At 40.3% G+C, this 55,301-nt stretch overlaps 1 protein-coding gene across 1 annotated transcript; it reads right to left on the bottom strand.

The window, feature by feature from the left end:
• Window positions 1-13,913: 13,913 nt before the first annotated feature.
• On the bottom strand, window positions 13,914-41,572 carry YAF2 (YY1 associated factor 2). Its single transcript, XM_084280190.1, has 4 exons — window positions 41,382-41,572; window positions 41,080-41,205; window positions 17,116-17,268; window positions 13,914-14,617 (listed from the first exon to the last, which is right to left on the bottom strand). The coding sequence occupies exons 1-4, from the start codon at window positions 41,405-41,407 to the stop codon at window positions 14,380-14,382; spliced, it is 543 nt and encodes a 180-aa protein (XP_084136316.1). The 5' UTR covers window positions 41,408-41,572; the 3' UTR covers window positions 13,914-14,379.
• Between the last annotated feature and the right edge of the window lie 13,729 nt (window positions 41,573-55,301).

Raw genomic sequence — 55,301 nt, 5'->3', positions numbered from 1 at the left:
GCAACACAGAGATGTTTTCGTCACTGCTGAGCAGGGTTTATACAGAGCCAAGGACTTTTGTGCTCCTCACCCCACCCCACCAGAGATGGGGCTGGGGATGCACAAGGAGTTGGGAGGGGACACAGCTGGGACAGCTGATCCCAACTGACCAAAGAGATAGCCCATGCCATATGACATCATGCTCAGCATATACAGCTGGGAGAAGAGGGAGGAAGGGGGCAATGTTCAGAGTGATGGTGTTTGACCCCCAAATCACTGTTACATGTGCCGGAGCCCTCTTTTCCTGGGGATGGCTGAACCCCTGCCTGCACGTGGGAAGTGGGGAATGAATTCCTTGTTTTGCTTTGCTTGTGTGTGCAGCTTTTACTTTACCTATTGAGCTGTCTTTATCTCAACCCACGAGTTTTCTCACTTTTACCTTTCCGATTCTCCCCCCCATCCCACCAGAAGGGTGTGAGTGAGTGGCTACATGAGGCTGAGTTGCCAGCTAGGGTTAAACTTCAACAGACCATTTTGGCACCCAACATGGGGCTCAAAGGGTTTGAGATATTGACAGGTTTGATTTGAATGTGCTTGATCAAATGAATAGCTGTTACTGCTGTTTAGCTATTAATTGGCAGGCTCCTGCGCTCTCGAAAGAGAGATGACATCAGGAGAAACAAAATATTTTTTGGATTATTGGTGATACCATTTCCCAAATAAGAATTTACAGGATTCACTTCTTTCAAATGCCTGAATAATTAATGAGTGAGAACCTATCTGCAGTGCTCTAAAAATATAGCTAAGGCAAGGTCAGAGAGAAAATTATCTTTTGTTAAGGTGCCCAAAACACAGATAAATTTACACACACACAGCACAGGCCTTTTTTCACACTGCAAAATCTGTCCCTTGAATCTACCTATCAGTTCATCTGATAAAAGATAAAATGCTTCTCACTGAATCTCAGCCTTGCGAATAACAAAAGTTCAGCAAAAGTGACTGAAATGTTCTAACTAGGCTGTATCACCGAGAAAAAACAATACTGAATTATATACAGTTAATTAATTCAGCTTTTAAAATTCTTTAAATAGAAATAATTACATATCTTTATTACTAATTGTAAACAGTTGATGAACCATATATAACATTTTATGCTATAACATTTGCTAGTCTTCAATTAACTTAAAACACAAGGATGTACAATCAGATGCAAGGTTCTCTCCATTTATTACTATTTTAAAATTTTGAAATCCTTTTCTTGACTGGAATTTACTTGCTTAGCCCACGATAACTTTTGTATCTTTAGGATTCAGTTCTATTTACTATGCCCAGGAAAACAGCTGAAATTAAAAAAAAAAAAACAAAACAGTAATCTTAGTGAACTACAGATGTTGAATAAGTAGTTAGAGCAATTGATTTTTTAAAAGAATCAGCATCTTATACTTCTGCAAGTGTGTTCAAAGGTCGTAAGAGCAGTTACTGTGTGCCAGAAAATGAAACCAACATTCTACCAACTCAATAGATCAAGAGAGAGATCAACTGGAAAAAAAAAATTATTTGCAATTATGGAAGGGGATTATCTGATGCAACAGAGAGAACAAAGAGAGAAATCAATTTCCACTCCAGCTTTCTGCTAATTAAAAAACCTCAGTCCTAATCAGATGCATTCGTATAATTCCTTCTGGTTTTGTTCCTTCAGGAAGTTAAACCATTAGGTGAGTTGGCAGAGCAATAAGACTTTGTGCTGACAGATTTGTGTCAGTGCTGTCTTGTGTACAGACCAGTTAAGGGCTTTTCAAAGGCACAGACACTTTCTTTGATGTTCACGTGCCCTTTCTACAACCTGCAATGTCAACACTTCTCTATGATAAGGTTGGATAAGCAAGGGGAAACTGCTTTACTACCATGTGTTGTGCACATGGCATCATCAGACTTCTTGGGGCAATGCCCCTTGGCTGCTGCTGCTGACTGACACAATTCTTCTTTTCTTCCAATTCATTTTTAAGAGAAGGATTTAGTTTGTTACAAGTGCCTCCTACTCTTACTGTATCTACTCTTCAAATCACCCTGCATCAGCCCCCAACGTGTTAATGAAAATTCTCAAAATCAAATTTTATTGATGACCAAAATAGTATTGCATTCACATTTTATGATGTTTTATATTGCAGTGTGCATTTATCCTATTTAGACTGTAAGCAGGAGCTTAGAATACTTCGCAGGTACTTTTGGTATCAGCAGTATACCCAGCTGAGGACAATACTACCCAAAATTAAACATGCTGCATTGTAAACTCTTTGGGAAGTGGGGTGATACTTTGCAAAACTCCTGGTTTCTTCTAATTTGAATAATTTCTTTTTCATCAGTTAACTTCAAAATGTATTTAATTACAAGTTATTAAACAGTAGAGAGTCAAAATACTTGTATCATTCCTCTTAAGAAAGTTCAACTCCCGTGTCCTAAAAAAATAAATAAGCCTCTATATATGTAGACTTGCACAATTTCCTGCACTTTACTCCATTAAGAAAGCAGAAAGAGAATTTTATTTTACTTTTTTTTTCCTGTATTTGTGTGTCAAAGCCTTTTATTTTACTGGAAATATTTATAAATATGGAGCTCCAACACACCAGTCCAAAGGGAATTCACAATGCTGGGCTTTTGTTCCTTTGCCTCATCTGAAATTCTCCAAGGACCATACCTGGCACAGGTATTTGCATTTAAAGTACCCATGGAAGGAGTCAAAACAAACATCTCTACTTATGCAAATATGTACCTCATACAAAAATACAGAAGTAAAGCCAGCAGGCCTGGTGTTTGTTTGTTTATCTGTAACTATACTCACGTTCCAAAGTCCTTATCTAGTGATGTTCATTTCAGCATCAAGCGCAGAGTCCTCTGACACCCAGATCGGGTCTTTAAGCTGCTACAATACAAGGTTGTATTTTTTCCCTTGTAATAGAATAAATATTTACTAATGGTAATCACACACAATACCAACTCTGATTTACAGCATGAAAGTTTGAATTTTAAGATGAAGGACATTAACTCCTCTGAAATGAATCCTTTATTTTCTACCTTTTCCACTTTGGAGTATCAGGGCAGACTCCATGCGATGAATTTAATGCTACTTGTAGTAAGTATGCTCATCCAGTCACCTCTCTGCAGACTCTTGGAAGGAACACATTAGCTCATGAGATCCTCAGGCCACAGGGTGAAAACTACTTTTTATTTTTAGCTTCTTCTTTTCATATTTGATGCAAACAATTTATAAATTTTATGTATTCATTCTTTCAAGTGCAAAAGCCTGCATGGCCAGGGCAGTGGAATCGCATCTAGAAAACAGCTAGAACAACAACAGTTCAATGACAACTGCCAGCTGCCCTTACAGGAAGAAACGGAGGTTTAAGGAGGTGTGTCGGGGGCTCTGAGAGCCATTCAGAATGTCAGCCAGGTGATAGTCTGGAGGCAGTGAGCCAGGGACCCAGTTGCCCCTATGTCAGAACAGCAGCATAGCCTGGAATGGAAAAGAAAGGTGGTCACTCAGCAAGGAGAGGTTTTGGAAAGCCGTCAGTCAAACCAGGCAAAGAGTTGATTTACTTTGGCAGTTTCTCGCAAGCCCATGTGCTATTTTGCCTTTTAATTTTGTTTACCTGTACCCTGGTTTTGCTCCTTGGTCCTTTTCAAGTACGGCTTAATGCTGTAAACCAGTGTAGAGGCATGCCAAGGGTGGAGAAAGGAAGTCCCGGCGCTCATCTCTCCACATCCTTTTCTCTGTGGGCTGCACGATTTCCATATTTCCTAATTTGAAACCCAGATTAGAGCAGTCAAAAGCACTAGCTGTTTAAAGAGGTTAAAGCTTGAATCCCCAGGAGGAAGAGGTAAGACATTAAATACATGATAGTTCTTTTGTACTGACTGACCCTTTTAAAACTCACTGCCACAGCCACATGGCAGACAAACGCCCGGGGTGCGTAACAGGCTCGGGCACTGAGTATCCTTCTACTTGGCCAGTAGGCTTAGTCATGCCCACAGTTCTCAATTAGAGTGAGCAGGCAGCTCACCTTGCTGAGTCCTGTGCCACTCCCTGGAGTGTACAGATGTTATCCTGATTGGTCTGATCTGTCATTACAGCTGTGTTTGCAAACTATTCTACTGCCCAATTGGCAGCAGGGTTGGTGAGCAATTGAGATAGATACTGTGCTGGACTGAACTTAAGAGCCTGAAATGTGGAAAATGCCTTCAAGCACTGCTGGCTCATGATGGCAGTAATAGATTACCCAGCCTTTCTTCACCTATCCCTTATCCCCAACTTTAGAAAGATTTATTTTTTTTACTCTTATATTTTCTTACAGAGCAAGAAAGAATAAAATAAAATTGGAGGCTGTCCTAAGCTATCTCCAGGCACCAGGCATGCTGAACGCTGTGATCTCCCATGGCTGCCAAAACATTTGTGTGGAATTTAAGAAATTTGTTTTGATCTCCAGACACATAATTGTGTCGCAGACTTACCAAACAGTAAACAGAGGAAAGAAATTAATAGAAGGGTGATAGAAAGGCTTTACAGATTGCCCTCCTTTTTTGAATTCCTTCTATTCTTTCAAAATAAGGAACTAAGTAGACTAAATTAGACTCCCTTAATTAGTAACAATAGCCCCATTCTGGTATCGGAAGCCAATTTAGTTTTGAACAAGTCAGTGTTTCTGCTTGGTAGTAATGTCAAAGTTGGTAGTTGTATCAACAGTTTACTACCGGTTCTGCCTGCACTGGGGGACCTATGCCCAGGGTGGCATTAAAAGCAAGGCACACTTGCAGGGTGCATCGGACGCATTCTGCACCTGAGGATGTATCAGCCTCCCACATGGCCTCCTTGGAGCAAGGATGTGTTAATGTACTCATGGCCAACACTTCAGTCACCTGCTGCACAACTGGGAAACTCCTGACTTGTCCTTGTTTAGAAGGGAACCAGGTCCTTTCGAGAGCGCCTCGTAGGACTGTAGCCTCATGCCACAAAGCATCAGAAACAACAAACCATCTGGAGAGAACTGAACACGTAACGTGTCATGTAATGTGATGAAAGCTTGAGGCAATCTACACAGACCATTGTTTCTAGAACCTCTTTTAGTAACAAAGAGTAGTTGTATATACAACAGGATGAGGCCTTAGACTAAGCCTTCCTCTCAAGCTTCTTACCTCAGTTGTTACTTTAATTTGCAAGCGTGGAAGCTTAGATGCATGCAAGTTTCTTGCCTTGGATGCAGTACTCTCCATTGGGAGCATCTCAACTTCCATCATAGCCAAAGGGTTAATGGATCACCACTGCCAGGACACCAGCAGAGACCTCTTGGGGTTTTCAGATCAAGTTTCCAAAGTCTGCTGTTTGTCCCCAAATTGCTCACTTTTATTTCTTGCACTTTTTCCTAGCTCATACAAATAACACATTTAGAAAAATGTTCTGAAGAATTTAATCATTTTATTTACCATTTTATTTATCATAACACACCCTAAGCATCACCACTGCCAGTTAAGATTGAATATAGTGCACCAAGAGTATTCACCAAAAGTTCTCTCTTGTCAGATTCTTGACAAGCAAAAAGCATTAATTTATTCCTGGAGAAGGCATTTCAATACCACTGTTATGTGCTTCAAACACACCTATTTATCTTCACCCATCTGGATGCCCACCTGTGCTATCTGTCCTAAGGAACCTGCTTTGGCAGGGGGGTTGGACCCGATTGATCTCTTGAGGTCTTTCCAACCCCTACGATTCTGTGATTCTGTGATTCATCTAGAATCAACTGTAGGTTTATCAATGTGAAATAAGTATAGAGCTGTTAATTTAAAAAACAGGTCCATTAATTGTGTAGCTTTTATTATGGAAAATTGTCTTTGCGCTGTGATTCCTACTGAGTCTTTTTTCTTCCCAATCCCTTCCCTTCAGCTTTTCTGCCAAGATTTTCAGAATTTTAAATTGTTTAATAACATCTTGTACATGATGTTGGGAAGAGGTCAGTTTAAGGCCATGTCCTAATGGGGTTACTACCACGGCTGAAGGCAATGCAGCATCGTATTTAAAGGAGTGCTTAACTGGAACTGAGCAGTTTATCAGACAGAAAACTTGCAGCATCTCATGATGCCAACTGTATTTTCTCACTGCTACAAAAAGACCTTTTAAGAGTAGCCCAATATGTTGATTGTTTTTCTTAAAAGTACCTTTAGATTTTTTTTTTTACAACAAAACTTGCATATATTAAAAAACTACAACCACACACAATCGTTTGTTCACGGAGATGTTTATTTTTGTCGTCAATGTTTGTAGGGAATACGATTTCACTACAAAAGTGTCTCAGAGAAACTCCATTCAAAGTCTAGGCTTAAGAATGAAGGGAAAATATACTTTCAGCTGTACCAGTCCTGAGCAAAGTTTAAAAAAAAAAATTAAAAAAAAATCCTCTAGAGATAGGAAGCAGCACCAATAAAACCAGAGGGCCTCTTACTGATATCTGCTCATGCTTTCTTTTCTGCTTGAGAATTGGTAAAAACTTAGGTAGGAAGAATTACTTTATTAGAATGTGGACCTAAGATTCACAGTCCCAATCTCTCACCAAATACCACGCATCCTTTTACAGCCAGAGTTCAGAGCCTCAGTTTTTCTTTCCATTAAGTAGTCAGGACTGCTAACAGCAAGACTGTTGCCCCCACGGTGTAGCATTTTCTCTTTCTTACAGTGGTAAATAAATATTTATTTAATATACTTCTTTTAATAAATATTTATTTCCTATCAATATCAAGTTCCTGAAAAGTTACATTGTTCTTAGAAGTACACTACTCACAGCAGTTATAAAACTTCTGATAACATCAGGTCTCAAAATAATTCGAGTGGCTTACATTCTGTCTCTTGTTCTTTCAGTGAAAGGATTTCAAGCCATTGGTAACACTCGGTACCCAATCATTCATTTATGCAGGACATTCAGATTCAACCTGGCAAAGTAAATACTTCTAAGAGTCAGAACAGAAAAGGCACTTACTCGTTTTGGGGAAGACACCTGGCAGGTAAGATTTTTATTTTCAAAAAAACAAGCCCTTTTTCTGACAATAAATCTTAAAACCTACTGCTGGATAAACATAAACCCTATGAGTAAAACCAACTTGTGTACCCCTTCCCAAGAAAGTTAACTCTGGCCTTGACTGAGAAACTGAGAAGTGTGAAAGCATCCAGAAATACTCAGAAGTTTTGCTGACCTCTGTGGTATTCCAGCAGGCCCTCACAGCTGACTAGAAGAAAAAATCTCCAAAGAATGTTTTACAAACCGAAAGCCTCAGAAATTTCTGGACTGTTTCTTATTAGGTACTTGTATCAGCAATAAAACAAAAGATTCTAGTGTGCTATAACCAGGAAGATCACCTTGGTTACAACTGACAACCTGTGACTCCATCCAGAGGAGTAAATCTTTTATCCAACTTCCTTTCAATCGAACCATTGCCTCAGTGATGCTCTGTATAAGGCACTTAGTAAACTTAAAGAGCATCTGACAGCGCTGTAGCTTTGTCTGTGAGGATGCTCTACCAACGCTTCAAGACTAACAGGCTACAGTGTGGAATAATCACTGAAACAGCCATGCAAACTACCAGTCACAAAACTCTCTTTAGAAGCCACATCTGTTCTACTCTGGGTTCTTACTCTTTCAACACAATAGTTACCCTTTTCCTAGTAGTCCAGGAATCTGATCCTTTAAAACCGGGTAGTGTCCAAACGTACAAGAGGAATCGATTTTGTTCCTGACTAGCTCTTTAATCAAAACCACTGCCCTTTCAATAAATGACCTGTACCCAAGAGAGAAATGTATTTACTATGAAATTCACAAAACACTACAGCTATCTTTAGGCCAAGTCACTGAACTAACAGGTATCAAGAATTATAAAGCAATACCCACCTCTAAGAAGTGTGGGATGCTGCCTACTTCCAATACAGTACACAGAGAAAGGAATACTAAACACACAAAGAAGCCATTATATAGTGGCTTTTCTAGGTATTATTCTGAAAACACAATTTCTTTGTTCTTTCCTCCTCCTTATCCTCTTTGTTGGACTGAGGGTTTTTGAAGGTGTTTGACATTGTAGAAACAGAAGCAGCTCAGAATTTCTGTAGGAAAGCTGAGCAAGCACTCAGCATCTGTGCAGGCTCCTCAGATCTCCTCCTCCAGCTGGTACCAAGAGTGTTTTCTTGAACTTTTCAAAAAGCCTCCAGGTACTGCAAGTTACGTGGCAACATTATGCATCCAACAGTTGGAGAGCATTTTGCTTACTTTTTTACATTTGGAAGCCTCCCAGCAATGGAATCAGACCTTTGCAGAACTGCAGATAAGGACCAGTAACTGGCATGCAAGAATGCTTCAATAGTAAGGGATTGGTGTAAGCTTGCTCAGCTAGAATCAGTTTGGTAAGTCAATTATATAGAGACAAGAACAACAGTGACAGGATTGAGAGATGACCTCTAAGCTTCACACACCATTGTTGGTCTTACAGAAACCAAGATACTGTTGAAGAACTGGGAATAGCAGTCAAATTTCCCACTTAGAAAAGTAGGCATGACAAATTACTTCAAACTCACTGCATTCACTTACACTACAGAAGTACTTGGAAAAAGGAGAGAGAGAAGAATTAGAATGTGTTTCCTTCAGAGGTGGGAGTAGCGATACTCAGCAACTACATGTAATCTTAAGAGATTTCCCTTGCTGAGATTAATTCATAGCCAAGGGCTGTTACAGTAAGAGATCATCAGTCAGGTGGCGGATTTGCCTGCTCAGAGATCTGCACCACCAGGAACTGGGCTTGGCACTGAAGTATTTTGATTTATTCTGTGCAAAGGATGTGCTTGAAATAGATTATTTGTGGGTGGTTGTTATATATTAGATGCATATAAATAGCAGATTGGCTCTCTGTATTCCCAAAGAGGGTATTCAGAAAGTATAATCAGCCTGACCACTCACTTGCCTGAACTCACAGATGCAAAACGACTGAAGAACTCCATCCTTTTCCAGTGACAAAGTACCTGAGGCTGCCTTTGACCCAAACAGGATTTGTAGTTTGTACAAGCTAGTGAGCTTGGGAAGAGGGTAAAGAGCCAGATTTCATTAGCTCTGGTTACATGTATTTCCTCCTGTATACTTCTGCTTCTTCAAACAGAAGAAGGAAATTACGAGCACATGGTTAGCAGGTAATTATAAAAATAGATTAATACTCTCTTTTCCTCATTTGTCTTCTCTATAACTGCATTGTAAGTTACAGCTCCATTGGTCTAAAGCCAGACTTCTTAAAATCTTAAAGTTTAAGGGACCTTGTTCACTTTGCAAGCCCTTTGACTAAGATCAATATTTATTAAAGATTACACTTTTCCAGGTGGAAAATGTAGTCCTGAAGGTCTTCTGCTCAGATATTGCTCTCTCTCTCTCAAGATATGCCATACTTTCTATAAAATAATTAATGTTTTTGAACTATTCTTTAAATTATTGTTACTGGAACAGTATTTTTTCTAGTGATAATTTTCTTTTTGAATAAGCAGTGATCAGACAGTGTCACCATTTTGTCTTTCAGAAACCTGCAATGGCACAGCAATTTCTTGTGACCATTCTTAGCAATAGTCATTTGAGCTACACTTTTGCTCTTCATCTTCCATATTTAACTCTGCAAAAGTACAGTGTAAACTTCCTGTGCACATTAAACTGTCTGCTCTTAAAATCTTCCATGTCAGTAGACAGAGCAGGTTCTTTCAGATGACTTTTATCTGTTGCTCGTAATAAAAGGGGCAAGATGAGGATCAAAGCCATCTCCCACAGGTATCATACAGTGGTGGTTCACTGTTAATTTTCCCTGATAGAGTTGAACAGAAGCTGCACCCAGCCCCTGCATTACTAAGCCTCTAGGATCTGAAACCAATTTGCTTGTTCACTTAATTTTCTTTCACAGTTTGAATCCAGTGGTACAGCTCATGCTGGGGAGGGGCACCTGGACTCCTAGCCCTTGCTCATAGACATATTGCAATCTCCTTCTGCAATGTCTTAGGAAAGTCACTTAAACATCACTTGCTGTTGGCTAACACCATTTACTAGCAAGCAGCTACCCATCGCTGTTGCACCGTTCACTCCATTCGCACCCACCTAGACAGGAAGTGACAATCATTTTGGTAAAGCATCAATTTGCAATTAACTTGTGAAATACTTATCCAATTCTGAGTTAGTAGTTAGATCCTGTTAATTATTACTAAAATGTGGGATCTTTAGCTGTCAAACTAAGCTCATTATCTGACTTGTCTTGAAAAATCTCTTAAATCTCTTTTTTACAAGAGGAATTTCTCCTCTTGTTAAATCTTTGACAGTACAAAAGAAAACCAACTGAGCTTCCCCAGTTTGACTGATTTTACTGTGCAGCTTTTGGTAGTTTGTGAAGTTAAACCCGTTCAAACTGAGACTGATTTGATGTAAGTTGGAGCATAATTTCTGGTAAAAACCTTTAAAAGCTCTAACAGTATCTCCCAGCACACCCAAATCTTAACATTGGTAGAAGTACACATTTACAAACTATAAAAGCCAAAACCAGCATTAACTTTTTATCTTACCTATCTTATTCCTGAGTAAGCACAGGCCAAATTTACTGCAAGTACAGCACTTGCTGCTGCCTTTGGAGAAGTGACATTAAATTGCATTTCTACTTCCACAGAGTTTCTGCTATTTGAAAGGAAGCATACACAGACTCCCACGTAGGGAGCAGAGTCAAATAAAGGCATGTGACAGAGAAAAAACAAGCAGATACAGTTAAAGAACCCTGGTTGTACATAAGCAGTGCACAATAGGCAGTTCCATGCCAAATCCATCCTGTACAACAAAGCATAATCAATTAGCATAGTGTGGGAAACTGTCAGGCTTTCGAGACAGGAGAGAGAAAAACTGGAGAGCATGAGATGCAGAGCCACACACTTGTGTCAAGGTTAGAAGTCCTGCCTGAACACTAGAGTGAACTGGGGGAAACAAATGACAAAAAGTATTCTCTCTTACATGGCTAACTATAAAATCAAAAAAGCTGTTGAGAGTTTACAATCTATGCCACAAAACAGCATTTAGAGAAACATGGAACAGCATAAAACTCAAGACTTTCAATATCAAGAATTTTAAAAGTTTTTTGATGTAATTTTTTTACTATGGCTTCTGTTAGAATCAAGACTTCACATGCCATAATGTGGCCTGCCACTAAGTGGAACAACTTTTGTTTATCTCCATTATACAGACTCAATTTCGGGGGGGGGAAAAAGGATCATCGTCTACAACTGTAGATTTGTTCTTTTCCTTATACTCTCTATAATTAATGGTGAATTTAGGACGATAAGAGACTGAATTATTGTACACTTTATCAATGAACTAATTATACTTCATTTTCCCCCGTTTCCCCTCCCTTTTCTTTTCTGAAGCCGGACAATCCATCAGAACATAAAGGAAGTCATTTACATGGAACACTATCACGCTTGTCTTTGTTGGGTCACCATTTCATGAACAACCCAGGATGTACAGAGCTGTTGAAGACTGGTGCATATATAGAATTTAACAAGTAACGGTTCTTATGCGAAGAGCAGTCACAGAGGAAAGCAGCTAATCAAAACACATTACAACATTAAATTTTCACCTTTTTATAAATGGAGCAAAGATGCTTTTAAATATATTTACAGTTAGAAAAAGGACTTCAGGTTACTACAAGTCAAAATTATTTAGAAATTATGGAAGCGAAGTTCATTTAAATTATAACATTGTGAACAGAGTCGAATGCCATATTCTACTTACAATCTGTCTACTCTGCTGTCAGTATTGTTACGTCCCTTTAATCACAAACAAGCAAGAATTACCTTAACTTTGTTTAATGCCAAAAAAGGCATCATTGCATTGTAAACACTGGCAACATAATAGTTCACTTAAAACCACCACAGCTCAGTTTTTAGATCCTCACTGACTTGAGTTGCATCTGTGGTTAGAAATTGCTTTTATGTCTAATTCCATAAAGGACAGTGAGACTTTTCTGCATTCTTTGTGATTGTGACCATACTTGTACCACATTCTTGAGATTATTCTCTAGAGACAGTTGAATCATAGTAAAATCCACTCCATCCTCCCCTTCCTTCCAAACCAAGTGGCTACTTATTTCTGAAGTTACAAAGAGACCTCTTGTTGGCAGTGCTGGGTGGTTTATTCATATAAAGTTAAATGAAAATACGTTTCCCATTTAGTGAACTACTGGTAATAGATTATTATTTGTTTGCACAGAACTCTGAAATGTGTTAGCATTCATTACATTTTAAATTAAAAACACATTTCATAAAACATCTTGCAATGAGATTTGCTATTATTAAACTGCTTACTTTAAACAGTTTCAGCTCTCTTGTAATCCATTACATCAGTATATTCTGCAAATAGTCCCACCTAAAAATAAAATATAAAAAAATAAAGTTGAGAAGCATGTCTTTTTCTTTTAAAAACTAGTGTGTGTTTTTCGGAACACCAGCCCAGCCCCAAAAACATTTAAGAACCTCAAAATGCATTGTCTTACAGATACTAAGGTTTGGCCAGGTAATGGCAATGAACAGACATCCTATTTAGTAAGATAAAGCAGAATACATAATAAACAGGTCAGTAGTTATCCATCTGAAATAGCCTATATTTAACATTTGATGTCTAAAAAGTTTAAACAGCAACACCAAGGAATGAGGTATGTATGTTCTCAGATATCACATCAGACTTTCATTTTATGCAACTAACTGTATTTCACAACTAGCATCTTACAAAATAGAACAGTACCATTGTGCCTGTAGAAGTACTGCATTAAAAACAGAAAAATACATTACTACAAGAAACCACCAAACATCACAATTGTCAGGGGCTACAAAAATCCATTTTCTTAGCTGTTAAGAAGACGTATCATACGATGGTAATAATTTGGGGCTGGATTCACTACCAAGAAGGTCAATCCAACGTTTACATGGGCTTAAAAATATATTTATTTTGAATGGAAAAGAAAAGAATCACAGGAGTGTAAGTGGACTACCTCACTAAAAGGAGCTAAATGGACTTTTGTACTGAACCTGAATCTATAATTTTAAATCTATACATGGATTGTATGTGTGTATCAAAACACTTATTGGTTGTAAACAAAAATGCAAAATCTGTATTCACAAAAATATTTTATTGGTAATTTTACATAATACCGGATGGGATTGTAAATAGTTCTGCTCTGTATCAGTATATTGCTAAGTGCGTAAATGTTGACAGCTTATGTCATAAAGAAGGGTGTTGAGGTTTTTTCTTCAATACGATTTATGACATAATATATTCTAATAGCCCAGATCAAAATTAAAGAAAATGATTCAGGAACAAAAAATTAATAGCATTGTTATTTGCTTACTCTTGTGCAACTCTGATAATCCGGTAATGAAATGAGAAGTGACTGTATGACACAAGATAAATTTAGGGCAAGGAAAGAGCACTAAGCAGAAATGAGAACTGCACTTCTGTTATTTTTAAAGCTTTTTCCAAATTTTCCTATTTCCAAATGTTAGTTTTTGCCAAATGCATAGTCAACTGAGGTTCCATCTTTGTTACACAACACAGAATACCAGTGTACAGTGACAACGTAGTACTTCACCTGAATCATAAGGTTAACCAATCAATGCTTAGAACGTGCTGTCTCTTTTGCTTGTAAACATTACAATAAGTGTTTTAAATGTGAAAAAATATTGGTAAAACCATCAACATAATTCAATAACAGTAATCTAGTAAAATGTGTCAAACATTGGCAAAAATTCATACAAATGTTTTATTTAATAACATTTTTCCTATTTAACCACACCAAGTACCAGCAGGTGTTTTTAAGAAGATAATTATTATGAAAATTCTGTTGCAGCAATAGTTGATTAAGTTGATCTCTGACTTGCATACATATAACTATGTTTCACAATTCTCAAATAATACATATTTAGGCAGCTTGAACTATGTTATAAAAATTTAAATTCAGTACATGCCAATAGTAGAGACTCCAAGAGTTGTGTTAGAATTCACTAAACTAAAAGTGAAAATGGACTTACGAATAACACTGCATAATGAACATTCAAACCACATTTTCATGGCACCTTTACACATGGAAATTAAAAAGTTGGTCAGAAAATGCTTTGTAAGCATCTGTAGATTGCATTTAAATTATTGTTTCTACCACTGCACTTTTTTCTTTTTTTAAAACTGCATAAATTATGTTCCAGTCAACATACCAATTGTGCACGGATAATCTGTCATGAAAATGTGGTAACAGGTGACAGAAGTTATGTATTTGCATGTTTTGAAGAGAAGAGACTAAAGAAACTGGAGGAAATAAACTTTAATGAGATTCCCCGTTCAGTGATGACGCTTCTCCTCTGGGTGAAGATGACCTGGACATTCCCCTCTCTGTGTTGTCAGAGCTAGAACCACTCTGACTGTGTTGATCTGCAGAAGCAGCACTGGAAGCAGGTGGTGACTTAGTTTTCTCCTTAAAGTCTGTAATTATGACTGTCAGATCTCCAACGGTAACTTCCAAATGCTGAGCGCTACTTCGATCCACATTTTTCAATCTTGGCCTAGATAAAGCAAATAATCATATGAAAAGCACACACCCCATCTTACTACCTTATCTTCTCCTACTGTTTAGGACCGCTGGAGAACACGGATGTGTACGTAAGACTGCCACATGCAGCACAAAATGCACAGGAGAGCAGCATACCACAGAAGTATTTATGGTAGAGCGTTTCCTACATGAAAACAGGTGAACATAACACATTACTTTCTCTTAAGACTATTTAAGATTTGACCTTCTGATTAACGTAACTGTGCAGCAATATGGATGTGCTGCACATGGCAGGGCTTTTACTTTTACAAATTAAGGCATCCTTTACTGTGGCTATAGAAATGTATGCATTTGACCCAGAGAAGCATCCATCGCTGCAGCAGCCTTAAGCAACAATTCTCAGTAGAGAATGATGTTCAAGAACAAAGACGTTGGCGTCTGTCTTCTGAATTGAGCAGCACAGGTCGTATTAACTTGCAGCAGGTACTGCTGCCTTTCAAAACCTCCCTGAGACTGCCAGTGTACCATTTGAATTGGACTTTGTGTAACTCTGGTAGTCCTGGCATAAAGAATACCTGCTTAACAGTCACTAAAGCTATTGAGTTTTGATTCCGGCTTGTCGAGGCTTCAGGCTGTGATTTGAATTACGCACAGAGCTATTACATATAGTGTTGACAGGGTAAGTCTCTTCATCTTATCTTTCAATTGTTTGACTTTCACAACATAAGGACCAGAGAAGAATACTCTGAATTCAATTCTGCCATCATATTTTTGCTAGTGACAAGCATAAAGTACTTTAAATTTACTATTTTCCTTTGACAGCCATGAAGCACTGCCACCAGACAGCTGAATTTATACAATCGCTTACGAACACCACAGCTTTATGCATTTAACTGACTCCACAGCTTTCACTACCTCAAGCTGCAATAAAATAAATTAATCTGACATCACATGTTAGCAGGTGTGCTATCAGCAAAGCCCTAACCTTTACCCTATCATACGACTTTGTGTGAAGTACGGTTGGTTCTGAGGCACTTCAGCTGAAACACCTCACGCCTTTCCTCTGCTAGAACAGAGACAGGCTTTGACATCTTGTTCCCCTGGGGCTGAAGTAGTGTGACTGAAGAATTTAAGAGAAAACTGGAAATCTGCTGCTCTGTAACATAGGAGTGGAGAGAAAAAAATCAGCATTATCAACCTCTGTAAGCGCCATGCCTGGAGCTTATTAATCATGCTGAGTGTGCGTGCAGATTTTTATGATTGTTTCCAGCACTAATATACAAGTTTTCAGGCAAAGAGAAAAGGATATCCTTTTCCCAAAGGATACTGAAGAAGTCTGCTTAAAATTTCAGTCCATCTCACTTCTGCATTTTTAATGTACTACTGCAATTCAACCATCAACATTTCAATTTATAATATTTAATTAGCTTGATTAAAACTCACTATGTTAACTTCAGATGCTTCATAGCTGAAGTACTTTGGCTGCATGAAGCTAGTACATTTGAGTATTTAAAATAAAAAAGAAGGGGAAGGGGAAGGAACATGTCAGTGTCCTTAAGCTTAATCATGACTTTCTTAACAACTGTTCTCTCTTGACTCTCAGTCTCTCCCTGGTTCTGATCCTGATGATCCTATTTCAGGCACAAGAGAAGCATCTGCTACTTCTTTGCATAACTAATCCCAAAGGATCTTCCTTGGCGGGACTACATTGGACTGCTTCCAGAAAAGAATTAAAAATAAAACAAAAAAAAAAGCCCCTCCCACGTCTGATTAGACTACAGATTTTATATATTTCTGAGCTTTCTGGCACAGCATTCTTGCCACAACAAATTTATGCTTAGGCTGTGATGATTTAGGGCTTAAACTTGCTGCTTGCATTTTGCAGTTTGCACCGTCCTTCCGCCTGCTCTTACAGCAAGATCAAGGTTTTTACAACTGCTTGTCTGCACTGTAATATTTCATGTTCTCAGTTCTAAGAGCCCAAGGTTTCCTTCAGCATCCCAGATGTAGCTTAAAAGATTTTTATCACTAGGTATTGTACATGCCTTATCCTGTCACATAAATTCATACCCTAGTTCAGCCCTTCAAAGTTTATTCCAGTTCTGCAAGAACAGAGATAACCACGTTACCTTCCCACTCTCAGGCAGCCTGATATGGGTTCTCTCTCCTATTATTTTGCATGAAAACTATTCAGTGCTGTTCCCTCTCTTTTCCAGAGATCAGCATCACCCGTTTGCCTAGCTACAGTTTTGTATGGCGTGACAAATACATCTTTAACCCTTAACAAAAATAAGGGTTTCTATATTCAGCTGATCTCCATCTTCTGGTCAAAATTACAAACTGCAGGTTTTCTTCACATTTAACAGGCACCCTAAACCAATGAAACTTCACACACACAAAATGTTTAGCCTTATTGTTGAGTTTGCCACAGCATTTACAAAGCAGTAAAATCATAGAACATTTTTTAAAATACATTTCAGCAATATCACAAAAGCTTCTAAAGTTTTTTACCTGGTTTTCTTATGACTGTTCTTTTTGCTTGTTGTTTCCTTTTCACTTTTTTCCTTTTCTACTTTATCTTTTTTCTCTTTCTTTGATTGTGTAGGGGGCACAAATTGCTGAGGAACCTGTTGTGCAACCAGCTGGGAGACAGGTCGAGGTTTCCTGTGTGCACATATATATAGACACACACAATGCTTTAGACTTCACAAGTCTCAAACTCCCTACACTTCAGTTACTAACGATCTCTATAAAAACAAATGCTGCTAAAACTTCTCTTAATGCTCACATTCCATTAAAATAGCATATCAAATTTAAACCCATTACAACCTTTTCTTTCACTTACTTGAATCTTCAACGAATGATATTAAATCCTTAAAAAGGAAAAAAAAATAAGAGAGAAACAAGACTTTGCAATTGTCCCCAGTTGTCAGACCCAGGCAGAGACTTACAGGGAGTGAACTCCAAAAGATGACATTTCCAGAGGGACTAGTTTACCACACAATCCTATCCCCCTCAAATGATGAAGGGGTCTGGTTTCAGTCCATATCACAAAAAAGGAAAAATCTGACCTTTCAGGTACCAGAGGTAATGCCACTGATGACTTCTAAAGTAAAACTTTAGCTCAAATAAATTCACTGAAAGTAGCTATAAACCCTGTTGTTGATCATTTTTATCAAGTTATTCACTGGAAAAAAAAATACTGCACTAATAATAGTAAAGTATAACTGTCAGAACACATATGCTTTAAAAGTTGGCAAGAGAAACTGCCAACCACATTCCCTCAGTATATACACTACAGGTTTCATTTCCAAGTTTTAATCCAAACTAAAAACCAGGGTAAGAAGAGGAACAGCAGGCAAAATAATTTCAACAGTATTATTATTTTAAAATTTTCTGAAATAGTACTCTGAAATTGCTTCATTTTTAATTTTATTTTGTATTGAAATACAAGGACTGTAATGGGAAATGAAGTATTTTACTCTTTCCAATGCAAGGGTATTTCTTCGAGATTTTGGAATCAAGAAATTTCAAGTTAATGAATAAAATTGGGAGGTTCTATGATTATACTAAGACTTTGAAGATGCAAATTCCTCCTCGAAAAGGATGTTTACCCTGCCAAGGTCTTAGATTTTGTTAGTAGAGTTGTGTTGCTGCAGTTTTTTAAATAGAAAAAGTACAAATTATATGCACTGTGATACTCTGAAAATACAAGGCAGTTAAAGCAACAGAAGCTATCAGCTCTCACACCACCAGCAGTTCTTCCTTAGGTGAAGCAATGAGTAAAATAACAAAAGCAGAAAATCAAGGCAGCTCCCATTAGCAAGATATAGTTTCAGAAAAGATTGCAGCAGTTGATGTTTCAGAGTGAAAACCGAGTTACAAGAATCCATAAAGTGTGGGAAAGGCAGCTAATATAAACCAGCTGAGATTTCATGAGTCTTCAGTACTTAACGAATTAAAGTAAAAAGAGAGACTATTAAAAATGTCAACACAATAGAACTTTGTGGTAAAAACCAGACTACTGCATATCCAATAATGAACGAAACCCATGCTAACTCATGGGGAGATGAAGATCAGCAATGTAGCACTTAGTGAGGGCTACCCAGCTTCATTTAACTGGCAAATATATGACCACATCCTTTCCAGAAGAGTATTGCAATGAGGACCTTGGAAAACACCCAGTAGAGTCCATTCAGTCATTTCAGTGATTTTGAACTACAATTGTTTACATCAATAGAGTAAATAGACATGTTTAAGAAAACTTGCCTCAGAACTGCTTCAACCATTTGTCATAGTCAATAACAACAAAGCAAGAACCACCAAGATTAAACTGGTGCACAAGCTTATCATTTCAGGTGTAAAACACTGGTTGATATATAAACGAAACCAATGAGCTGTCTCAATCTGAAGATTACTCCAGAAAATAGGGATACAGGGAGTCCATATTCCAGTGACAGCCAAGTGACAATCCCATCACTACTACATAGTGACTTGAGAGAATAATCTGATCTGTTACTTATGAAGTAAGACAGTAGTGAACTTCTTGACACAGAATTAATTATTGCCAAGGGCTGTAGACAACACTATAATCATGGAAACCTGTTAAAAAGGGGCAGAGAGGGGAAAAATTCTTAGCCAACTATTTTAGGAGTTCTCAATTTGCAACAATTTCAATTCCTGAGGGCAAACCAGACAATTTCTATTAAGAGTACAGCTGGGAAATCAAGCTTAGTTCTCAGTCCTAGGTTTAGAACCTCTTTTTCTAGTACCATAAAAGAAATGAGACTGACAAAAAAGGTCTTTGCCACAAGGAACAGAAGCCAGTTAAGACACACACAAAAATAAAAAACTCCACAGAAAAACCATGTTTGGGAAGATGCACTAAAAATGAGCCAAGAGGTTCCCGTTCCCCGTGACTTTGCTGTGTGAGGGAGTTCCACTCAGTTATTTCATTCCTCCATGGTTTTGTTGTCAATTATTTGTGTAGCTGCCTGTCAGTTATATCTATGTTCTAAAATTTATCACCTGCTTTGTCACTTCCAGAGTTCTTAAATGAGGCATTGAATGTTTTTTATATTAAAAAATTGAGAAAAATAAATAAATTCACCTCTCTCTCCACTGAGAGCATCATTCAAGTGTTCAATTTATTTTTTTTTCCAGGTACTTGAGAGGGGCCACTGAACTGCAACCAAGCACTCTGCAAGCCGTGCAGGCTTCAGGAGAGAAACTTTACCACTCGCGAAGCTTTAACCTGATAGAATTGTTCATGATTTAGTGGTAGTTGAATGATGTCATTCAAGCATGAAGGAATTCATAGAAAGAAGGCTTTCTCACAGAGGAGATATATGTAAGAAAAACTATTCCTGTAAGAGAAAATTGATTTTTATGATTTGCCAAAATACAACATTTTAAATTACTGCTTTTTGAACCCAGTTAGTTAAAAGAGTCCTTGTAATAGGCTGGTACAGATGTCAGTAGATACAGGCAATGTTAACACTGCCTTTTATTTCATCAATATATTTATGGCAAATTTTCTCATTCATGAGCACCTGAGCTAACTGGTGTGTAGAAAGAAGCTCTATAAAGTTTTGATTACAAGCACTTTTGCTTCTACCACTGGGAGCAGCTTCACAACTGAACAATCCACAAATACAGGCAGAAATGTTCATACAGATGATATTGCTTAGCCCCTCAAAACTTTGTACTGCTATTTTTATCTAAGTAATTCGACTTCAGTCATTTTAAGTGGAACTCTAATCAAGAGAGGCACAGACTATTATAAGCGGTAAGCACATCAATTCTTTCCAACAGAGGTGAACTTCATGGTTTAGGCCCTAAGGACTGCAGCCATACCAACACACTCATTTGCTGAGCTTCCCAGAGATCACTAAATATCACAGCTCCAAATGCTATGCCTCTCCTTCTCTAACACTTAAGTTTTCCTTTTCAGCCAGGGTTGTTTCTTCTAAGTTAACAACAGCCATACGTTTACCTACAATTCTATTCTGACCTCATTCATTATAGTTTTATTAATTATTTAATCTTGATGTTGCTTTCAAGGTCCTACATACAAATACCTCAATCTCCTTTATGCTTTTGGGTTTTTAAAAGCCAACAGACAGGAACACAAACATTCAAGGACACAGGTTTTTGTCTTCCCTACAATTCCCATTAATGCCGAACAGAGATACCATAATTTTAACTCTACTTTTCTTGTTCTGAGATGACTACACTGTATCTTACAGGATCTGATCTATGCTGCTGGTTTACAGGGTGTATTTACAGAGATTGCAGAGACCTGTCTGTTTAGGTTCTGTGTGCAGACACTCATGCAGCATTGATGCTCTCAAATGGAACAAGTATTTAATACTGAGAAGGATGGTCCAGCTTTCCCTGCTGGCATTCTTACACGCAAAAAAAAGGGGGGGGGGGGCGGCGGAGGCTAAGGGTGTTATAGCATAGCTATTTACATGCCTAGGAATGAAAAATACACATTCAGGAATGCACACAGTGTGTTAGACCAAATGTATCTGGAACTATTGCCTCAAGTCATTTCCCAGTCCCAGAGCTCAACACAATACCTTCCTGCTCACAAGTCATTTTGGACATCTCACAGTAGTACTTGCTTCCTTAATTTCCCTCACCTGGTATTCACCAATAATCTATGTATAAAGAATTATGACCAATTTGATATGGTAAATAACTTGGTGTCATTACAACAGAATGAGTCTGTTTTGAAAACACAAATAGAAAAAAATCTATGTACAATACTAGTAATCATCATATGCAGCAGAGGTACAGTAAATTCTCAGTCGCCCGAGTTACCATCAAACACAGACACCGAACTATCTTATTGCTGAGGCATCTTGGGGCCTGGCTGAATTTATTTAATTTATACAGAGCAGAACTACATTGTCACAGTGCTGCTTCTACAGCCATCATAAGCCCATAAAGCAGACCAATGTCTCCTGCACCTGAGCTACGTCAGTGTCAAACCACCTCTGGGGTGCATCCGCTACAGCCTGGAAACAGAGAGCGTAACATGGACAACTGTGACTGCTTTTCCATGAGCCAACTCCAGATCTACCTACACCTCAAGCGAGTCCTGCATCAGCATGATGCCTCCTTGTGTGCAGCGTAGGGAGAAGATTCATCCATTTGGTGTTGCATATGCTGAAGACACAGAGCCAACCAAGTGAGGCTGCCATGCAGCACACAGTCCAGCCGAGCAAGTAAGACTGCTGAGAAGCACTGCAGGGACATCAACAGCCAACAGCCATTGCTCAGTGTGAGCCATGCCGAGCTTGGACTGCCCCACTCAGAACCAGTACCCTTATCCTCCTGCTATCCAAGAATCTCAGAACATATCCTATGGTTTTTTATAAAGAAAGCTGGATACTGTATAATTAAATCTCAGTGCTGAATACATATACCTTTTCAACCTGTTGTTGGAAAAGTGTATTGTCATCTATAATGCACAGTTTTAAGAGTTCAGATATTCTGAGGAACAGGAGACATACTCAAAGGCACATTCTTTCTTGAGTCTCAATCTCCTCTGCTTTCCATATTTTACTACTGCAGAAGCATTAAAATTATAACTTCCCAGTCTTAACAGAGTGGGTCTAAATTAAGGAAATGCTTTCACCTCACTTTTCAATCAAGCTGAAAGATGTTCTTCAGCAGACAACATGGATCCAGAATAGTATCTGCTAAGCAGAGCCTACATTCTAATGCGATCCTTTCTTTGCCCTTCCTCAAGTCCATCTATCTCCCAGCTTCAAATCAGACAAAAAGCCCTTGCTGGAGGTTTTTCCTGTCTGCAGTAGCAAATTTTCTATTTTTTAAAGCAAGTGCCACATGCAACGTATCTAAACACTTTTAGAATACATGTTGCTATTGAGCTCTGGTCACTTTATCTGCCACACTTCTCCTCCAGTAACTAGAGCAATTTTCTAGTACAGTTCTATCTGACTATTGCTGAGCCTATAAAATTGTTTTCAAATTCCGCTTACTCCCTGGCTTCCTATGAGATTATAGACATCTTGCCCCATCCTAAAAATCAGGAGGAAGTTGCCTGTGAAACACTTTTCCTACAGAAGGATGTTATGTCTTTAGCTGCCCATTGTGGCATCGATCTATTTTCGGTTCACGGACTCAGGTTTCTCTTCCAGATACTCAGAAGCTGCCTTCTGAATGACAGAAGGAATCAAGGAAACAGGTAAGATGCTCAGACTATCAAACAGAACAGATAGCTAGCTATTCTACACCAGGAATGATTTATTCATCAGAACAGTTTGAGCTTTCAGGCTGAACAGCAATATCTTATCTCCTACCATATTTTCCTTCCCAGCAAAGACCAGCTCCTGAGCAAACCAAAGCCTGTGGCGTTTCTTCAAAATTCTTCCCTTGTTTTTGTGTAGATTCTCTACACACTATCCCATACGTTCCATAATTCCAACTCTGCACATTCATTTTCTCCTTTCCTCCACTGCAATAGATCAACACTTCTTTAAAAAAAAAAAAGGTTTCAGAAACTTAGAGAGGATTTTTTCAAAGGCACCCCTAATCCTTAAGCAGAACCATTTATCTAAACTTCTCCCTGCAGGGAGACACTGACCTTTTGTTCAAGACAGCAGATTCATCCCTCAAGAAAGAAGTTAGAAATCTCTGGAATAGAAACCTCTCTGAATTTGTCTTGCCCTTGGTCACAGAATCCTTTCCTCAAAAATGAAAAATCCACATCATTCTTTAAATACAAAGCATTGTTCCCTTTCAGGTGATTCAGAAGGACAGACTGCTCCGAAGTTCATGGAAATTCCCAAATGTTCTACTTCTTGTTGCTTTAAGGGCCTCACTGCACTGGACTCGAGTAATGAGTCCAGCATGGTTTTGAACATCAGCTTCATTCACACTCTTCTGTGAATCTGTCCTGTCCCACCAGCGAGACATGGCAGAACTTGTTAATTGGAAACCAGTAATCTAGTCAAAGAATGCCCTGGATTTCACTCTATGAGGTTTTTCAAACATTATCACATTCAATATTCCCAAAATGCCTTACAAGCAGTAACTAATCCATTTATCCAAGCCACCTTTGGTCTTTACAAACTCTACACAGTTGGGGTTATTTTTTTATGATGCCTCCTTGGGGAAAGTCTTGGAGTTTATTCCAAAAGTTGCATTATAAACACAGAGTATGCTGATGCACTATCAGATGCACTAGAATGCTTGTCACAGTTAACATCTTCAGGCAAAAGCATAAGAGAACAAGCTCAGTCAGCTTCTAGGAAAAATACCTAGAACTAAATCACCAGGCATCTGCCAGCTCTAAAAACCACTTCAAGTTCTCCTGTATTCCACATTCTTCATTTACTACTTATGAAGGACAACTGCTTAAAAAACAGCCTTCCTGAAATCGAGACTTCTGACAGTCACAAATACATAAGATTACTAGAGTATGGTGACTGTGCCTCCACTTTCCATCTGATTAATACCTCTTTGATTTTTCCTTCTATCTTATCCTTACACAAGCTTAGGCAACTTTAAGTCATGCTGAAATTCAGCTGGTTTCTATCTGGATAGGTAGAGAATTCTGTTCAAACACTCATCTTTACTTACAGCAGCTTTTCTTTCATTTACCTATAATTATGTTTCTTACTTCTTCTGACAGCTCTGTTGTCCCCTGAATGACACATGAAATGTGTCCCATGGATCTACTGAAATACAAATATATAACCACGGCTAAGCTGACAGGCAGTAACCAGCTATATGCACTCTTAAGCCACTGCAGATGCTCAGTATCTTTGGACAGAAAACAACCTTACTCTGGAGCCTTCCTGCAGGCAGTTCTGACAACAAGGTGATGGACAGGAACTTGCTATATTGTTGTAATAATTCAAATACCATTAAAATTTGAAGACACTTCTCAAAATTACTGCCAAGTGCAAAGAAAGCATTTAATGCATTTTTCCCAAAATCAAAACTAGCACCTTCCCCACAGGTTGAACTTCTAGTCAAGTAATCATAAGATATTTCAAAGATTAATCACTCTTCCTGTGTTTTTCACAAATCCACCAGGTCCACTAGTATTCATGTTCAAAATATAATTGGCTTTGCCCAGAACTATACATTATTCTATACTCTCCCCAGAATAAGATCTGATTTTTAGGGTATTCAACCATGTTAGAAGGTTCATACACATCACACATACATTTACACACATAAAAATATGTATTTGAATACCTGAAACGTACATACAACATACACAGCATGTTATACAAAACAGTTACTGTGACACAGTTAATTTCTACTTTAATTGTACTTTGCTGTCCTCCCTCCAACCCACTTCTTTTGGGGGGTGGGAAAGGGGGTCTGTCTTCTCTTTGAAGTGCAAGCTTTTAGAAGCTGCTATCAAATTCTCTTATGCTTACTCTGCACAAAATCTTAGATTTCTCACTTCATAGCAAACCTACAAGAGTTCTGTGCATTTTCTTTACCTAGAAGCTATGACAGATTTATACTGTTGGGAAAAAAATGGTATTCCTCTCCCTCTAGTGCCCTGCAGACTTTCCTATCTCCTTTCAGTCTGCTACTGTGGGGCTTCTATGACAGAGATACTCAGTTTTCAAATGGACTTCTAATTTCAATCATGCACTAGTACTCCTCCTCTGACTTTTGCTATTCCCTCATCTAGCAAGGATTTCAGAAATGCCTTGTTAACATGCTTGAGTTTTCCCAACCTTCAATTCTTTTAGAATTTCGTAGCAAATTTAATTCTTGTGATAAAGGCACACTGAAAGTCTTTACTTGTCTGTATTCTGTAGTGCATTGTCACTGGAAATAGGAGTAACTCCTGATAAAGGAGGGCAGACCTTGGAATAAATTAAATCTAGTCATCTCCCTTTTACAGCTTCAACCTTTATGTGGGAAATAACAGGATGGGGACCATTTCCAATGCCATTTTTTAAAGTGTGCTACCCATTTGCTAACAGCGAACACATATCTCAGTTCAGACAAGTCAATACATTCCTGGAAAATTCACAGCATAATTTTAGTGCTGCATCTTCAATACAGTGCTATATTTCAGATATCTGTACTTAGAAATGCACACTGTTCTGACATTGAATATTCTATATTGCTCCTTTGCTTCTTTGTTTTCATATCTTATCATGTATTCCTCACCTCCAGCACAAGGTCTACTTGACGATGATTATGACTATTAATCTAGCTCATATCAAGTTTTACCATTCGAAATCTAATGAAATAGTTTTGTAAATATCCCTTCATAAATATTACTTGGCTGGGTAATTTCACAAAGCTGTTAAAAGTCTCTCATACATTGGCTAGTCTAAAATGCTGCAAAGCTACATTAAAAACAATCAACACAGTTTAAAACACTTCCACAAGTGTTTTCAGAATGAATCTGCAAGACAGCATGAGGCTTGATACATTCGGTCACCAAGAAAACCACATGTGCTCATGCCTCCAAGACATGCACTTCTCAGAACCGTCAACAAAACCAAAGACATAAACTCCTGTAAAGCTATTATTATGTATCTGTTTGGGTTTTTTCTTTAAAAATTCCGTTTTAAGCAACACAATTAACAATATGCCATTACGAACTAACAAAATTATCGGAAGAAATAAGGTTACATTTTAAAACCCTGACACAAATCTTGGTTTGCTGATGTTTGTATCGTGCATGCCTTTTAAAAGTCTAAATAGAGAACAGTTAAGTGCATTAAAATCTTGTTGAGAACAAAGTTGAACCATTCAAATCCTACTCTGTTCTTTCATTACTAGACTGGATCATTTCCCAATACAAATGTACAGGCTTTAAATATCTTATAATTTATTTGAAGATCATTTTCCACTCCTGTCTATCCTAAATATTAATGTCTCAAGAAGCTAATAGAAATCTGATATCCCCAGTAATACTCTCATCTCCATTTTTCTAGTTCACAGTCGTTACTGAAATCTCAATAAAAGCTTATCTTCACATACTTTCTACTTCATCATATTCCTGCTAGTCTGTACCCCATCTCCTTCGTCACATGTCCTCATTTCTCTAACTACTGAGGTCCACATTCTCAAATAAATCTTAACACAGTGATTAGAGCAATTAACTTAAAAATAAAGTTGTTTTTAATTTCCAAAGCACGTAGATGTTTACAGGGAGTCAGCTGGAAAGATGCATGATTTTTCAGTAAACAGCTTTTTAAACAGGCAAAAAGAAAGATAGGAAAATGTAGTTTTAGTTAGATTTTCTAAGTGAAAGACTACTCCAGTAACATGTATCAATAGGAGACTCTTCATTTAGGTACAGATGCTGTGAGCAACTCTTACAGCATTTATTTGAATCTTTTGCAGGGTACAGCGATAGTTAATCATTGCAGCAATGTTATAGTATGATATGCTTCCTGTGTGTTTTCAAAAATATATTGATTATGCCAAGTTCTAACTGTAACTTTGTGATAGAGCTCAGCCAGCTTTTTACTTTGAAGACCACAGCACAGGTTCCAACCAGCAGCTCTGGAATGTGACTCTTCCACGACAGACCTATGATGTAGATTTAGCCAGAAGGTCTAAATGGCTCCAGAATGAAAAATACATTAATTTTTTTTTCAAATTCAGTTTGTGTAACAAGTAACACAGTACCTCAAGTAGAAGTTACTGACAAGTAAACAAACGTTCCTCCCACCCACTGATCAATTCTTCTATCCCTCTCCTCATCCTCACATACTGACAAGTAGTTACAAACATCAAGTAATCAACATTCCCACTTCCTCAGCCATGTTTTCTCTTTTTCAGAAGTCTTTCTGCAAAACAGGTTATAATGATGCTGGTGATTTTTGCATCTGTGTCCTTTTCCATCCCACTTCAGGAACAGCAAATGTAAGCAACTTCACCTAAACAAAGGGGGAAAAATAACCACATATGCAGCTCCCCAAGTTTTCCTTGGTTTGAGCTGATGTCTGCCTGCAAAGAGCTTAATGTCAAAGAGATAGCATTTTTCCATAAAGACTAAGAATCCATGAAAAATGTTGGAAGGTCAAGGCAGATATTTATATAGACATTGCAATAGTGTTGACAGCTTTAAAGAAAGTAAGCGGAATCAAATTCAATTTACCATCGTAATCTTGTTATCATGGCTTACAAATGCACAGGTGAAGAATTCCCCAAGAGTCAAGAAATTGTTATTTAAGTTCTTTATCACACAGAAAGAAATCAATAGAACCAAGACCCACATACATGCATTAAGTCACTAAAGCTAACTGTCCTCATGTAATTATGCAGTCAACAGTTTAACACGTAGTGAATAGCAGAATCTTATTAAACTTCAGGTGAGAATGCAAAAGTTCAGGTCTTACATTTTAAGGCCATTCATTCCAGTTTATGCACAAATCGTCCTGTTAAGGTGTAAGTACATGCAATTTGGCTGCACAAAAGCCAAGAAAAACATTCCCTATCTCTACCCTATCAATTCTCCTCTCTTTTTACTGACCTTTCTTCCTGCCTCAAGAAGATGATGAATTTTTCAAGTGCTAGTTTGACACTAAACATTTAAAGCATGAAATATTTTTCAAACTTGAATAGTAGATTGTTTTTGCCAAATGCAAAGCACTGATTCACAAAGAGAGAGAATAGTCACACATTTCTATAAATAAAATGCACTGCAGCTTTCAATATATCCTTCTACATATTTGTAGGTTAGCAGCTACAATGTTTTGAGACTTAATTTTCTTCAAGCAATTTTTCAAGTAACTTTTTTTCTCCTAGATTTGATACCTAAGCAAAATTTACCTTAAATCACATTTATCTTTTAATGGACTATCACATCTACTCCACAAGCTCTTTGTGCAGCACCTTGTACAACAAGGGTTTCTAGGTTCTGCTAAAATAGCAAGGAAACAATATTCCAGGACAAAGGAAACTGATTTTTCAACTTCACTAAAAACCCAGCACAAACACTGTTCCAGTACCAATGCTGACTTTTGTGGTCAAGGGCAATCAGGCCACTAATTAACTCCTGATTCCAAAGAAAGAAGAAAAAGAGGAAGGCGGGGGGGGAGGTAAAAAGGTTCATTTCTGCATAAGCTCATCACTGATATTATTTAAAGCAAACAGGAAATCATCAGGAGCACTGTGTATAGTAAGTAATATTGCAAACACTGTAGTCAATTAGATCTTGCACACTGTAGTCTACACAGAAGCTACCAGTTTGTGTAATGATGCCACTCCTGATTTTTAGCAGTTCAAGTCACATTATGCAAAGGAAAAAAAAATACTTCCTATTATCAGTTCTTGTAAGGCAAATACAATAGTTGCTAGCAATTAAATTAAATCACTAGCAGGAGAAGCAGTCTTTGGATTCTGACACAGATCAGCTTGCCCTGCCTCAGTCATCAGTACTCTATTAAGCTATTCATAGAATAAAAACTATCAGATTAAACTACGTTTAGCTTGCCGTGTCACATGAATATGCTCAGGCTAATCAGCACACAAAGCCATCTTGTGAGGAAACTAGCCTTTATTTCCACACTGAAGCAGCTCATGACTAAATGCATCTTCAACATCGATAATTTACGCCGTTATCCAAAATTATTTTCTCTCATTACCATCACTTCTGTCACATCCTGGAGTGTTAACAGTACATTAGACTGCCTCTGCAAATAATACAGCTGAGTAATTATGACAGGGCAAACAATAGAGGTAGAGGTCTGTATGGAGAAACACAATATAGATCCATACACAGACTGCAGAGTAACGATGCGATTTCGACGCATCCTACGTGTATTTGAATTCTAACTTTCAGCCAGCTCTGATTTCCAGTGCTTTCATATTCCTAGCTGTTTTACAGAGTGAATCATTTACTTGGAATTCATCCATTCAGTGCATTTCTAGCAATTCTGTCTTTCAATAAAAGCTGATTCAATTAGAATAGACTTACAAGACCCATATGGTTTTATCAGTCACTGTATAAATGTGCAGAAAACTACCCCTTGAGGCACTGTCCCTATTTAATCATTCCCTTAAAGGGAATGCCCTATTTTCCAGATGACATTTAACAGATGAGGCCAGCAAGTCTCCTGAAGACAACTGGTATACTGCACGACAATCTGCCCTAAGAAATATCTGTATCAGGTCCTTTAGAAAGCCCAAATTCATCTTCCCGGATCGTTTTTAAAGCAGCCATCAAATGTTACTTTTCCAACAACCAGTTTTAAGGCTCCAACGTCTCGCACACTGTTGTTAGAAATTCTTCCCCATATGCCACAGGCTGTGGCTCACCAATGCTCAGCAGAAGCGACAGCTATATTGAAAATACCCTGTTTGAGAGACATATGGGTATCAAACAATTTATGTTTCCTACATGATGACGTGCTACATATGAGCAGGGGTTGGAAAGCTCAATGTCCTTAACAACATCCCCTGAGGAGGAAGCATTTGGGAGTCTGCAGGGAAGGCAGTGGTTACAGTTTTTTAGACCCGTAGATCCTTGGGATTCATGGGAAAGGGACCTCTCCCAACTTCCAGTCCCACAAAGGACTGGATCCTCCAGGCTGCTCCTCTGTCCCCTTCCTGTTGAAACTGTGATGCTACTTGCACCTATGCAAAAAAGCCACACACAAAACACGAGGTTCATATTGATGCAGCAGCACAGATACTGTTGCACAGATCAGGGTGAATACTTGGCACTGCTGGCTTTGTGACCAAACAGGAAGGAGCTTGGTTCTAACCTGTCCTATTTGTTCTGCACTAGGGGTGTGATTTTCCCAGAAGGTTGCTGCATTCTAGAAGCTTCCTTCATTCAGATCCAGCCCCAAAACAATATCCACCTTATGTAGGGGAAAAGACTACACATTTGTCCTGAAAAATCAAGTCTTCACAATGCTCTTCAGGAAAATTCATATTAATAGAGAAAGATGTCACATAATCATCAGTCCTCACCTTTTCTTTTTCCCTTCTTACTCAATTACAGAACTTCCAGCTCATGACCCTAATCACAGAATTCAATAATATCTGTAAGAAACAACTTTCCTTTCCCTGAATGTGTCAAATCAAATTTTTTTCACTTTTAGAGTCAGAAGCTCTATTTTTAACTTAAATTTTAAAACCCACCACTCATTCACACATTTTTTTCTACCAAGCACTGTCATTTGAAGTGTGCAGTTCAGATAAAGTATATTCAACAATTAGGGAAAATGTAAAGATAAGTCCTAAACTTCCAGTAAGTTAGAATGGGAAAACTTTCAATTGCTCATTTCCTCCCCACCCCATGACCCCAACTTCTAAGAAAACAAGAAAAAACTTGTAGCAGACATCAAGGTCATACCTTGTAGGCTTCAGTTTGATTTTTGATGGAAAGTTTGCCGGCCGAAAGCCTACCAGCAACATTCTGCAGCTGAAATCTCCAAGTTCAAGCCTGCTCTACATCAAGGTACCACATACCAGTGGAAGGTACTTCAGAGGGAACTGACAATCCTTGGGATCTTTCGGTCCTACTTAAACCAGGATAAGCCACTGCGTGAAAGTGTAAGAGGGGAACACGTAATATTCTGTTCCACTAGCCTACTTGAAAAGTATTTTGTAGCTGACTGTATTGGCCAAAAAAACCTAGGTAACGTTTGATACTGTGAGAACATTTTCTGCAAAGCACGCTGTCTTAACCTGACTTTCAAGACAAAGAGTACAGACACTTGTATCAAATTTTAAACTCAAACAGGTATAATGGGCTGTCACAACAGTAAAGGAAAAATTGTTATAAAAAGTCATTGGGCAGAAAATGCAACTTCTCATCGCTCTACAAGCAATACAAGAGCTTTCTTCTTACCAGCTAGACTTCTCTTGTCACGTACTTAATCTTGCTGTAGCTGTTTATTCAAATCCCAGTAGTTTTCAGACTAGTACAGCTAATAATTTTCTCTAGAAAAGATGCAGTGAGCAACAATACCACTGAAAGCACTGAAAACAAAGATGAAGTTTCCACTAAAAAAGAAAGAAAAAACCCCAAAGAGCTAAAACACATTGAAACACACACCACTTACACCTCAAAGGGAAGTACATAGCCATAGAAATAGAAAGAAGTACACCCGTTATCAAACATGGAATGAAAGCAAATACCATATGGCTTAAAGGCTTCTTTGCTTCAGTCTCCATACAGAAGTTGAATTCCATACAACCAAATTACAGTTGGATAGAGGGGGTAAGAGTACAAGTTAGAATAAGAAACAAGCTGGGCTACTGAATGTTATAAATGACAGTCAACAGCATGTAATGAAATTCACCCTCGGAAACATACTGTTTAAAGACCTACAAAGACAGAAGAAGTCAGCAAGTACTGCAGGAGAGAAAAGGAAAAAAAGAAAAGCAGAAGAGAAATCACAATATGGGTCAATAAAAATGCAGGACGTGGTAGATCACAGACTCACAGAACGGTTTGGGCTGGAAGGGACCTTGAAGACCACTCAGTTCCAACCCCTCTGACATGGCAGGAATACTCTCTAGGAGACCAGGTTGCCCAAAGCACCATCCAATCTGGCCTTAAACACTTAACAGTTGACTCAGCCTAACTCAAATTTCAGGAAGATACTAAACCAATATTATTTAACAACTGGAAGCATTAAAAGATTAAGCCCATTAGCTTGACACAGTCGAGTTTGTCTATTTAATGGATTAATGACTAAGAGAAAAGAAATACATGTCCCAAGTCTTCACTCAGGACACAATCAAAAATACATTCTCCCAATCAAGCTAGACTATGACTGGGACAAAGTCCTGAAGAAAGAAGTTCCAAATTAGGGTTTGTTTGGGTTTTTTTAATATGTGTCAACCCCTAGCTGTAGACATAGGACAGCATCTACAGGAATACTATTTAATATTCTTAAGCATACTTTGGACAAAGGAGTAAGGAATAGAACAAGCAAAAAACACCAAGCTGAAGGGTGGTGAGAACTATTAGACAAGACCATCCTGTGTTGAGGTGACTCAAAAATCAAACCAATGAAATCCAAGAAAGGCAGGATAAAAGATCACATACCCCACAACTGCATAAAAAGTAACAACAGAGGTCACTGTATCAGATCAAGTAGATTGGAGGACACAGAGAAGTCAACATCATGATACTATTTCGTAACAGAAAAATCTTCATTCAGTACCAACACCAGACATAATTTAGCACTAACACAATTGAAAGGCAGAAGCAATTGCCTTACACTAAAAATTACTCAGTTGAAGGTCTGTCTTCATTCTGGAGTACTACTCTAAGAAACAGGTGTGTCGACTGAAGAGTCAAGAATAAAGAATCATGATACAAGCTGAAGAGAACTGCCACCTATTAAAAAGGGCTGCCGAAATTTCGTACCTGTAAGAAAGACTTAGATATTGGATGAATATGGAAACCATAACCCAATAACCAATAAACTACAAATATGGTGGGCAATTCACTGGGGATAGGGAAGATATACATCAACTTATTGATTAAACATCTGCAAAAACATCAAGGTAAACAGCACTATAAGTAAGCTGTCTAAAGGGGTTGCAGTGTTCTTCACTGGAGTCTTGTTAGGACAAAGATTATATGAGAGGCTGCCCAGGTCTACTGGCTCTTGCAGTATGGGAAAGAGTCTAACTCATTGAAAGACCGTTTCCTTTCCAAGTTCCTGTGGGAACATGGATAAGACAAATGAGCCTCCTTAGAACCATCCCTGTAATGAAACCAAATGTATTCAAAGCTTTTATGACTTTAGTAATTGTGGAAAAAAATGCTAATCTATTTTGCTTGGCTTTGGTACAATTCAACTGAACAAGCCATTCTTTACTGGCAGAACCCAACTCAGAGCCTGTAGTGCCCATTAACAAAGCTTGCCTTCTAGCAAGCATGTCTCCTCAATCCATTATAAGATCCAAGATAGGAAACAAAGTGCTGTTCCTCACAGGTTGGTACTGGGACCAGCACTGTTTAACATCTTTGTGGTAGACACGGACAGTAGGATTGAGTGCACTCACAGCAAGTTTGCTGATGGTGTGTGGAAAGGATGCCATCCAGAGGGACCTTGACAGACCCTTGCATGGGCCCATGCAAACCCCATGAAGTTCAACAAGGCCAAGTGCATGGCTCAGCACAAAACACAGTATCAGTGTAAGATGGGGGACGAAGCAATTGAGAGCAGCCCTGCAGAGGATGACTTGGGAGTGGTGGTGAACAAGAAGCTCAGCATGAGCCAGCAACGCACACTTAACAGTCCAGAAAGCCAACTGCATCCTAAGCTGCATAAAACCCAGTGTGGCCAGCAGGTCAAAGGAGGTAATTCTGCCCCTCTTCTCTGCTCTGGTGAGAACGCACCTGGAGTACTGTGTCCAGCTCTGGGGTCCCCACTGCAAGACATGGGCCTGTTGGAGAGAGTTCAGAGGAGGGCCACAAAGATGATCAGATGGATGGAGCACCTCTCCTGTGAGTACAGGCTGTGACAGTTGGGCTTGTTCAGCCTGGACAGGAAAAATCACAGAATCACAGAATCTTAGGGGTTGGAAGGGACCTCAAGAGATCATCGGGTCCAACCCCCCTGCCAAAGCAGGCTCAAAGCTCCAGGGAGCAGCCTTTCAGTACCTAAAAGTGCCCTACAGGAAAGACGGTGAGGGTCTGTTTATCAGAGATTAATGGATTTAAACTACAATAGGGTAATTTAGATAGAATATGAGGAAGAAATTCTTTACTATGAGTGTGGTGAGGCCCTGGCACAGGCTGCCCAAAGAAGCTGTGGCTGCCCCCTCCTTGGCAGTGTTCAAGGCTGGGCTGGATGGGGCTTTGGGAAACCTAGGCAGGGACACCCTCCACTAGACCAAGTAAGAGGGATTGGAACTAGATGGTCTTTGAGGTCACTTCCAACCCAAGCCATTTCGTGATTCTAAGAAGATTTTCTTCCTGTTCAACAGCTCTAACATCATTAGTTATTAAAACAGGGGAAAATAGAAGGTTTACAGAGAGTGATATGTTTCTTTTCTGATCTATGGGTGGGTTTTTTTAATTACATAAGGTATATACACATAGAAGTCCAAGTCACAATGACAGCTACCTAAATTTCTGGCCAGTGATGCTGCTGATATAATTACTATTTTCAATATGATGCAAAAAGAAACAACTAAACTAGATGTAAATCAACTATCAAAGCTGGATCAAACAGGCGCTGTTGGGTCTTCGCCCAGTATCAAATGAAATACTGTTCATTTGTTCTGGGGAGACTGCATTAAAAAAACCCACCAAAAACCCCCCCAAAATCCCCAATGTGAGCTGTCTAAAGTAATGGATTAAAGTATCTGTCAGGTTCAAAACTACAAAGAACAGAACTAACCTTAAAAAACCTACCAAAAAAACCCCCAAAAACCTAAATCAAAACCAGCACTTATGTAGTCAGATTTCTGAAATATAAGCTTTATCTTCTTTTGATTGCAAATCACATTCTCTATTACCCAAACAAGCTACACCCATCAACAGCACCTAACAGCCAGCCCAATCAATAAAAATTACTTATTTTTTTTATATGGAAAAACAAAACCTAATTCAAGTTGATATGTGAAAGATTCTTAAGTCTCACTGTATTTTTTAGGAAAATAATTCCTACGTAAATTCCTAAATAAATTCCAAAGGTTACCTTTAAAGACTCTTTTAAAAAGTAAGTCTGGAAGTCCACAATGACTAGATTCCCTGATGGTTATCTAAAGAGGAAAAGAGAACTATTTATGCTTCTCTTCAGAATTTAATATTTAAGCTTAAGCATAAAACTCATCATACAAGGCTTGGTAAAGTATGACTGTTCCACTCACTTCATTCCTGCAAATATTCCCTTCTCTGAACTACCACAAGCAACGAACAGTCTGCTAGACTTGGTTCAGTCATGTATTTGTAAAATCAGCATGACAGGCGGTTCTTCCCCTTTCTCTCCTTCACAACCTTCCCCGCCGCACGCATGCGCGTGTGCGCGCACAGAGGCTGCAAACTGGAAGGCAGAAGAGAGAGTCCTTAACAAGCTGTTGTAAAACAGACACGTTAAACCAGATACACAAGATAAGTACCAACTCTCTGTCGCGAGCAGTACTGCATTTCAACAGAAATACAAATACCAGATTTGGTTAAATGTAACTGATTTGTGCTTATAAACATCCAGATGGTACATGACTAAACAAATTGCACATATTTTCTGAAGAAAAATGACCTTGATAGCCGAGTTAAAAAATTAAACATTTTATTTATGCTTCTCAAAGCATAAACCAAACTCATGACAGCTTCCAGTGGAGACCTGTACTTCATATTTAGGAGACTGTCAGACATGCTTATTAAATACCTGCACATATTGAATGGCCATACTCTGAGGCACAATCAAAGAGCATGACCAAGCATCAAGCAAACGTACGAAGATGGCATCCCAGTTCCTTATACCTCTGTCTGGTATGATTTACAGTTCACTTTTCATACGTTAGGCTGAGAGAAAAGGAATGATTCGGTAATGGAGATCAATAGAGCATAGGACATGGAAGCCATGCCCCCTTTCAGCTGGTTATATATGTCTCTGCTTCAGCAGTAGAGGACGTTAAATGGTATACTTCCCAAATCCACAAAATTCATCCTGACATGAGATAACTTTCTCATTCTGGCTACAAATTTCATGGGGTATTTTATATAAATTATAGAGCACATAGCAGCTTGCCCAACACATGTATCAGAGAGGAATATCTAAACCCAATTTTAAAAAAATAACTTTATCTCCTTATTCTCCATTCTTTTCCCCTGCTGAAAGTGCATACTATTCAAACACAAAGTATTTTTCTAGGTCTCACAGATTCACCAGTAAGATTAAGTTTTTATTGAATTCAAAGCAAAGAATAAAACTAGTTCGAAAAAAGTACAATGAAATAAAACCATTAAAAGCATGAAGTAGTCACATCTTTGTACAACTATCCTTCTCCTAGTAGCAGCTAAGGGAATACTATTAGTGAAAACATCCTCTGGAACTCTGCCCATTTTCCTAACTATAAAAATCACAGAATGCTATCGGCTCTGGAAAGGGAAAATCGATCACATATCCCTGCACCCCTTTATTTCCATAGCAAAGCATCACACCAAGCATTTCCAAGTTTAAAAAGCCAGATCTGCAGTTGCCCCTGCAGCGCTCGCTACACTCCCCTGACCGCTCATCCTTCACACCGAATGGAGAAGTGGTTTGTCATAGCATCGAAAAAATAATGGGATCCTGCAACTACAGACCAGACTACAATGTGCATGCACAAAAAGCACATTAAGAAAAGCAAAGTGACAGGTCATTTTAAATCTGGATGCTGTCACTAACAAAACAACAAGAGCATATGATCTGAGGAAGATAGAGCAGAGAGGTGATGAAGCAGTAACGCAGTCTGCTAGAAGACAGGAGAGAGTAGCAAAGGTAAATCCCTTTCAAGAGCAGTCCTCTTGCATACTTCTTCCTAGCAAGACTGTCATTCTGAACATCTAAATTACAATGACTGTGTTAGGTGGCAAGGAAAAAAAACCCTCCAACAAAAAAACCCCAACCAAACTAAAGAAGCCCCACAAACCAAAAACCCACCACCAAAAACCCCATCTGTTGAAGGACAGACAAACCGGGAGCAAATACTTGCTGCAGTAAGGTCTGTCCAAGGATCCAGCCCAACTCTTGAAGCTCACCAAGTTTGGGTGTACTCCTGGTTCACGTAGTGCCGTGATGAGCAGAATGAATTAAAATAATAATAATAATAGAATGCTAGCTGCCCTTGGAGGCAACTTCCTTTTGGCAAGGTAACTCCGAGAGTCTGACCAAATTCAACAACCCCACTATAACCTCCCCAGGAGCTAAACAATTCCCTTCTGGGTTTTCAGCATAATGTCAGTGCCACTGTTGCTTTTACAGTGATGCAGTTCTGGGCTTTTTCAGTATTCTAGCAATTACTTTACTTTTCTGTACAATACAAGTGACAGAGGGGAATGACGATTTTCAAGTGTTTACATCTCAGCAAAACTGAAACAATTTCATGGGGCAAGGAAATCAAACCACTTATTTAGCCTAAGGTCTCTTCCTCTTGCTAAACTTCAATGGTTTTTGCAAACAATAGAGCTCCTCAAAGAGATCATACAATTTCTTTATAATGGAAACTATTAGGCAACCTAAATATAGAGTTCGTTACCAGTTCCCTCTATAACACAGTACGTTAGGGTTCTATTCAGCATCCCTCACTCATACTTCTAATGAACTTCAGCAGGAGATTTGTTCAAGTAAGGAATGATTATTACAGCCCTAGGTCCCTTACATTTATATAACATCTTTCATCTAGAAAGATTTCAACATGTTTTAAAGGTCACATATAGAAAATTACTATATTCAGTAGAGTCTCCTATCAATAGGAACATAGTAATTTCTCAGTACCCAAGCAACAATACAGAGCAATTTAGGTTAGAAAGTAAATAAGAAAGCCATATCTACAGGGAATTTAGATCCTCGGTGACGTTCCCAAGTCTGGCAACAGTTCTACGCTAAAAGGTACAGGGATTTCCAGCTGGCAGAGAGGATATTAGTTTTACATCTGACTCACAGCACATCTAACTGGCACCACGCTGAGGCGCTCCCTTAGTACTAACCCAAAGAGTGCCACCTTGGAATCAGTTACACCACTTCCTGCAGCATCCAGGATTGCTCTTGGACTTCTCCCATCCAAGCACAGCCCCGTTTAACCATTTGCAGTGATACTGCCATGGACAAAGTTAATTTAACACCACGATCCAGCCTCCTGTAAAAATTCATTCTCGAAGTATATTAAAATATAATCAGGAAATCGTAAGAATTATTTCCACTAATCTTAACAATTCCACCAGTTATTAAAGATCATAATCCATGTCTAGCCTCTGGCATAAAAGATAATTCTTTCAGAGAGAAGAAATGATCCAGCAGTGAAAACACCCACAAACCCTACCCTGTACCTGAAAATAGTTCTGTAAAGTTAATTGTACATGATTAGTACTAAAAAAATACAACAGTTTTAACCAACCTTGCACCTTATTTCCAGTGGCCTTCCAAACCACTGAACTTGACTATGATTATCCGTTTCCCCACCTGCAAATCTGGCCATATTTAGTGAATTTTAACACGCAGCAGCAGGTATTAAGCCATCCACCACAAAGAAACAAAGTCTCTGAATTAAAAGAACAGAGCTTTACAGTGTCTTAAATCTCCCATCAGTTAAAAAAAAAAAAAATCGAAGTACAAATTTGTAAGAACCACTGCACACTAAGAACTGTTCCAGGGAATTAACTTAATCTAACATTATGCTTCAAAATGGAAGACTAGAAAATAATTAATTTAATAACATGTTCTGAGTGTCCTCAAAACACCGTGATATTGTTATTCTGACCAACATCTACGGAAAACATTTCGTTGTACAGGCAGCACCAGCAAATGTTTTAACAAGGCCCCAGTTTGGCCTCTTGGACTCCAGCTCCTTAAAAATAAATAAATAAATCCACCCAAATGGCCTTTTGTGTCTATTTGGCACCCTAATGATTCTCTCCATAGACACAAAGGTCTGCTTACCAGCTCAAATCTAATTTCAGAACTGGGGCCTAAAAAGGCCTGGCCTAAAACCTCAACCTGTATCTAGCTCGTGCCGTGTGTAAATCCTGGGCTTCACAGACACATGAAAATGCAACCCATTTAAACCTTATGGGGAAAAGAAACTCATCAACCTCCTCAGCTAGGCCATGTTTCAGAGTTTAAGTAGGAAAACAAAAATCAATGTAGCAACTAAAGCTCTGCATAGCAGATCCCTAGGGGAGAGAATGGGAAACAAAAAATACCCAAACAGAACAAACCAAGACATTCTGTTGCTAAAATATTACAAAAATCATTAAATATTCAAGTGGCAAAGACAGAAAGCAGTAATAATACTGGTTTCTTAGGACTCTTTTTTCCACACCTTTTTTTTTTTTTTGCAGGGGGGCACATTTGGGGGTTTGACAGGGAGGTTTCTTCAGTTTTAGTGCTTTTAGCCAACCGAGTTTCCAATGCAACAAACCATAATTTTGAACTGACTTTGCCTATCAAGCCGTCTGGAGGATAAAAAGGCTTTATACTGCTGTTTTCAAGATTTTTTACATTCATTATTTCAGCAGTATTATTTTGCTGAGTATCACCAATCTGTACACATCTATCTGTGACATAAACACAATGCCATTGTTACAACTGGAAACCACACTACACATGACAGATGCAATTCGTCTCAGCGCAATTACCTCACAAATTTCTTTGGTTAAAAAAAATAAATCAACCAGTATTCAAAACTGAAGTTATGAGAAGTCCTTTCAACATTCATTTTGCTTTTCAGAAGTCTAGAAAAGCAACTCTAAAGATTCATCATTTTTTGTCAAGTAATTGGACCCAACCTTGCACTTACAGTTTCTAACATGTAACGTTTCGTTACAAGTCATATTCAGCTCTGCTTTGGCTGATACCTAGAATGTAATTGCTGCTTTTGATCGGATTGCAACTTTTATTGCCACTTAAACTTCTCTTGCTGAGGGATTAACCCATAGGTGTGATAACCATAACAAAGGATTCTTTAGGAATATTCTCTTCGGTTAATGCAACGGCTACAGGCACGCTCCTGTTGGTTTTATAAAGACGCCTCCATTCCCCAAGCACACGCATGTTGAGGCCACAATACTGAGAAACACGAGCTGACGCAGGAACCAGGTAATCCACCACAAGCTTTCCGACGGGTGCACAGAGAAAAGGTCCTCCTGGGAAGTCACGGATACGCAGGGTGACACTTCAACACGGCGCAGTTCAGCTAATCAACAATTCCTCCCTGAACAGTAAAGGGTTATTAACCACCCCTACAGCCCCACAGAAACCTGCACAGTGATGCTCTGCGATGAAAAGCGAATTAAAACAAAACAAAAAAAATTAAAATACAGTAATAAAAAGGGGATGTATAGGAGGCAAAGTTAAACTCCTAGAAAAAAATCAGTTTAAAAGCAAAAAAAACCCGAAACATTAAAGGGTGAGTGTCTTAGCAGGCACACCCCAGGGGATGGCTCTTCGTGCAAGGGGCACGGCCTCTCGGGGTTAGTCTGGGCAGGCAATTATGCTCTTCCCGGTATTTATTATTTCTGTTTGCACACACACCAGCGCACTGCTCCCCGGCTTGGGTCACGTTTACCGGGGAGCCCCGGTTTCCTCTCCTCGTCTGTCGTCCCCCCCCCCCGCCCGCCCGGGGACTCCTTAGTAAATGTGACCCGATTCCTGTCACAACCGCCCTTCCTCACACCCCGGGGCGGCGGGAGGCCGCCCAACGGCTCCCCCCGGACCCGATTCCTGTCACCGCCGCCCTTCCTCACACCCCAGGGCGGCGGGAGGCCGCCCAACGGCTCGCCCCCCGCCTCCGCTTCCCCCTCAGCCGCCGCCGGCGACCCACCGTGTGGAGGTGCCCTTCCTCACGTCGCACATCATGCACTTGAAGGCCTCGGCGCTGTTGCGGAAGGTGCAGACGCTGCAGTCCCAGTAGCCCTCGTCCGAGGAGGGTTTCGGCTGCCGCTTCGGCCTGCGGAGACACACGCGCGACAGGGGCAACACCGGGCGCGACGCCCTCACGCCGCCGCCTCCCCCCCGGGGGCGCCCCGCCGGCCGCCATCGCCGCCGGCTCCGCGCACCCGGCCGCCACGGAGAGGGCCCGGGGAAAGGAGGAGGTGGAGGTGGAGGCGCCGCCGCTGCCCCTACCTGGTCGGGCTCTTCTTGTCTCCCATGCCGGCTCCAGACGCGTCCCCGGCCCGGCCCCGGCGCGGCCCTTTGTGTGTTTGTCAATAAGGAGGAGCGCGGGGGGTCTCTCGGCTCTAACGGGGACCCAGGGAGGAGGAGCCGCCACCGCAACCTCCAGCTGTCGGGGAAACTCCAGCCGCCGCCGCTGCCCCCTCCCCCCTCACGTGTCCCCCCGCCGCCAACCAGCGGCCGCCCGCAGGCCGCGGCGCCCGGCGGGCCGCGCACGGCGGCAGGTTCGCAACCGCCGGTAGCTCGGGCGCTGCGAGCCGGGCGGCGGCGGGGCCGGGACGCCGCGGGGGCTGCTGGGGGCGGCGGGAGGGGAGGGGCGGGGGGAGTCGCGGCATGGCGGCGAGCCCGGAGTTGAGGGGGGCGGCACGGCGGGGGCTTGGCGGGGTTGGGCTGAGGCGGGGGGGGGGTGGCCGGCGCTGAGGGGCGGCCCCGGCGGCGGTTGGCGTGCGGGAGCCCCGCGGCCATTATCCCGCCGGAGAGCGGGGCCGGGCCGCCTGGGGCTGTGGTGGTCTTTCGCCCGCCGCGGCGGCGCCGGGGTAGGCCGGGAGGGTTGAGCGGTCAGGGGAGGTGAGGATTGCGCGGGCCCTCGGCATGAAGCAGCTGCCCCGCGGGTCAACGCCCGGGCGGAGCCGGAGACCAGGGCCTGTCTCAGAGGCCGCGGCCGAGGAAGGGCCACGGGGAGGCAGCGGCCTCGCTGCGCAGCCCTCATCCGGCGCAACTCGGGCGGTGGGGACCGGGGGACCCGCTGGGCTGCGAGGGTAGAACCGAGGAAGAGACGGAGGGGCTGTCCCCGGCGCGGGGGCGTGAGGCGGTACTGGGCAAAACGGGCTGACCGGGAGTACGAGTGATTTAAAGCGGCCTGCGCGGCTCTGCCCGGGAAAGCTCCTTTCCTGTCAGCAGCCAGTATTGCTTGCAGTAGCGTCCGGATTGCCTTGCTTTCCTTCCCAAAGAAACTGCTCCAGGCCAAGCTTTACGGTGAGAAAGGAACGGAGAAGAAACTGAACAGGAGGTTCTGCTTGGAAACCTTGGTCTAAGTCAGCCCGGTACCCTGGAGCGGCTGAAGAACGTGATGGGTATGGACACAAAACCAGGGGAGAGTGCTGTTACCTGGTACCCGTGTGCAGCGCCCTGCATTTTGCCCTTAAAAGCAAACAAGTACGACGCGCTTCACATGCTGCGTCCCAACATTAAGGCAAAACACCGGCGCTTGTTAACTGTGTTATCTTATTGCAGAGGAGCCCCCGTCACGGGCAAGGATGCCATTTTGCAAGATGCTGTACAAACAGAACAAAGAGCACGTGTCCTAAGTTCGTAACAAAAGGCAGCAGTTAAACGCAGGTAGATGGCAGAGTGCAATGAGATGATAGTGGTCGGTATCGTAGTGGTCAGAGCTGTCCTTGCTGCAGTGTCTTTGTCAAGAAAGGATGGGATTTCGAAAAACGAAATGTTCCCTATGGGAGCTTTACCCAAATGTGTGGGAAAAAAAGATGTAGATGTCTTTGAAAATTTAGCAAGTGAACAATGGAGAAACTTTATGAAGGCAAAGCTGTCAAAAAGAATTTCAGCTAGAAATACTGAGATGTGACAAAGAAAATGAAAACGTAGCTAAAGTGCTTGATGTCATCTTAGGGAAGTAAGGAAAGGTCCATTAGTTGGAATGTTTGCATTTATATAAAAATACTTTTATGAGATTTGCAGTTGTCTGTGGCTCTGTAGCAATCCTTTACAGCAGCAGCTGGAAGCCTGTGTAGTAGTTTCTACTGGTGGCTGGCCATTTATCCTGATTTCCTTCTGCGTTCACACCTTCCAGTATTGTAATTCTTCTCACCTTCTGGGCTTTCTTTCCCAATTTGCTTTGCCTTTTCCTTTCTTCCCCTACAGTTCTGTCCTTCCTTCCCACAGAACCTTCTGTAAATTACAAATAAAATGTATGGATTGTACATCTGAGGATAGGCCACACCAGGCAAAGACTGCTGGCCTGGGTTCATTTGTGTTTAGTTGGACATCTATGTGAACTAGGTGCCTATAGCCAACCCCCAGCGCAGAGAAACAAACTCCTGCTGAAGGCGATTGATCTGGTGCTAAGACAGGCATGCGATTTTCTCATCTATGGGGAACTGTTTCTCTCCATTGATTATAAAGGGAGCTTTGCACTAGTGGTCCAGAACTGGACATCTACCCTTTAAAATTGTGGAATTACAAGAGGTGACTCACCTGTGCTTGACCCTCAGGCTACACAGAAATCTCTAGACAGGAGCAAGGGACAAACCCGCCTCCTTGTGCCCTTTTCCACAGTGCACACTCTACTGTAAACAGACATACTCTTTCCCCACTTTGAGAAAGCAATTATTTTGAAACAATCTCTTTCTCTTGACCTCTCCACTGCTGTGGCCTACTTGTGTGAGAAACAAAACAGAACTTCCCCTGATGGTTACAAAACGCTGGGCTATGGTGTAATCTTGGGGGAGCCGTTCTTGGAGAGAACCATTTCTAATCCACAGGGGGGGAATCGCAACTGCCAGCCACAAATGCTCTCCCTAACAGCCAAGTAATCTTTCTGGTTGTCATGTTTCAGGCCTTCTGCTGCATGGCCATAACCCAAGTGCTCCAAGATAGCGATGGCCATCACCCAAACGCTCCAAGGCAGTGACGTTTTCCCAGCAGTGTTTGGGCCTGTGTCCCACTGGATTCCCAACTAATCCTTATTTTGGAAGCTGAAAGGTGATTCAGATGGTGCATTCAAAAGTGGAGGTGGATGGGTTATGGTGCCTTCTACATGGTGTCTCCCATGGGCATGTGCAGGGATGGGTGTCACTCTCGAGGAACACTGAAAAGATGTCTGTTTTCCTCATACCTTGTCCTGTCCTTGAATAGGAGCACAAGAGAACACCTGGGAAAGCACTAAGTCCTTCCATGTCATCTCTGCAACTGCAGTGGTGGTGGAAAGCACCTTTCAATAGCAGTGCAGGAGAGCACATGGGAGAGGTGTGTCTAACAGTCAAATGCTTAATCAAGAGATTTAGGAGGACTTTGTGTCAACTGACAGAGTTGAGAATTCCACAGCCAGGCATTTTGTCATCTAGTGATACCGGTGTGGACCCAGAAAACTCACCTGTCTTTGCTAAATATTTGCATGGCGTCTCACCTGGATAGTTTGAATGACAAAATTGATGCCATTGGTGTTAACAATCTTTAAAAAAAACATTTCACAGAAAGAGCATGGATGAATGAACCTTCATTTTTAATTCCCTTAGGTTTAAGTTTGATTACATCTTGAAGTACAGTTGTTCTGGAATAGGTATTTGCACCCTATTTTAATCCAGCTGAGCTAAAGTAAACACACCTTTAAGACAGAGGGGATGGGCAGCATATTTGTCTCTGTACATGAGACGTTCACTCTTTAGCTAGTGTTTGGTGTCTTATCATCTTAAAATTGACTTTTTCATAGCATTGTGCAAGGGAAATGTTCATGGTATGATTATGATACCGAATATGATATGCTTACAGCTTTGTGGAAGCTAAACATCTAATATTTTCAGTATCTTATAAAAATGTTCTGGCATGCATGACTTCTCATTATCCATGTTAATGAGGATGTGAAAGGGGATTTCCAAGTATCCAATTTCCAAGTATCTTTTTGTCTGAAAATTCTTGCTGCAGACAAAAAGTGCTTCACATATGAGATTATTTAAGAATAGGCTGTTGCTGTGTAGCAGCAATGGAGACTTGCCATTAGTCAATACTTGAACCATTGCTCTGCACATCCAACCTATGCCAGTTGCTGCGTTACCAGCATCTTGAGCAATTAAGTGATCACTTTGTCACCGCTTGAGTTTAAAAAAAAAACCCAAACTCTTCATAAATATGATTGTGTTTATATTGTAGATAAACCACCTTTTAATCCCTATTTATAAAAAAAGGAAAACTACATAAGTATAAAACTGCACTGGAATAAATGCCACAGTAATTCCAGCACAGTGTATCTGCTTCTGCCTGGATTGCACCGATACAATAAAGTCAACAGAAATAAATCCATTCATAGGAGTTTGTCTGGTGAGGTTTTTTAACATGCTTGGTATAATGAGGTCTGAATCCTGTCTGTGCTTCCATATGCTACTGCCCCCCCAAGAAAAACCAAAAAGCCCTATTTCAGAGTAGTGAAGAGTATTCACTTTTGAAAAGTGAAAGGTACTTGCAGGTCATATAATAAAGACAGAAAAATTGGTGCCGGTGAGAACTGCCCCACTGTGTTATCCCAGCATGTGTTTGCTCAGCCTCAGGGTCAGCCCAAACTATCAAAAAAGCATCAGTGGCTTCTGGCAGTCCACGCTTCTCATTAGTGTGTGGAGGCAGGAGAGGGAAATTCTGCTTTAGAAAGGGCTGGGGCAGAGAGGGACTACACCTAGAGTGTGTCCTGACATCCGTTTTAAAGTAGTTTGTGTTTCCTTGCGAGCGCAGGCCTGATCTAAACAGGTTACATAATTTTTTAGGAACTACTGCATTCATGACAGTGGGTTCACCACCACATCCTTCAGGTTTCCCACAGTTAGAATGGCCCAAGATCAGCAGGGATATGCTGTCATGAACCTGGAGTAACACTGTGGTGGGCAAGTCCTGGAGTCTTTCCTGGGCTGTAATGTGACTGTATTACATGTTTGTGAGAATTTGGCTCCGAACACATAAGCCAAAGACCACTGTGCACAGGACACTCACAGGTTATAGTGCCACAGCAGTATAGAGTTGTCTGTGTAGGTGATCTTTAGATGAAGAAAAATTCAACCTTAGCAGCCATTTTTTGTATTCGTCCTCTCTGGACTGGAATGAAATGGTCAAACCACCTAATGTCAGATGCTTGGCAATTATCCAATAAGTATTCCAGCTACTGCCTGCTCTCCTGGTCTGGGCCCAGCCTTTATCTTCACAGACTTTGTAGCGAAGCTTTTCACCTCTGGAGTCTCCATAAATCCTCTACTTCATCACAGAAAACTCTCACAGTAGAGAGTTTCCCTGCTTTTCCCATTCAGCCTCTCTTGGAGGTAATCCGAGGTGTGAAGGGTCACTGCTAGGAATAAAAAGAACATTCTGACACTCATGAAGTATTTCTGGTCCTGTTGCTGAAATTCCCAGGCATGGTGGTGATGCACACGAGAGTCTTTTAGACTGAAGATGATAATTCATTTTGGATAGGTCACTAAAGAGTGTTAATAAATAATACCAATACTTAGTTCTTCTATCATACCTCTCACAGGAGAGGTGTGCTAAAAACTGCCTGTGAATGCTAGGCTGGAGGTATGCCAGGTGATGGTTTCAGGCATGGGGAAGTGGTTCACACAACCCATACCTGTGCTTGAGGAGCCAGTGGAAGTTTCCCTCTTAACAAATGGTGAAAGATTGGCTTTCTCCAGGGCAAATGGTTAAAAGTGATCTTGCTTTGAACTATAAAGGGAGTAGAGGGAGACAAGGTTTGTGAGTCTCCCTGAATCTCTGGGGTTAAAGGAATGGGAGTGCAGCTGCCATTATTGGCTATGAAAATTTGGGGCTGAATCCTTCCCTGGCTGCTCCCACCAGGGTGAATTGAGGTAGTGTCCAGGACGTTCTCTTCTGCAGGGCATTCATTCTGGCAAAGACAGAGCCCCCTGAGAAGGCATGGGTATGCACTGCAGAGGCTCCTTTAAATAGAAACAATCTCTGTCTTCAGCTGCCAGATCTTGCTGACATCAGCATAAGATCTAGCTGGTTACAGGGGTGAACACATACATACCTTGATTAGCAAGCCAAGCTCCCTCAGGGCTATGGGAGAGAAAAAAATAGCCCATGCTCAGTGCTATCTGTTCAGGTCTGCTCCTTGATTTCATCATCTGCTGTTAACCCTCCTACTTTTGCTCCTTCTTTCCCTCTCTGTTATTTGTCATCTTCCTGGGTTTTGGGGGGGGGGGGGGGGAGTGTTGTTGTATGTTTATTTCCTTCTCCTCATTATGTGTTTCTTCATCCTCCTTCCTGTTTTCTTTTTGTCCTTGTCTTTATATCCAATATATATCTTTCTAGCTCGTCTTCTGTACTGCTCATTCTGCCCGCTCCATCCTCCAAGTTCCCTTTCTGTCATCTCTCACTCTCTTTTTGCTTGCTTTTCACCTTCACTGATGCTGTCTCTTTTAGGAGTTGTTTTAAAGTGTTAAAATCTGGCCAGAGGTTGAGTTTCTTATTTTTTTTGTGTTGTGCAGGTGGCAGGCTTCCAGTGGAAATAGTGCCAAAGGAAGAACAGCAGCCCAGAGGAGATTTCACACTTTACAGCAGTATTTAAAACATTCTGAATCTGATTAGGGGATATGGCTGAAAGTCACATAGTTTCCTGGTCCTACATGGCATTTTTTAAAAGCTGTCAGAGCAAAAAAATGAAATATTGGAGCTAAAGCCCCTAAGCAAGCTTCAGCTTCAGTTCAGTACTCCAATGCAGTGTCAGCCAGCATGCAAACACCTACTGCAACGCCTGGATTCACAAGTGCCATAAGCCGCCTTTGGATCAAAAGTGCCATTCAATTTTTCTCACTGTAAATCTCTTTTATAAATTTCTCCAGATGTACTTTGAGATCAGAATTTGACTTAGAGGCATTATCTCTGACAAACAAAGGGGAAAGGGTGAATGTGTAGCACTGTGGCAGCAGGAGGAAGAAAGGATATTGCAGATGTACTGCTTTTTTTCAGATGTCATAGAAGCAGTGAACGAACAAACCAACCTTCTGTCAGGAAAAAAAAAAACCCAACATACAAAGGTGGTGAGTCCTGAAGAAGAATGCTTTCTCTGTGCATGATAAAAAGCTCACAGCCATGTATACACACATCCACACAGGGAGACATGGGTAGATAAATGCAAATTTGTCTTAAAAGGTATTCCTTATATATCAGCTCGCTACATTTTCACTGTGAAAATCTTAGAGGTAAGAGAATTCCATGAGAAACCTCTTGAGCCCCCTTTTCCAGATTTCTACGCTATTTTAGGTAAGGAAGAGAAAGATGGATTTAATAAAGGTGCCGTGCACAGGAGTGTTGGTAACAGGTCTCACTTTTCGTTTTTGGCTTGGGATCGCTGGCTTTGCCTCAGTTTGGCAAATGATTCTATCCTTCATGATACAATTCATATCAGGCTCCTTTGCCTCCAGTCCTCCTGTTACACTTTCAATTTTTCTTTTGATGAAATGAATATAAAATACAGCATCTAAACAACAAAAAGGAACCCAAAGGAAAAAAAAAAAAAAAGGAAAAAAAAAGCCCAGGTATCAGATGCAGCTAATAGAACACATCACTGTGTGGGTTCAGAATCAAGGCCAGGCAAGGAAGCCTCTTCCCTGAGGAGAAGAAAATTTCCTTGCCGCTGTGCTAAGGTTATTGCAGTGCCAGCATCCCTAAAAAACCACGCACTGCGTCTTACTAACCCTTTGTCTCTCTCCCTGTCCTTTTGGTCAGACTTGTGTTGCTGCCAAGTGAGGGCTGGACTGCGTGACAACTCAGTATTTGGTAGAAGAGCTGCTTTTTCAAAATAAAAATATGTAAGTGAGAGAAAGAGTAATGAAGTTCTTTAATTAACGTGGAGTGTACCCTCAGGCTTTGCCTGTAGGTTCGGAGCCTTGTCTGTAGCGAGCCCATTGCACTGACAGGTGGTCTGGGGCTGGGAGAAGCAGGAATCTCCCTGAGGAACCTGTCAGTCAACATGGATCGGTGTTGATTCCTCCTGTTAGGTAATTGCTCAAGTAGAAGGCTGTCCAGATTGCTCAGGACGTGAGAAGAACTGTTCAAATAAAAAGCTATCTAATCTCGCAGTGCTGCTATTTTTAAGATTATTTAAACCTAAAAAAAAAAAGAAAAAAAAGAAAAGAAAAAGATATTTCAATTACCAAGATGATCTTCAGAGATCACCATCACTGGGAGCTGAACACTGAGGTCAGGCGACTTCTTTAGGAAGCAGCTGCACCACAGGGTCTGGCTGGTGTCTAGCCTGCAAATGACCGGGGAAGCTGGGCGGCCAGCACCGCAAAGGCACGCTGCTGGGGCAAAGCTCTGCTCCTCAGCTCGACTGCTGCTCTCTGGCTGCTAAAGAAGCAGAAGGCAATGTCGTTGCACGAAAGGGAGTTTGAAAAATGACAAATTTTGCTACTTAATTCTGAATTGGAGTTATCATCTGTGGCCATTACGTGTATATGACTAACCCCCAGACTGCTCTCTAACAGCCTTACAAAGAAATCTTCAAAGAAACCCTGGGATCAAGGCAGTGTAAGCACAAGCTTTAAGTCAGCTTTGTGTGACAGCTTCTGATTTATGCTTTCAAGCGGGGCCCACAGATCTCTGCCTCTGTTTGTTGCAAAATACATAAGGGCATGCAGTGCCTTAATGGACCTCTCCCAGAAGAATAAAATCTTTATACATATTAGATGGTTCGGAGAAGATTTGTATTTTCCTGAAGACTGGATTTATGAAAAGATCATCTAGAAGCTTCTATTTGTAATTAATTATGAATTCTGTAACATTCTAGACAGCTTTAATGTCCAAATTTGTCCTCACTTGGTCTATTTTACTACTACCATTTTCATATAAACATAGATAAAAGCAGCTAAAAATAAAGTGTTGAATGTCTTTTTTATGATACCAGTAGAACATACCATAGAGGCTTCACCATTTCCCTTATCCTTGGGGAAGTACTTAACCAAATAAAGTAATTAATAATGTGAGTTCCTAGCTTGTGTGGTAACAACAGAATGTTTGTTAGCTGTACAAGTAAGAAGATTTCGCATAAATTCAGTAGTTCTATCTGTAGTTCAGTTCTTTGAAAGGAAAAGAAAAATCCTGCAATTGGATTTTTTTGTTGGAAAAAGGCTGTTTCACAGCTAAGAAGGGAGATGTGTAGCAGAAACTCTTTAGCCACGTCTGTCATTAATGTGTGGTAAAATGAAGTGGATGCTCTGCTCGGGTTAACCAACATACCTGTATGCAAGCTGTCTGCCCTGCACACTGAATTCCAGATAGGAATCTGTCCCTGCATAACTAGAAGATAAACTGTATAGAAGGCATAGGAAGGGGGGGGGGGGAAAGCACCTCAACAAGACAGTGGCAGGAAATGATTGATTGACTTTGTGTTCGTTTGGTAACCTCAGGAGGTCAAATACAAGAGAGGTTGGAGAGCTTCAAAGTCTAAAAAATGCACATACCCTAAGAGCTGTGTTCTGTCTTAAGAGTTTGCCTGGGACGCAAGCCAGAATAGCACTGCAATAGCACCTGACAGATAAAATTAAAGCATGAATCATAATCTCTCTGGTCTGCCAAACTGAGCCTTATTCATGTTGTAGCTTTAAAGACCGATTACAGTTTCTAATTTGATGGCATAACCGTTCCTTAATTTCAAACAGTGTTGTGGGAAGGTTGTGTGTTTGCACTGGGGTATAAACATGGGTTTGTGTGATGAGAATTGAGCGAGGGGAGCTCAAAATCATAATGGTTCCTGTTGTTTAAATTTAAATGAAATACCAGCTGGACATTTGCCAGGGTAAGATATCATTCTGACAGAGCAGAACACTCAAGTATATCGAGCGAGCTCTTTGGATTAGTCTAAAAGAATAAAGGGCATTGTAACACTCTTACAAGGTGGGAGAAATACAGCATGCTTCAAAAATAAGCATTCAAAATAACATTGACAGTAAATTATTTAAATGGAATTTGGAATATGGAATTCTTGATGTTTGAAACCTTTTCCTTAGATATAAGGAAGAAGGCAGGCAGACTAGACCTGGAAGAAAGCCCATTATAGGGGAGAAGGGTATTATTTTCATTAATGCTAGCATTATTGATAGACTAATCTTCCAAAGCAAATCTACTTAATCTATGATCTTTGAAGCTATAGAATTGGTGGGGTACCACAGTAAGATTCATCCTTCCATTTTTCATTTTGGGCGCTGTAGCAATCAAAGGATGATATAGCTTCAAAGAGTAATACGACATAGTTTGACATTCAATTTATCCTGCTGGTAACGGACCAACCACTGGGATATTTTAGTTGGCTTGACTGGGGCTAGGGATGGGCATACAGAAGTCTTCAATCATCAGATTGCCTTGATATGCATGACTAATTGGTAGTCTGAATATAGGGTTAGGTAAACTAAACACACAGTAATTGACAGCAAACTGCCTGCTTTATCAACACCAAGAAAGACTAACACAATCATCTAAGGGGTTTTCTCTCTGTCCTTAGGTATGCAGCAGATTTGTATCTCTTAAGAAGTGTTGTAATCCATAGATCAAAGGATAAAATAGTATAGAAATAAACCAGACTATTCATTTCATAATTCAAAGCATTCTTACATTTGAGGTGTCGACTTACAAAGGTAAAGCAGCTAGCAGATGTCTGTGCAAGAATATGTATTTACTTTTAGTCTCTATGGTTCATTCAGGACCTGACATTCAGTTCATCAGTTGCAGATATGACCAAACATGTGAAAAATGGATCTAGATTTTGATGCAAGTAGCCATCACTAGATGCAGTTCATATCATTTCAGGGAGTACAATCAGAAAACTAGCAATGCACATCCTTGATTCCAATTTCACATTCATTTTTGACTGAAAAATTCTTTAAAAGGTTTTTCCATATAACCATTTAGTCGATGACCCAGAAAGAAACCCAACAAGGAGACACAAAAATGATAGCATAATATCTGCCATAAGCTAAAGATATATATATGAAGAATCCTGGCCCAGCTGAAAACATTATCTGAAGGCTTGAGAGATTCATCAGTAGGCACTAGTTGCTCTGTGACACTACATGGCAATGCAAAGCAAACAAAATACAGTCATAAGCTAGGCTGGGTCTAAAGCTGCTTTGCATTACTGGGGGGACTCACACCAGCCAAAGAGGCCTTATAAGCCTGATCATTAATTGACTAGCAGTCAGGCACGGAGATCCTTTAGAAGAGTGACATTGGGGACCGAGTGGTAATTGTGCGCAATGTCAGGGAGAGCTATTAACAGATGAGGCCGGTGTCCCCAACTGATTTTGCCCAATTAAGCTGAATCATGCAAATAAGGGAGTGAGAAAGGATGACGCTTGGCTTTGTTATCCCCAGCGTTAGACACTGAGGTATACATCTGCACCTGCTTATCGCCTACAGCAGTTTCTGTACCAGTCGTTAATAACGGGCTGTCAGTGTATGTCCTCCAGCTGAAGCCTACATGTGAGATTTCAGGAGCTTTAACTCTGTGGAAAGTTTCAGTACTCCCGTGTTTTCATGTTATTGTGGGATAAAAGACTGGCAAATGGCAAGTTTCTAAAGTGTTGGATTTTTTTTCTTTTAATTTTTAAGTTGAAAATGAAATGAAACATTTTATCTGTAAATTGTCACAAAAAGCGCTGTACCCAAAGCATAGGTGATGCACCCTATGAAATCCATATCCTAGGTGATGCATCCCATGATCCATTTGAAAGGCTCTTGAACCTTTGATGTGCACAAAGCAAAGAACTTTTGAGCATTAAGCCATTCACTCAGATCTCTGTAAGAAGATGCAGACCACAAACACGTCAGTACTCTGTGTTCCTTACAGCACATTCAAGGTCTGGAAATGTGACTAAAAAAAAAAAAAAATTCACCTGGGGTGATGATATTACAGATTATGTAAGCTTTCTCTGATGTTCAGAAGGTGTAGAAAGGGTTGGCGTAGTAGGCATAGTCAGGATGATCTCTCACAGCATGCTGCTACTTCAGTTTGAAGTTCTCGGTGAAGAGCTTGGAAGAATTATTTCTGGCCAGTCCAATCATAGTCTCTTAGATGTGCTGATGAATGGTGTTGCTATACAAAACCTCCAAGTTCAGAAGCAACCTTGAAACGCCTGTTTCCAGTGCTATCAAAGGCGGGGAAGTATTGTTAAAGCTAATGTTACTCATACAAAGGGGAACAGCAGGAACGTCAGTGAAAATGCGAGTGTGCTGCAGCTGTACCTGGCCAGTGGGACAGCCAGGGAGTTAAAAGCAAGAGACAGTTCCAGAAACATGGGCTGGGTGAAACTTTTCTTTTATTGTCTGCTGGTTTATTTCATTTTTAATTGACGAGGAAGAGGGGTCATATTCTGGTACCAGGAGCCTTCCAAAAGTCAAGAAATGTCATATTCAAAGTAAGCACAGTGGGTTTTTTTATTTTCTTGAAAAAAACTATCAGATACTAAGTTGCTTTATCAGATAATTTATTTTTAAAAGCAACTGAGCATTATACACAGAGTAGCATAAAAACTAATAGCTGGGATTTATTTTTTTCCTATTGCATGGGAAATATTTTGCACTGGCAAATGTGACTGCACAGTCACTTTTTTTGTGTGTTTGAAGTCAGAGAGAGATGGGAAGACTCAAAGCATTTGTAAAAACTAGATATACACTGTGTTCTTCATCTGCATTAAGATAACTGCATTGCTGCACAGGGGGGAAAAATGCCCCCACTCTTCATCTGGAAAGCCCAGATGGTTACTCTGGAATACCAGTAACCTCTGCAAATGTTTGCATTGAGGTCCCCATAGAAACATTAAATTATGCTTTCAGAAAAAGTTATTGCTTCTAGCTGTTATGTGTCCAGCAACTTGCAGCCTCTTGGTGCTTTCCGCAAATGAGCTGTTAGCTAAGTCAGATAAGCTCTTAGAGCTTTTTGGTTTGCCCTTTTTTTTTATTTTATTTTTTTTTTAAGTTTGGCCTTGAAACACCTAAATCCCCAGAATCATAGAAGTGTTCCCCTTTACTGCAGCTTGGCTTCCCATTTAACTAGCCACTGAGTGCCAGAGCTTAGTATTGAAATACTCCTCTCATGTCACAGCTGAGGAACCTCTTTTGGTAGCGAACAGGGACAAATTTGCTGCCTGAATTGGTTCACAGACTTTGGTTCAAGACAAACATGATGTCTTTGCACTGAAATAAACAGTGGGCACAAGTTCTTTCCTGTTTAAACCCGCTTCCAGTTGGTTTACTTGTGTTGGACAAGATGATCTTTCCAGGCCACTTCCAACCCCTAACTTTCTGTGATTCCTAACTCAGCCTTGGACTAAGACTTTGAGTTCCCATCTGTCTGCCACTCTAAATCTTCAGTGAGTCTGCTTAAATCCAAGCATTCACTCTCAAAGAGGTTTAAAGGGATGGAGGCTTTTCAGTTTTATCATGTTTGGGGTTTTTTTTTTCCCTTTCTTTTCCACCTGGGAAATAAAATAAGCAGATGGAAACTCAAGTCTTTTGAGAGCAGCCACAGGAGAGGAGTTTTCCGTGGGTGTGCAGAAAACAAGCTAGAGGACAATTTGTAATTTATTGCTGCGCTGCTGAGTCTGAAGCGATTGTGTCACTTCTGAGCAGTCTGAGAAGGCTGGGTGAAAGCACACATCAACGTGGGAAAGTTACTAGGAAAAAAGTGCCATGTCAAACCGGCTAGTTCCCACCAAAACTGCTGATGTGGAAGTAACAGGAAAAATGTTTATTTTTTTCCTGATGATGTTAAACTATGTGCGGATTAAGTTGTATTAAAAATAAAGAAATTTACAGCTTTTATGGTTAGAAACCTGCATTAATGGATCTGACTACAACATTAATAATGATTTGTTTATTGCCACCCGAAGTATTCTGACATAATTATAGCACTCCATGGTCTTTCTTAATGGATAGTGTTAATTTTGGAGTCTATCTGGGTTTGCAGAAATTATTCACTGCATTAATAGGTGCCAGCTGTGAGATAAGCCACTGACAGCTTCTTAAAAATACTGTTGTTCTTTCACACTGACTTCATGTAAAGCTAATCATGGCAAGGTTTTGCATTTGTTGCCGAAAGCAAAAAAAGAAAACCAGCACTTCACTTTACTATTGTAAATATTT

Source organism: Gallinula chloropus (assembly GCF_964237585.1).
Source record: "Gallinula chloropus genome assembly, chromosome: 1".
In the NCBI taxonomy this organism is placed as follows: domain Eukaryota; kingdom Metazoa; phylum Chordata; class Aves; order Gruiformes; family Rallidae; genus Gallinula; species Gallinula chloropus.
Note: the sequence above shows the minus strand (reverse complement) of the source record. Positions and strands in the feature narration are given on the sequence as shown.

Excerpts from the sequence above, each read along its gene's own strand:
- YAF2 (XM_084280190.1), bottom strand. The coding sequence starts at position 41,407 with ATGGGAGACAAGAAGAGCCCGACCAG. Across the intron at positions 17,269-41,079 it reads AGGAAGGGCACCTCCACACG|GAAACCTCGACCTGTCTCCC; the intron begins GTGGGTCGCCGG and ends ATGTGCACACAG. Across the intron at positions 14,618-17,115 it reads AACAGTCATAAGAAAACCAG|GCCAAGATTGAAAAATGTGG; the intron begins GTAAAAAACTTT and ends TGCTTTATCTAG.